This window comes from Ornithorhynchus anatinus, chromosome 11, assembly GCF_004115215.2.
Source record: "Ornithorhynchus anatinus isolate Pmale09 chromosome 11, mOrnAna1.pri.v4, whole genome shotgun sequence".
Taxonomy (NCBI): domain Eukaryota; kingdom Metazoa; phylum Chordata; class Mammalia; order Monotremata; family Ornithorhynchidae; genus Ornithorhynchus; species Ornithorhynchus anatinus.
The window spans coordinates 57367036-57434429 of record NC_041738.1 but is presented as its reverse complement, the minus strand read 5'-3'; the positions used below and the strand labels follow the sequence as shown (position 1 = coordinate 57434429).

The 67394-nt window shown below is 56.2% G+C and overlaps 6 protein-coding genes across 10 annotated transcripts; 4 read left to right on the top strand and 2 right to left on the bottom strand.

Annotated features, from left to right (window-relative positions):
* Window positions 1-3580: 3580 nt before the first annotated feature.
* On the top strand, window positions 3581-4729 carry SP6 (Sp6 transcription factor). The gene has a single exon (XM_029076110.1). It carries the CDS (start codon window positions 3581-3583, stop codon window positions 4727-4729), a length of 1149 nt encoding a protein of 382 aa, XP_028931943.1.
* A 9533-nt stretch (window positions 4730-14262) lies between these two features.
* Window positions 14263-22771, top strand: SCRN2 (secernin 2). 4 transcript variants are annotated; one of them, XM_029076293.1, is made up of 8 exons: window positions 14263-14321; window positions 15332-15505; window positions 16899-17080; window positions 19282-19481; window positions 20899-21114; window positions 21264-21429; window positions 22130-22310; window positions 22463-22771. In XM_029076293.1, exons 2-8 carry the CDS (start codon window positions 15332-15334, stop codon window positions 22640-22642), a joined length of 1299 nt encoding a protein of 432 aa, XP_028932126.1. In that variant the 5' UTR covers window positions 14263-14321; the 3' UTR covers window positions 22643-22771. The 4 variants fall into 4 exon arrangements, with proteins under 4 accessions (XP_028932126.1, XP_028932128.1, XP_028932127.1 ...); XM_029076295.2 differs by lacking the exon at window positions 14263-14321 and adding an exon at window positions 14354-14562 and having other exon boundaries at window positions 22239-22310; window positions 22463-22637; XM_029076292.2 differs by lacking the exon at window positions 14263-14321 and adding an exon at window positions 14355-14562.
* A 127-nt stretch (window positions 22772-22898) lies between these two features.
* Window positions 22899-30115, bottom strand: LRRC46 (leucine rich repeat containing 46). The gene is made up of 8 exons (XM_029074618.1): window positions 30046-30115; window positions 27989-28079; window positions 26238-26346; window positions 25529-25575; window positions 24254-24363; window positions 24069-24138; window positions 23818-23966; window positions 22899-23367 (listed from the first exon to the last, which is right to left on the bottom strand). Exons 1-8 carry the CDS (start codon window positions 30053-30055, stop codon window positions 23063-23065), a joined length of 891 nt encoding a protein of 296 aa, XP_028930451.1. The 5' UTR covers window positions 30056-30115; the 3' UTR covers window positions 22899-23062.
* Window positions 30116-30234: 119 nt separating this feature from the next.
* MRPL10 (mitochondrial ribosomal protein L10) lies at window positions 30235-38844 on the top strand. The gene is made up of 5 exons (XM_029076195.2): window positions 30235-30321; window positions 34348-34514; window positions 36091-36255; window positions 36596-36740; window positions 37970-38844. The coding sequence occupies exons 1-5, from the start codon at window positions 30261-30263 to the stop codon at window positions 38245-38247; spliced, it is 816 nt and encodes a 271-aa protein (XP_028932028.1). The 5' UTR covers window positions 30235-30260; the 3' UTR covers window positions 38248-38844.
* A 1069-nt stretch (window positions 38845-39913) lies between these two features.
* OSBPL7 (oxysterol binding protein like 7) lies at window positions 39914-58797 on the top strand. Of its 2 annotated transcripts, none has more exons than XM_029076028.2 (23): window positions 39914-39953; window positions 40821-40976; window positions 41170-41295; window positions 41488-41541; window positions 42105-42218; window positions 42746-42859; window positions 42964-43072; window positions 43729-43832; window positions 44052-44147; window positions 44257-44386; window positions 44482-44573; window positions 53638-53733; window positions 53842-53976; window positions 54589-54685; window positions 55244-55551; window positions 55802-55939; window positions 56050-56113; window positions 56215-56293; window positions 56594-56738; window positions 57220-57364; window positions 57674-57756; window positions 57846-57968; window positions 58176-58797. In XM_029076028.2, the coding sequence occupies exons 2-23, from the start codon at window positions 40878-40880 to the stop codon at window positions 58242-58244; spliced, it is 2520 nt and encodes an 839-aa protein (XP_028931861.1). In that variant the 5' UTR covers window positions 39914-39953; window positions 40821-40877; the 3' UTR covers window positions 58245-58797. The 2 variants fall into 2 exon arrangements, with proteins under 2 accessions (XP_028931861.1, XP_028931858.1); XM_029076025.2 differs by having other exon boundaries at window positions 57630-57756.
* A 468-nt stretch (window positions 58798-59265) lies between these two features.
* Window positions 59266-66130, bottom strand: TBX21 (T-box transcription factor 21). Its single transcript, XM_029076030.2, has 6 exons — window positions 65983-66130; window positions 61395-61549; window positions 61146-61267; window positions 60662-60820; window positions 60513-60574; window positions 59266-60425 (listed from the first exon to the last, which is right to left on the bottom strand). Exons 1-6 carry the CDS (start codon window positions 66003-66005, stop codon window positions 59762-59764), a joined length of 1185 nt encoding a protein of 394 aa, XP_028931863.1. The 5' UTR covers window positions 66006-66130; the 3' UTR covers window positions 59266-59761.
* Between the last annotated feature and the right edge of the window lie 1264 nt (window positions 66131-67394).

Below are 67394 nucleotides of genomic sequence, written 5' to 3'. Positions count from 1 at the left end.
AACGTTTGGGAGAGTACAGCAGAGTTGGCAGACACGTTTCCTGCCCACAACCAGCTTAACGACTAGAGGAGGAGAAAGATATTAATATAAATAAATAATTTATGATCTATAAAAATAGGTCCATAAGTGCTGTGGGAGATGGAAAGGTTTCTATTGTGCAGGAGCCAGGTGATCGGGGGTCTCTGGGGTGGGAATCTCAGCATTCCTCTGGCCTCACAAGTGCTAGGATTCTCGAGTGAGGACCCTGAAGTTGGAGGGGTCGTTCTGGGATTCTGGGTCCCCGCAGAGGGAAAAGGATTAATCTGTAGGGCAGCTCAGACCCCTGGGCGGGGTCGAGATCCTAGCCCAGGAGCTTCCGAATGGGATCCAGTTCTCCTGTCTCCAGTCCCACTGGCCCCATCTTCTTCAGGGGAAGCAACAGATTTTGCCGGGGGGGCGGGAATGCAAGGGGCTTTGAAGTGGAAGTTGGGGAAGGGGGCAGTGGACTGAGAATCGGGGGTATTAGAGAAGTGGCAGGGCTGTGGTGCAGAAATGGGTGGTGGAGGGGAATGGGGGGCAGTTGGAACGAGATGAGAGTGGGAGGGGAGTTAGGGGCGTTGGAGCAGAAGCGACTTTAACGTGGGGCGGCCTCAGCGGCTCGGACCAACCGCTCAGCCCCGGGCCGAGCCCGAAAAGTGGGGCAGGGAATGTGGAGGGCAAAGTGGCAACTTCTCCCTCGTAACGGGGCCGTCCAGAGGCGAGATGGAGAGCCGTCATCGCAGGGGTCGGACCCCACCTTATCCCGACAGGGCTATCGCGCTGTCGTGATATTCTTCTCCTTACGTTGATGTGGAAACGCACGTGTCCACGGGCCGCGGGGGGGACAGCGCCGGCCGAAGAGGGCTGGGGGTGGGCGGGGGGAGCCGGGGTGGGCAACAAAGCGACCACAGAGGAGGAGCTAGCGGGTCAAGCCGCGGACAGGGGTCTGGACAAACAACGACAAGGGCGGAGGCAGAGAGACTGTCGGGGGGGAAGAGACACGCGGAGGAGAAAATTTTCAGAAATACAGCAGAGATTCTAGTCGGGCTAGCGATCTACTGGGGAGTCTATGCGGTCTAGCGATTTATTCGCCTGGGGAGTCTATGCGGACTAGCGATTTATTCGCCTAGGGAGTCTATGCATCTAGCGATTTAGTCGCCTAAGGAGTCTATGCAGTCGAGAGGTTTTTTTCTAGTATAGACTGTGAGCCCGTTGCTGGGTAGGGATTGTCTCTATCTGTTGCCGAAGTGTACTTTCCAAGCGCTTGGTACAGTTCTCTGCGCACAGTAAGCGCTCAGTAAATACGATTGAATGAATGAATGTGAATGAAAATCACCTAGGGAGTCTATGCCGTCTAGAGAGCTATTCGCCAAGGGAGTCTATGCAGTCTAGAGATCTATTCACCTAGGGAGTCTATGCGGTCTAGAAATTTATTCACCTAGGGAGTCTATGCGGTCTAAAGACCTATTCGCCTAGGGATCGGTCTGGCGATCTATTCTCCCCGCGAATCTATCCGGTTCGGTTGTCTATGCGTGCAGAGATGTTGGGACTGAAGATGGAGGTGTGAGATAGACGAGACGTGGAGGCCGGAGACAGCAGCATCCTTAGCGGCGTCCAGGGCCGACCCAACCCAGGTGCGCAGAGGCTCCGGGTGGACACTCCTTAGAGCAAACATCTGCCTGCCTGAAAGGACCGACCCGGCCTTAGTCGCATGGAAGGACCATACCGTCGGCCAAGGGTGACCGGCTCACTTCGGGGGTCCGGCCAGGCAGGGCCCGCGGGATCGTGGAGGTGGGACTGTGTGTGTGGGGGGGGGGTCCTCATCGCCGGGAGAAGGGGAAGCGACTGGGAAGAGCTGGGACGAAGAGGGGGGAGCGGTGGGAAGCCGGTGAGCGGGATGGGGGGGGGGGTGAGCGTCCTTCGGGGGGTCCAACCACCTGGGGCGGGGAGGAAGAGGAAGAGGAAGGGGGAGGGGCGGCTTCATTAACCCCCACCCCCGCCCGTCGGGGCCGGGCCTGAGAGGGTTAAAGCGGCCCCAGGTGAGATGGGCGGGGCCGGGCGCGGGGGAAAAAGGAGCGAAAGGGGAAGAGGCTGAAACAGAGCGTGTGTGAGTCACTGGAGGAGCCGGCCCCACTGCTTGCCTGCCTGCCTGCCTGCCCGCCCGTCTCCCTCCCTGTCTGTCTGTCCGTCTCCCTCCCTCCGCCCCCGCGGATTAGCTCCCGGGGAGCCGGCCCGAGCCCATGGGGACCCGATAGAGCGCCCGCCCGCAGCTGCTCGAAGCCACAGGTAAACTGAGGCAGGGGTCGGGGGGGGCCCGCAGTGGGGCCGCGGAGACCCCGGAGGTCGGAGCCTCCGGGGAGGCCCTCCAGACCCGGCCGGTCGGGAAGACCGACTCCGCCGAGGCCGGGGTCCGGGGCTGGGTCCTCCGGGGTGGGGTCGGGGGGCGGCAGCTGGCCGGGCAGGGAAGGGGTGACAGGTAACAGATGGGCCCGGACTCCTGGGTCCGCTCCGGCTCGGCTTGCCCTCGACCCAGCCTGCCGGTCGCCGTCGGGGATTCGGAACTGGCCGGGAAGGACCGGACACATCCCAGATCTCATTTCTGGCGGCCGCCGCCCCCAGACCCGACCGGCCCCGGCGGGTGGAGCGGCCTCAGGGCGAAGGGGCAGGGGAGGAGAGGGGCGGGGGTCCGGCCCGGGACGGTGCAGGGGGGCCGGTCCGGTCCGGCCCGGGAGGGGGGAAGGACACGGTCCGGTCCGGTCCGGCCTGGAGACCCGGAATCCGGTGGGGTTTGTTCCGTGGGTTGTCCGGGCGGGGAAGGAGCGTCGTTGACATCCCCCGCAACACCTCCGCCCCTACGGTCGGGCCCAGGCCGCGCTGGGGCGGGGGGGAGGGGGGGCGAAGGAGACCAGGTGGGGAAGACGCCTGGGGTCTCTCCACCAGTGCCGGGCTGGGGGAGAAGAAGGGGGCGGCAGTGAAAAGCTCCCTCCCCCCCACCCCAGCTCTCCCGGAGGACCAGCAGGAGGGGGCTGAGCTAGGCCGGGCGCCCCCCACCCCCGAGCTTTCCCACCTGGAGCCGGGGGGCGCGGGCGGAGAGAAAGCCCCCCCCCCCAAAGGGGGCTAAAGGCCGAGTCGGGGGGGACCGAAACCACGTCGGTGCGGCGGGGGACAACTCTCTGTCTCCGTCTCCCCGCCTGGGGCTGCGCCCCGGCCTCCAGCCTGTAATTAGGCCGGCTCCGGGGACGCGCCGCGTCCTGCCGGGGGAGCGGGGGAGCCGGGACCCAGGAGGGGGTGGAGGGGGACCGCGGGAAGACGTTGCCCCGTCGGGCTGGGCCCCGGTGTCCGTTTCCCCCGTGGCCCGTCCCGCCCCGGCGCCGGCGGTTCCCTCCCGGGCCGGGGGCGGGCTCGGGCAGGACCGGACGGCCTTGGTGGTCTCTCGGCCTCGGTCCGTCCGTCCGTCCGTCCGTCCGTCTGACCGCCTCTCCTCCCCTGGACCCCCGCAGGTCCCGCCGGAGCCGCCCCCCGCCCCGTCCCGTCCCGTCCCGTCCCGTCCCGCCGTCCGGCAATGCTGACCGCCGTGTGCGGCTCCCTGGCCAGCCAGCACACGGACGCGCCCCGGGCCTCGCCGCCGCGCCTGGACCTGCAGCCCCTGCAGACCTACCAGGGCCACACCAGCCCGGAGGCGGGGGACTTCCCGTCGCCGCTGCAGGCCGGCGAGCTGCAGGGGCTCCCGCTGGGGCCCGAGGCGGACTTCTCCCAGGGCTATGAGCTGGCCGGCGGCGGCGCCCCGCGGGTGACCTGCGAGGACCTGGAGGGCGACGGCCCCCTGGCCCCGGGCCCCTTCTCCAAGCTCCTGCAGCCCGACATGGCCCACCACTACGAGCCCTGGTTCCGGCCCTCCCACCCGGGCGAGGACGGCTCCTGGTGGGACCTCCACGCCGGCTCCGGCTGGATGGACCTGTCCCACGCCCCGGGGGCCCTGCCGGCCGCCGCCCACCCGGGGGCCCTGCAGCCGGGCCTGGGCGGCTACGTGGCCGACCACCAGCTCTGCGCGCCCTCGCCCGCACGCCACCACCTGCTGCCGGGCCCGGGGTCGCACCTGCAGCTGGGGCCGCCCCCGGACGGGCCGGCCAAGCCCCCGGAGGCGGCCGGCCCGGACCCCCACGGGCCGGACGGGGCGGGGGCGGGGGCGGGGGCCCCGGACGGGGCGGCCCGGCCCAAGGGCTCCCGGCGCTCGGTGCCCCGCGGCTCGGGTCAGGCCGTGTGCCGCTGCCCCAACTGCCTGGAGGCCGAGCGGCTGGGGCCGGCGTGCGGGCCCGAGGCGGCCAAGAAGAAGCACCTGCACAACTGTCACATCCCGGGCTGCGGCAAGGCCTACGCCAAGACGTCGCACCTGAAGGCCCACCTGCGCTGGCACAGCGGCGACCGGCCCTTCGTCTGCAACTGGCTGTTCTGCGGCAAGCGCTTCACCCGCTCCGACGAGCTGCAACGCCACCTGCAGACCCACACGGGCACCAAGAAGTTCCCCTGCGCCGTCTGCAGCCGCGTCTTCATGCGCAGCGACCACCTGGCCAAGCACATGAAGACCCACGACGGCGCCCGGGAGGACCAGGCCCCCAACGACGGCAAGCCCGCCCCCGCCCCCGCCGAGCCCCCCGCCGGCCAGGGCAAGCGGGAGGCCGACGGCGGAGGGGGCAGCCCCCGGCCCAACTGAGACCCCGCCCCGCGCCCCCCTCCCCGGAGGCCCGGGCCGCCCGAGGAGGAGGGGGTGCGGGTGGGGGTGGGGGGTATTTATTGAGGCGGGGGGGCGGGGGGGCGGGGGACCGGGGGACCGGGGGACCGGGACGGGAGGACAGGACGGGAGGAAGGCGACCGAGCACGGAGGGACTGGAGGGGCCCGCTCCTCCCGGAGGCCCGCCAGAATGGGTGCCGACCGGACATCCACGGCCGCGGCCCTCTCCTTTCCCCGCCGAGCCCCTTCCCCGGGCGGGGGTGGGTCGGGACGGGGAGCGGTGAAGGGGCCGAAGGAGGTAGCCACCCCCTCCCCATCCTTTATCGACCCTTCCGGGCCCAGACCCTAGGAGGTGGGAGCGGCCACCTGCCTGGTATGGAGCGGGGAGCTGGGAAAGGGCTGGATTCTGCACCCAGGATCGAGCGGGCCAACTCCCCCCCGCCAGCCAGGGACCACCCTGGCAGCCGGCCCCCCCCCCCCGCCCCCCCCCGGGGCCCACAGTGGCCCCGAACCCAAGTTTCCTCTTGGCTGCCCTTCCGGTCTCCTTTCCGAAAGACTTGGCTGGCCCAGGGGAGGGGTGTTGGGCACGGCATCTCAACTGACCGGTCCAGGTGGGAGCCCTCCGGCTCCCCTCCCCACCGAGCTTCCTCTGCTGTCCGGCCGAGAGCCCTCAGAGCGGAGCCCGGGGCTGGGGGCCTGGGCCCCGGTCCCCCACTGTATGAAGTAGATATTGTTTCTTTCACCGTTTGCCGTCGGGAAGCTCCCGGACCCCGCCCCACCTGTTCTGGCTTTAGACATTCAAAGATTAATATCGACTCGTAGCACGGGGGAGGGGTTAGCCGGTCCCCGGCCTGGGGTGGCCACTGTTGCCTGGAGGGGCTCAGCTTCTCACTAGGGCATTAGTGGGAGGAGGTGGCATGCCAGTGCCCCGGAAGGGGTGCCCAGATGGGCAGGATCTGATGGCGAGAGCCTGCCCCGGGCCTTGGGTGTTAGGTTTGTTTTGACTTTTTAAGTTATAACTAAAGGGAATTATTTAATGGGAGGGAGGGGTGCGTCTTTGCGTGTGTGTGTATGTGTTGTGTGTGTGTGTGTGTGTGTGCCTTCACCCAACCTGGGCAGCCTCTCCCACTAGAGCCACTTTCCAATCCCCCCCAACCCCATTCTCCAGTGCCTGAGCTGAGGGCTGGGGTCGGGGTGGGGATCTTTAGGAGTGTCTGCCCCGCCAGTGTGGGAAGTAGGAACTGCTAGGCTGGGGGTGATAGAATGATGAATGGATGTTTTTGTGCATGTGTGTTTGTGTGTGTGCGCTTGTGTACGTGAGAGAGAGAGAGAGCAGGGCTCCTTTTCCGGGGGGTGGGGGGAATGGGGCTCTGAGAGCAGGACAAAGTGGTCCCTTCCATGAGGAGGAATTGGGACAGGGGCTTGTTTGAGGTTTCATGCTCCTTTGTTCTCCACCCTGCCCTTTCCCCTTCCTTTTATCCCCTCACCCCAGGCCCCTGTCCCGGGTGTCTTACCAAGGCGCCAGGGGGCAGGGAACAATCAATCAATGGTATTTATTGAGCGCTTACTGTGTGCAGAGCACTGCACTAGGTGCTCGGGGGAGGACAGTATAATACAGTTGGTAGACACAATCCCTAGGCCGAGGCTGGGAGAATGGAGGAGGCCTGGAGGGGTTGGCATGGCCCCACTCTGCTGTTTGAGGGAGGGAGGGAGGGGATGGGGATGGTTGTGCCCTGCCCACCTCCGCTCCAGGGTTCCCTATCTCGCAAGGTTGTAGATGGGGATCCCTTCCCCTCCCCTCGCCTCCCGGGTAGATGCACAATAGTCCTAGGCAGCTTTGCTCCCATCCCAGGCCGACCTGGACCTGGACCTGCGGGGAAAGTCACGGAGGATTATCGCCTTTCTTTAAGTGCTGTGAACCGCCGCCTGGGTACAGGAAAGAAGTAGAGGGCTAATTTGTGTTGTTTTTTTATGCCACAATAAAGTTGTCAACCATGCCCTGGTCTTGCCTTTCAGCTTGGGGCGCTGCCATCTGTAACTGCGCCATGTCCTGGTGCCCCTCCGTCACCGACTGGGGTGGGGCGGGGAGGCACAGGTCGGAGGGTCCCGTCCCCTGCCCTCCTTTCCCCCTCCCTCAGTGGGGTTTCTGACTCTCTCCTTCCTGGCAGGACCCAGTCCGCCGCAGGGGCTGGGAGCGTGCTTCTGGGCCCCGGGCCAGATCGGGTCATCTTGGCACCGGGAGCCAGGGAAGAGGGATGGAAATGGGGAAGGGGATGGGACGTTGGTCCCGTGAGGAAAAGGACCGGGGTGTTAAGCCTGGAGGAGAGATGGCCAAGGGGGCCGAGTCCCTGGCTTCACGCCCAGGGAAGGTTTCATCACTGACTGGCTCTTCTCCACAGCCGCTGGGCCTGGACCGGAGGAAATGGGCCTTCATGATAGCGGAAGAGCTGGTGGTTAGGCGCCAGGAAGAACTTACTGACTGTCAGGGAGTAGAGCCACAGGGCCAGTCTTAGAGAAAAGTTTAGCAGTCTCCATCCGGGGAACAGACCTCCTCCAAGTCCCCCCCCCCCCCCGTCCGTCCGTCCGTCCATCGTCCGCCCGGACTGGGGTGGCTCTCTATTCCCCTGAGGTACGGGACTGGCCCAGATGACCTTAGCCCTTTCTCAGAAGAGAGGTCCTATGGTTGGGATAAAGGAGGGGGAGCAGATTTAGAGCCAAACTCATCCTTTCCCTCCGCCCCCTGATTTCTGTCCTTTCCCAGCAGCCCCACCCTCCCTTGCTGCTGGCTTCTGGAGGCGGTGGCCGCCTCGGCGATTTCCTCACTGGCTCTCAGTGGCCTGGGCTGCCGATCCCTATCGCAAGGCCGCCTGAGGAGAGGCGGAGCTCCTATCTGATTGCACGTCTGGTCTGCGGGGAACCATCACCAGGCCGCCCTGCCCTGCCCTGCCAGGTCTGTCCTCCTCCAGACTCACAGACACACCAACAGGCACGCATACAAACACACACACACACACACACACACACACACACACACACTGACAGGCTGACATGCACACTGAAATATATACCCTCTATTGCTCCCATTCATTCATTCACTCATTCAGTCAGTCGTTTATTGAGCACTTGCAAAGCACTGTACTACGCACTTGGGAGAGCGCAGTGGAACTACAGAGACATTCCTGCCCACAACGAGCTCACAGTCTAGAGGGGGAGCCAGACATTAACATCAATCAATACATAGATTAATATTTAATTTAAGGGGTTCCCCACCTATAATTGATTTTTGTGTCAGTCTTCCCAGCTAGATAGTAAGCTCCTTGAAGGCAGGGATCATGTCATTACCTCTATTGTACTCTCTCAGATATTTAGCGCACGTGCTTTAGACAGGGTAAGTGCTCGAAACTCTTGACACAAGGAACACACATTTAGACACGGACAAGACAGATACTGACGTGCACACAGAAACACACGTACGAATGCTGAAACACATAAATACTGACATCAGTCAAGTCAGTGGTATTTATTGAGCGCTTACTGGGTGCAAAGCACTTCTCTAAGTGCTTGGCAGAATACACCAGAATTAGCAGATAATTTCCCTGCACAGATGAGTTTACAGTCGAAAGGGGGACATATATACACATCATCATCTGTGTGACTGTGGGCAAGTCACTTCACTTCTCTGTGCCTCAGTTACCTCATCTGTAAAATGGGGATTAAGACTGTGAGCCTCATGAGGGACAACCTGAAGGCCCTGTATCTACCCCAGCACTTGGAACAGTGCTCTGCACATAGTAAGCACTTAGCAAATACCAACATTATTATTATTATACACAGAATGTTTCCGTTTATTGTTAAATCGTACTCTCCCAAGTGGTTAGTAGAGTGCCCTGCACAGAGTAAGCACTCAATAAATAGGATTGAATGAATGAATTCCCAGGTCACACACATGAGTATGTGGGCATTGACACATTCACACACACACACACACACACACACACACACTAAAAATCCCATAAACCCTGCCACATTCTCGCAAAGTGACCCCCAAGCTCTCAGGTAAACACCTCACTCCACTCCTCCTAGAATTTAGGGCAAGGTGAAGTGAAGGCAGGCAGAAGCTCTCGCTCTCCCAATGCTCCCGGTCTGAATTAATCATCTACAACCTCCCTCTTCCTCTCCTAATTAAACTTTCTCAGTCGCTTTAATGATAATAGTAAAAATCGTGGTATTTGTTAAGCATTTACTATGTGCCAAGTATTATACTAAACGCTAACAAAGGCCAATATATAATAATATATTCTGATCATGTCAGATACAGTCCTCGTTCCACATGGGGTTCCCAATCTAAGTAGGACGAAGAGCAGGAATTCAATCTGCATTTTAAAGATGAGGAAACTGAGGCACAGAGAATAAAGTGACTTGCCTAAGGTCGCTCGGCAGGCAAGTGGCAGAGCCGGAATTAGAACCCAGTCCTCTGACTTCCAGTTCTAGGCCATGCTGCTGCTTCTCTTCCCTTCCCCCAGCTCCCTCACCCTTCCCTCCTGGCTCTAGGCATGGGGGGGGGGGGACTGTGCAGGTCCCTGATATCAGCGGTCCTAGGTGCCGAGGGGGTGTGCTGTGTGACGTTCGGAGAGTCACCTAACTTCTCTGGGGCTCAGTTTCCTCATCTTTAAAATGGGAATTAAATTCCTGCTCTTCCTCCTACTGAGATTTCATAACCAGGTGGGAGGAGGATTGTATCCGACTCGATTAGCTTATGGTATTATATATTGGGGTCCTTTGGGAGGGTCGTTACAAGAGGCAGAGGGCTGATTCAGTCTTGCATTCAATCGTATTTATTGAGTGCTTAATGTGTGCAGAGCACTGTACTAAGCCCTTGGAAACAAATAGAGACAATCTGTGCCCAACAAGGAGCTCACCACAGCCCCTCTCCCCTTCTGCCTGCCACCCCAGCCTATGTTTTGGGAGTGAAGCAGATGGGATGGGGGGACCCTAACTCCTTTGCTAGGAGCCCCTGAAGAGGTTTCCCCTTGCCCGAGGGTGGGTCTCCTTGGGGCACAGGGCGGGACGTGGCTCCTCCCGCCGACCTGCAATCCCGGCCCGAGCGGGGGCAGCTCTACGGCTCAGCAATGCAGCTCAACAGCCCAGCAATGCAGCTCAGCAATGCAGCCCAGCAGCCCAGCAACGCAGCTCAGCAATGCAGCCCGGCCGGGTCGGAGCCGGTCCCGATCCCTGAGCCCCCCGCCCCACACGATCCCCGCTCGGACAGAGCACGTGCACGCAATAGGAGAGGAGAAGTCTGGTCCCAGCCCCAGCCTGCCTCAGTTTCTCCCTCAGATCTGGGGTCAGAAACCGCCACTCTTCCCTTCATCAGGCCCGGGGTTGATGGGGGTGAGAAATGCGATTATAGACGGTGGAGAGCTTTCAGACCTGCGAAGAAAGGGCTCGTAGGGAAGCAGGGGGGCCTAGTGGAAAGAGTGTGGGCCTGGGAGTCAGAAGGGCCTGGGTTCTAATCCCAACTCTGCCACTTGTCTTCTGGGTGACCCTGGGAAAGTCACTTCACCTCTTTGGGCCTCAGTTCCCTCACCTGGAAAATGGGAATTGAGACTGTGAGCCCTATGTGGGACAGGGACCACGTCCAGCCCGATTTGCTTATATCCACCCCAGCGCTTAGTACAGCACCTGAGACATAGTAAGCCCTTAACAAATACCACTGATTATTCTTATCACTATTATTACATTCAATCATATTTATTGAGTCCCTACTGGGTGCCCCGTGTGGGGCAGGGACTGTGTCCAACTCGATTATCTTGCAACTCCCCCAGCGTTTAGTACAGTGCTGAGCACATAGTAAGTGCTGAACAAATACTGCAATTGTTATCATCATCATTATTAGGAACTGTGTCAACCCGATTATCTTGTGTCAGTGCTTAGTACAGTGCCTGGCACATACTAAACCCTTCGTAAATACCACAGTTGTTATTACAATTATTACTAGGGACTTTGTCAAACCGATTATCTTGTATCGCCCGCATTGTTTAGTACAGTGCATGACACATACGAAGCGCTTCGTAAATACTACATTATTATTATTATCATTCAGGACAGTGTCTTCTAGACTGTGAGCCCGTTGTTGGTCAGAGATTGTCTCTATCTGTTGCTGAATTGTACTTTCCCACCGCCTAGCACAGAGTTCTGCACACAGTAAGCACTCAAAAAATATGATTGAATGAACCCGATTATCATGTATCTTCCCCCCAGTGCTCAGTACAGTGCCTGGCACTTACAAAGCACTTTACAAATCCATAAAAAAAAAAAAAAGCCCAAACAAAAAGATCAAAAACAAGGGTGGAAAGAGAGCAAAGGTCTTTCCTGAAGCCCACCCCAAGCAGAGAGGGTCGGGCTTCGGAGAACCGCATGGGTGAAGCACTTAGTACAGTGCTCTGAGCGCAGTAAGCGCTCAATCAATACGAATGAATGAATGAATGAATGAATGAATGAATGAATGAATGAATGAATGAATGAATGAAGCGGGCGGGGGTGGGGCGGGGCGCGGGACAGGAACCGGTGACGTCACTGCGGCTCCGGCCGCCCGCGCGGGCCCGCGCGCCCCCCGATGGCCAGTTATAGCAACTGCACCCCCCGGCTCATTCATTCATTCATTCATCCATCCATCCATCCATCCATTCATTCAATAGTATTTATTGAGCGCTTACTATGTGCAGATCACTGTACTAAGCGCTTGGAATGTACAATTCGGCAACAGATAGAGACAATCCCTGCCCAGTGATGAACTTACAGTCTAATCAGGGGAGACAGACAAAAACAGTAGCAATAAATAGAATCGAGGGGATGTACATCTCATTAAAACAATAACAATAAATAGAATCAAGGTGATGTACATCTCATTAACAAAATAAATAGGGTAATAAAAATATATACAAATGAGTGGATGAGCATAGCGCTGGTGGGGGGGGAGAGGAGGAGGAGCAGAGGGAAAGGGGGGGAAAGGGGGCTTAGCTGAGGGGAGGTGAAGGGGGGCAGAGGCAGAGAGGCAGCAGAGGGAGCAGAGGGAAAAGGTGAAGCTCAATCTGGGAAGGCCTCTTGGAGGAGGTGAGCTCTCAGTAGGAATGATGGCATTTGTTAAGGGCTTACTATGTGCAAATCACGGTTCTAAGCACTGGGTGGAGATACAGGGTAATCAGGTTGTCCCACGTGGGGCTCACAGTCTTAATCCCCATTTTACAGATGAAGTAACTGAGGCACAGAGAAGTTAAGTGACTTACCCCCAGTCACACAGCTGACAAGTGGCAGAGCCGGGATTAGAACCCATGACCTTGGTCTCCCAGGCCCGGGCTCTTTCCCCTGAGCCACGCTGCTTCTCTATCTGATTGGGCACCAGAGCAGAAGAAGTGGACTATGAACGTGATCCAGAACTGGAAGAAGGTGAAGAGAGTCGATCATCGAGGGCCCGTATTTTCGCACGAAAGGTGGGGAGTCCATCCATCCATCCATCCATCCATCCATCCATCCATCCATCCATCCATCCATTCATTCGTATATATTGAGCGCTTACTGTGTGCAGAGCACTGTACTAAGCTCTTGGGATACACAATTCGACAACAGATAGAGACAATCCCTGCCCAGCAACGAGCTCCCAGTCTACACGGGGGAGACAGCAAAACAAAACAAGTAGTCAGGCGTCAATACCATCAAGATAAATAGAATCATAGATATATACATCATTAATAAAATAGAGTAATAAATAATATGTACAAATATGCAGAAGTGCTGTGCGGAGGGGAAGGGGGAAGATCAGAGAGAGGGAGGAGGGGGAATGGGGAGGGGAGGAGGGGTGGAGGGTAAAAGCGTGGCTCAGTGGAAAGAGCACGGGCTTTGGAGTCAGGGCTCATGAGTTCGAATCCCAGCTCTGCCACTTGTTGGCTGTGTGACTGTGGGCAAGTCACTTAACTTCTCTGTGCCTCACTTCCCTCATCTGTAAAATGGGGATTAAGACTGTGAGCCCCACGTGGGACAACCTGATTCCCCTATGTCTACCCCAGTGCTTAGAACAGTGCTCGGCACATAGTAAGCTCTTAACAAATACCAACACTATTATTATTATTATTAAAAGAGGGCTGAGTCTGGGAAGGCCTCCTGGAGGAGGGGAGCTCTCGGTAGGGCTTTGAAGAGGGGAAGGGAGTTAGTTTGGAGGAGGTGAGGAGGGAGGGCTCCTCCTTCTGTCCTGGCTCCACACTAGGCCGCGCCCCCGTCCAGCCTAATCATAATAATGATGGCATTTGACAAGCGCTTACTATGTGCCAAGCTCTGTTTAAAGCGCTGGGGTGGATACAAGGTAATCAGGTTGTCCCATGTGGGGCTCACAGGCTTCATCCCCATTTTACAGATGAGGGCACTGAGGCACGAAGTGAAGTGACTTGCCCAAAGTCACAGGATTCAGACGAGGCCACGCCCGAAGTAGTGTGGCTCAATGGAAAGAGCCCGGGCTTGGGAGTCAGAGGTCGTGGGTTCTAATGTAGACTCCGCCACTTGTCAGCTGTGTGACCACGGGCAAGTCACTTCGCTTCTCTGGGCCTCAATTCCCTCATCTGGAAAATGCGGATGAAGCCTGTGAGCCCCACGTGGGATAATCTGATTCCCTTATATCTCCCCCAGCGTTTAGAACAGTGCTCGGTACATAGTAAGCGTTTAACGAATACCATCATTATTATTATTATTATTACTTAAGTATGGGTTCTAATCCCGGCTCCGCCACCTGTCAGCTGGGTGACTTTGGGCAAGTCACTTCCCGTGTCCGGGCCTCAGTTCCCTCATCTGTAAAATGGGGATGAAGACTGTGAGCCCCAAGTGGGACAACCTAATAACTTGTATCTATCCCAGCGCTCAGAACAGTGCTTGGCGCATAGTAAGCGCTTAAGAAATACCAACATTATTATTATTATTCCCTAGGCCCCGCCCACTGCCGCCCCTCCGAGTCTGCCCTCCCCCCTAGACCCACCCCTGCCCCACCCATGGTCCGCACCTCTCCCTAACCCCTCTCCTTCCTGGCCCCGCCCGTACCCTGCCCTCCTCCTGCCCCCCCGCCCAGGCCCCACCCCCTGACCCACCCCCTGCCCTGCCCTCCCCCTAGGTCCTACCCCCTGCACTGTCCCCACCCCTGCCCCACCCCCTGCCCTGCCCTCCCCCTAGACCCCACCCCCTTCCCTGCCCTCCCCTCTGTTCTGATCTCCCCCTAGACCCCACCCCCCGGCCTGCCCTCCCCCTAGGCCCCACCCCCTGCCCTTCCCCCTGCCCTGATCTCCCCCTAGACCCCACCCCCTGCCCTGCCCTCCCCTAGGCCCCACCCCTGCCCTCCCCTCTGCCCTGATCTCCCCCTAGACCCCACCCCCTGCCCTGCCCTCCCCCTAGACCCCACCCCCTGCCCTGCCCTCCCCCTAGACCCCACCCCCTGTCCTGCCCTCCTCCAGGCCCCACCCCCTGCCCCACCCCCTGCCCTGCCCTCCCCCTAGGCCCTGCCCCTCGTCCCGTGGCGTCCCGGGTCCCCGAGCGGCAGGTCGGTAGGCCCGGGCCGGGCCGGGACGGGCCGGGCCGGGCCGGGCCAGGCCAGGGGAAGGGGTCGATTTCGTGCGCTTCGGGGCCGGTCCAGCCGACCGACGGCCCGGCCGGCCTTACCGGACACCGGCAGGAAGGGAGGGGGCTCCTTCCCGGCCGCCCCGGGCCGGGGGGTCCGCATACACAGTGCACGGAGCGGGGCATTCCTGCAGGCAGCCTGAGAGGAGGGGGACCGTTCCATGGTAGCAGTGATAATAATAATTATAATAACGCTATTTAACTACTTACTGTGTGCCAGGCACTGTATTCAGCGCTGGGCGCTGTACTATGTGCTGTAATAATAACTGGGATGTTTGTTATTAATAATAATCATTATAATAATGGCGGTACTTGTTAAGCTCCTGCTGTGTGCCGGGCGCTGTACTAAGTGCTTTAATAATCACGGCGCTATTTGTTAATACTGATAATTGGGGTATCTGTTAAGCTCCTACTGTGTGACGGGCACTGTACTCAGCTCTGGGCGCTGTACTAAGTGCTGTAATATAATAATTGAGCTATTAGTAATAATAATTGGGGTACCTGTTAAGCTCCTACTGTGTGCCGGGCACTGCACTCAGCTCTGGGTGCTGTACTAAGTGCTGTAATAATAATTGGGCTATTTGTTAATAGTAATAATTGGGATATTTGTTAAGCTCCTACTGTGTGCCGGGGACTGCACTGAGCTCTGGGCGCTGTACTAAGTGCTTTAATAATAACCGTGGTATTTGTTATAATAATAATAGGTTAAGCACTTAGTGGGTGTCAGGCACTCTACCAAGTGCTGGGGTGGATACAAGTAGATCGGGTTGTTCAGCGCTTACAATGTGCTAGGCGTTGTACCAAGCGCTGGGGTAGGCACAAGGAGTGGTACGTACACAGTAAGCGACTGGCTTGTTTGGAGGGAGGAGGCAGAGAGTCTCCCGAGGGCAGTGCTTGAGGGGGGTGGCCCTCATCCCAGCTCCTTCTTCCCAGATGGCACTGCCAAGCCTCTCCTCCCCGTGTTCCTGTGACTGCTTCGTCTCCCTGCCCCCGGCCTCCGCCTTGCCGGCGGTCATCTTTGCCAAGAACTCAGACCGGCCCCGGGACGAGGTGCAGGAGGTCGTGTACCAGCCGGCGGCCTGCCATGCCCCCGGGACCCGACTCCGGGTGAGCCTGGCTGGGACCTGGTGACTAAGGGGCCGGGAGGGCGGGCACGGGGATGCCCCTCGCTGGGCCCCAGAGCCCTGCCTTCCTTTCCACAGAGAAGCAGTGAGACACAGGGCAAAGAGCACAGGGCTACAGGATCCGAGTTTCAGTTCCAGTTCCGCCGCTTGCCTCCAGTTTGACCTTGGGCAGGTCACTTCTATTCTCTAAGCCACAGTTTCCTCACCTGTAAAATAGGCAGGGAATGTGTCAGTTATATTGTATTGAGGAAGCAGCGTGGCTCAGTGGAAAAAGCCTGGGCTTCGGAGTCAGAGGTCATGGGTTCGACTCCCGGCTCTGCCGCTTGTCAGCTGTGTGACTGTGGGCAAGTCATTTAACCTCTCTGTGCCTCAGTTACCTCATCTGTAAAATGGGGATTAACTGTGAGCCTCACGTGGGACAACCTGATTACCCTGTATGTCCCCCAGCGCTTAGAACAGTGCTCTGCACATAGTAAGCGCTTAACAAATACCAACATTATAATTATTATTGTGTTCTCCCAAGAGCTTAATTCAGTGCTCCACAAACAGTAAGCGTTTAATAAATAAGATTGACAGACTGACTGACCCTCCCCACCTCCAAAGCCTTCAAGAGGCTTTCCCTGACTAAGCCTTCTTTTCCTTTTCTTCCATTCCCTTCTACGTCACCCTGACCTGCTATCTTTATTCAGCCCCACACAGCCCCACAGCACTTATGGAGCAATCCAAAATGGATTTATTTATATTCATATCTCTCTCCCCCTCTAGACTGTAAGCTCCTTGTGGGTAGGGAATGTGCCCGTCAGATTGCTAGATGGTACTCTCCCAAGCACTTAGTACAATGTTCTGCACACAGTAAGTTCTCAATAAATGACTGATTGATTTTTCTCCCATCTCCTTTGACTGCGAGCTCAATTACAGTCTGTAATGTGTCTGATCCTCTTATACCGTATCAATCTGAACACTTAGTGCAGTTTGGGCACATAATAATAATAATTATGGTATTTCTCAAGTGCTTACTCTGTGCCAAGCACTGTTGATGATGATAATGATGGTGGTGGCATTTGCTAAGCACTTACAATGTACCTAGCACTGTCCTAAGTGCTGGGGTAGACACAAGGTAATCAGGTTGTCCCATGTGGCGCTCAGTCTTAACCCTTATTTTACAGATGAGGGAACTGAGACACAGAGAAGTTACGTGGCTTGCCCAAGGTCAAACAGCAGGCAAGTGGTGGAGCCAGGATTAGAACCCACGTCCTCTGACTCCCAAAGTCCACGCTCTTTCCACTAAGCCATGATGCTTCTCTAAGTGATAATAGGCAAATAGGCATCTTTAAAATACCACAAATTATTATTATTATTGTTGTTTTTATTCATAGTGTACCTACATCCAGATAGAGCAGGTGGAGAGAACCCATGCTGTGATCCTGAGCCGCCCCGCCTGGCTGTGGGGTGCTGAGATGGGTGCCAATGAGTTTGGTGTCTGCATTGGCAATGAGGCTGTGTGGACCCGGGAACCCGTCGGGCAGGAGGAGGCCCTGCTGGGCATGGACCTGGTCAGGTGAGGCCGCACTCCGGGCCCAGGCTACGGACCAGGCCCGGGTTAGCCCACGGGCAAAGTGTGTCATGTCCTCCCTCTCGGTGGCCAGCCAGGTAGCGGTTTGGGCCTGGTACTATTCTCTTGGAAAGTATAATTCGGCAACAAATAGAGAGAGTCCCTACCCAACAATGGGCTCACAGTCTAGAAGGGGGGAGACAGACGACAAAACCAAACAAATAGGCATCAATAGCATCAATATAAATAGATAATAATAATTATGGTATTTGTTAAGTACTTATTATGTGCCAAGCACTGTTCTACGCCCTGCGGTAGATACAAGGTAATCAGTTTGTCCCATGTGGGGCTCACAGTCTTAAACCCCTTTTTACAGATGAGGTAACTGAGGCACAGAGAAGTTAAGTGTCTTTCCCAAAGTCACACAGCTGACAAGTGGCAGAGCCGGGATGAGAACCCACAACCTCTGACTCCCAAGCCCGGGCTCTTTCTACGAAGCCGTGCTGCTTCTCTGATAGAAAAGATAGATAGAATTATAGATACATACGCATTATTAATAAAATAAATAGAATAATAAATACGTACATACATTTGCAAGTGCTGTGGAGCGGAGAGGGGAGTTGAGCAGAGGGAGGGAGTCGGGGCGATGGGGAGGGGAGGAGGAGCAGAGGAAAAGGGGAGCTCAGTCTGGGAAGGCCTTCTGGAAGAGGTGAGCTTTCAGCCCTTGCACTTGGCTTTGCACCCTTGATTCACCCCACCCTCAGCCCCTCAGCCCTTATGAGAAGCAGTGTGCCTTAGTGGAAAGAACACAGTCCTGGGACTCAGAGGGACATGGGTTCTAATCCCGGCTCTGCCACATGCCCGCTGTGAGATTTGGGGCAAATCACATCACTTCTCAGGGCCTCAGTTACCTCCTCTGTAAAATAGGGATTAGGAGTGTGAGCCCCATGTGGGGCAGGGATTGTGTCCAACATGCTTAACTTGCATCTACCCCAGTGTTTAGAACAGTGCTTGGCACATAGTAAGTGCTTAACAAGTACCATAATTACTGATTCTATTATTATATATACATATCTGTAATTTGTATTAATGTCTGCCTCCCCCTCTAGACTGTAAGCTCCTTGTAGTCAGGGAGCGTGCCTACCAACTCTTTTATATTGTACTCTCCCAAGCGCTTCGAACAGTGCTCTGCACTCAGTAAGCACTCAGTAAATAATAATTGTGGTATTCGTTAAGCGCTTACTATGTGCCAGTAACTGTATTAAGCACTGGGGTGGATGCAAGCGAATCACGGTTGGACACGGTCTCGATCCCCTTTTTACAGATGAGGTAACAGAGGTGTGAAGTGAATTAGCCAAAGTAATAATAATAAAAATAATAATAATAATAATGTTGGTATTTTTTAAGCACTTACTATGTGCAGAGCACTGTTCTAAGCGCTGGGGTAGATACAGAGAAGCAGCGTGGCTCAGTGGAAAGAGCCTGGGCTTTGGAGTCAGAGGTCATGAGTTCAAATCCCGGCTCTGCCACTTGCCAGCTGTGTGACTGTGGGCAAGTCGCTTCACTTCTCTGTGCCTCAGTTACCTCATCTGTAAAATGGGGATGAAGACTGTGAGCCCCACGTGGGACAACCTGATTCCCCTGTGTCTATCCCAGCGCTTAGAACAGTGCTCTGCACATAGTAAGCGCTTAACAAATACCATCATTATTATTACAGGGTCATCAGGTTGTCCCATGTGAGGCTCACAGTCTTAATCTCCGTTTTACAGCTGAGGTAATTGAGGCACAGAGAAGTGAAGTGACTTGCCCACGGTCACACAGCTGACAAGTGGCAGATCCGGGATCCGAACCCATGACCTCTGACTCCCAAGCCCGTGCTCTTTCCACAGAGCCACACGGCTTCTCTAAAAACGGTTATCAGGTTGTCCCACCTGGGGCTCACAGTCCTCATCACCTTTTTACAGATGAGGTAACTGAGACCCAGAGAAGTGAAGCGACTTGCCCACAGTCACCCAGCTGACAAGTGGCAGAGCTGGGATTAGAACCCCCAACCTCTGACTCCCAAGCCCGGGCTCTTTTCACTAAGCCACACTGCTTTTCATGCAAAGTCATACAACAGACAAGTGGTGGGGTCGGGATTAGAACCCATGACCTTCTGACTCCCAGGCCCGGGCTCTATCCACTATGCCCGATTGATTGTTTTTCAGGCTGGGCCTAGAGCGGGGCAGCACAGCGCAAGAGGCCCTGAGGGTGATCACTGCCCTGCTGGAGCGCCACGGACAGGGGGGCAGCTGCCGGGAAGACCCCGCGCCCTTCTGCTATCACAACACCTACCTGCTGGCCGACCGCGGGGAGGCCTGGGTGCTGGAGACGGCCGGCCAACTCTGGGCTGCAGAGAAGATCCAGAGTAAGGGGACCGCGGGGGCGGTCGCTGCGGGAGCCACCCCCAACCTGGAGGGAAGTCACCCCGAATCCAGATCCGGGCCACCCCTAGCGTTCCCTTCTCCCTCCGGCCTAGCCAGGGCTGCCTGCCTTTCGGCGGAGGGAGATTGTGGGAGGTGGAGACTGCCCGGCGGAGGGACAGTCGAGGGCTTCCGAGAGGGGGGTGAGAGGTGAGGTGGAAAGAGGAGGACGAGAAGTTATTAGAGAGACAGACAGACCCCTCTCGCCTAGGTGGAGGAGTATCCACAGGCTGATCCTGTCTATAGACTGTAAGCTCGTGGTGGGCCGGGGATGTGTCTGCTGATTGTTGTACTGATAAATAAATGGTGGTATTTAAGCGCTTACTATGTGCAAAGCACTGTTCTAAGCGCTGGGGGATACAGGGTGATCAGGTGGTCCCACGTGGGGCTCACAATTTTAATCCCCATTTTACAGGTGAGGTAACCGAGGCACAGAGAAGTTAAGTGACTTGCCCAAAGTCACACAGCTGGCAGGCGGCAGAGCCGGGATTCGAACCCATGAACCCATATTGATGATGATGATGGTATTTAAGGGCTTACTATGTGCCAGGCACTGTACTAAGCACTGGGGTGAATACAGGCAAATTGAGTTGGACACAGTCCCAGTCCTACGTGGGGCTCACAGTCTCAATCGCCATTTTCCAGACAAGGTCACTGAGGCCTAGAAAATTGATAATAATGTTGGTATTTGTTAAGCGCTTACTATGTGCAGAGCACTGTTCTAAGCGCTGGGGTAGATACAGGATAATCAGGTTGTCCCACGTGAGGCTCACAGTTAATCCCCATTTTACAGATGAGGGAACTGAGGCACAGAGAAGTGAAGTGACTTGCCCACAGTCACACAGTTGACAAGTGGCAGAGCCAGGATTCAAACCCATGAACTCTGACTCCCAAGCCCGGACTCTTTCCACTGAGCCACGCTGATGCCACTTGCCCAAGGTCAGACAGCGGACAGGTAGTGGAGCTGGGATAAGACCCCGTGGCCTTTGGACTTTAGGCCCGTGCTCTATCCGCTACACCACGTGGACAGAGCCCGGGCTTGGGAGTCAGAGGTCGTGGGTTCTAATCCCGGCTCTGCCACTTGTCAGCTGTGTGACTCTGGGCAAGTCACTTCACTTCTCTGTGCCTCTCTTCCCTCATCTGGAAAATGGGGATTAAGACCGTGAGCCCCATGTGGGACAACCGGATTACCCTGTATCTCCCTCAGGGCTTAGAACAGTGCTCGGCATATAGTAAGCGCTGAACAAATGCCATCATTATTACTCTCCCAGGCGCTTCGTACAGTGCTGTGTGCACAGTAAGCGCTAAGTAAATACGAATGAATGAATGAGTGAACCCTGACCCACCCCTCTTCCCGGCCAGGAGGTACCCGTAACATCTCCAACCAGCTGAGCATCGGGGAGGACATCACGGCCGAGCACCCGGAGCTGCGGACCCGTGCCCGGGCCCAGGACTGGTGGAACGGGCAGGCTGCCTTCAACTTCGCCCAGACCTTCTCGCTGGCGCAGCAGCCGGTGCGCATGGAAGCCGCCAAGGCCCGCTTCCGTTGCGGCCGGGAGCTGCTGCAGGGCCTGCAGGGTGAGCAGAAGCGGGGGCCGGGCCGGGGGGCACAGGATCCTTGGGGCCAGGTCCCTGCCGTATTGTTGGAGTCTCCCCTATCCCCCTTCCTGAGAGGGCGGCGACCCTTTCTGCTCAGCCATACGCCCCCCGACCCCTTGAACCGGCAGGCACCCTCACGGCAGAGAGCATGATGGAAATCCTGCGGGACAAGGTCAGCGGCATCTGTATGGACTCGGGTGGCTTCCGCACCACGGCCAGCATGGTTTCCGTCCTGCCCCAAGACCCCGCCCGGCCCTGTGTCCACTTTCTCACCGCCACGCCGGACCCCTCCAGGTACAGGGAATCAGAAGCCGGGGGAGGGGCAGGTGGCGTGTGGGTAGATGGAGCGGGTCACTGCCCTCCTCAGGGTCGTCCCTTGGGCGGGGTCAGTCCGGGTTGTGCCCCATGACCTAGAGGGGCAAGTGGTGGGGTGCTGTCCGCTGTCCTACCATTCTCCTTCATTCATTCAATCGTATTTACTGAGCGCTTACCATGTGAAGAGCACTGTACTAAGCATTTGGGAGAGTTCAGTGCAACAGTAAACCGACACCTTCTGCCAGGAGATTGTCATTTTGGGGGGATGGGTGGGAGAATTCGGGCAGCACATTTAATTCTGGCTCCACCACTTGTCTGCTGTGTGACCTTGAGCAAGTCACTTCACTTCTCTGGGCCTCAGTTACCGCACCTGGAAAATGGGGATTAATATTCATTCATTCATTCAATAGTATTTATTGAGCACTTACTATGCGCAGAGCACTGTACTAAGCGCTTGGAATGTACAAATCGGCAACAGAGTCCCTGCCCATTGATGGGCTTACAGTCTAATCGACGGGCTTACAGTCTAATCGGGCTACAGTCTAATACTGTGAGCCCCATTTAGGATAGGGGCTACGTCCAACCTCGATTTGCTTGTATTCACCCCAGCGCTTAGTACAGTGCCTGGCTCATAGTCAGCGCTTAACGAGTACGATAATTGTCATCATCCTCTCCCCAGGTCAGTGTTCAAACCCTTTGTGTTTGGAGCAGGAGTGTCCCAGGTGCCCCAAGTCCTCTCCCCCAGTTTCGGGGAGGGGGACCCCGCCCGGACCCTCCCTCGCTTCCAGCACCAGGTGGATCGCAGACACCAGCTGTACCGGGACCACCAAGCTGCCCTGGAGAAGGCGGAGAACGACCAGGTAGGTGGCATGGACCGGGGCCTTGGTTGAGATGGCGGGAGGAGGGCCGGGAGAGCTGGGAATCCACCTCTCCCACGTCAGAGGAGGCAGGGTGAAGGGGGGCCCTGGAGGAGGAAGAGGTGCCAGGGTCTCAGTCGCTCCTGGCTTGGCAGGCGTGGGCACAGCGGCTCCAGCAGGTGCAGCGAGGCCTGGAGCAACGGGGCCTGGAGGCCGTGCGGGGGCTCCTGGCCGGGGAGGTGACGCCAGCCTCGTGGGAGTTGGCCAGTCTCTTTGGGAGATGTGTGGAGCAGGAGAGCAAAGCTTATGGCCAAGGCCCGGGGCAGAACCAGTGACCTGTGTCGGAGAGGCTGAGCCTCTGGGAGGAGGCTGGGCCTGCTGACCCCCTCCCCCATCCTGGACCTTGGCCCACACCGTGGACCCTGGTCTTTGTCACAATAAACCTTTTTTTCCTGCTTGCTGAATTTGGTCCTGGGCTCTTGGGGGGGGGGGGGGTGTTGGTGAGAACAGCAGCTTCCACAGGGTGTAGAAGTCTGGGGGTCCCAGGCCTGACAGGCCCCTCCCTTCCCCCTCCGACAAATGAGCCGGGCCGACGGGGGCAGTGTGTTTATTGGGAAGGAAAGGGGTGGGGGAGGAGGGGAGTTGGCATCTGCCACTTGCCGGCACCGCAGACTCTCGTTTCTCTCCAGATGCCCGCGTCCCAGCTGGCAGGGACCCGGGTAGGGGAAGGAGGAAGGGTGGGGAGTTGCCGCTCTTCATTTCCTGCCTCGTTCGGCCGCCGTGCTGGGCCGGGGCTGGGGCTGGGCGGGCCTGCCTGGAGCCTTGGGGCCCGGGAGGTGTGACTTCCTTGGGGCTCCCTGAAGGTTGGGGCTGGCGGGAGATGCCCTCGGGGTCCCTCGTCTCCAGTGGGGGTCCCGGCTCTGGGCCCGGGGCCCTCCGGGCAGTTGCGAGAGATCCAGGGGGGCCGGCAGGGTGGCCATGAGGGCCACGTGCTGACTCGCGGTCTCCCTTGCCCTTTGCTGGCCCCGGTCCGCCAGCTCCTGCCTCAGCTCCTCGAAGCCTGCGGAGGAGAGAGTGGTGGTCGTGGCCCCTCAGGCCTAGATGGGGCCCTGCTGGCTGCCGTGGGCCGCTGTAGTGGGAGCGGAGGGGATCCCACCCAGTTTCTTTGCAGCCCTTTAAGCTCCGGAGCTGCTGGGGAGACTGTGAAATGAAATGCGGGCAATCCTGCTGGCCTGCACCCTCGTCCCAGAGGGGCCGCAACCTCTTCTCCCCTGCTGCTTTAAGTCCCCTCTCCTCTCCCCTGGGTTTGTCAGTCAGTCGTATTTATTGAGCACTTACTCTGTGCAGAGCACTGTACTAAGCACTTGGGAAGGTACAATATAATAGAGGCATTCTCTACCCACGGACGAGTTACAGTCTAGAGAGAAGGGGTTTGCCTGCAGGGTCTGCTCTGGGACAGGGCGGGGTCCCACGCAGTTGCCTGGACGAGGGAGGGGGCCACCGGAAGCACCTATCTCAGCACAGAAGAGGCCGCTCAGCTCAGGAAACTCCTTGTCCACACCGCAGTTGGCTTTGTCCTCTTCCCTCCGGGCTTCCCGCTTGGCCAAGGGCTGCCCGTCGAGGTCCAGGAGCTGGGGCAGAGCCCGGCTCACCCGATCTCTTTCAAGGGGAGAGTCAGTCAGTGGAGCCAGGCTGAGGCACGGGCTGCCGCCAGAAATTCCCAGCCCTTCTCCGCCCCCTTCCCATCCCTCCCCTTCTCACCTATAACCAGGCTGCTTGGTGCAGGCGTTCCCGGAGAGGTTGAGGATGAGGAGGCTCGGGGGTAGCTCATCTGCCCCGCCCCGGGGCGGCAGAAGAAAGGAGAGAGGAGAGGATGTCAAGCAGAAAGTTAGGGTGACCCGTCCCGAGATGGAGGAGCCCCTGACTCCGGGGATTGGGTGGCGTACCGGGCTCTAGCGTGGCAATCTGGTTCTGAGCCAGGTCCAGGAGCTGCAGGTGTGGGAGTCCACGGAGGTTTTCCACTTTCTGGATCTGGTTTCCTGCCAGGGAGAGGAAGCTGCCCAGGGCACGGAGGGAGGGTGTGGGGAAAGGATAGAGGAAAGCAGGGAGGCAGTGGTGGTGACTGAAAGGAAGAGGGAGGAGCCCTTTTGCTCTCACACCCAGCTAACCCCAGAGAGAAGTTATGGTTTGCATGGACAGGAAACAGTGTGGCCTAGTGGAAAGAGCCCAGGCCTGGGAGTCAGAGGACCCGAGTCCTAATCCCCGCTGCGCTGCTTGCCTGCTGAATGACCTCGGGCAAGTCACTTAACCGCTCTGTGCCTCAGTTTCCTCATCTGTAATTTTTTTCATGGTATTAAGTGCTTTCTGTGTGTCAGGCACTGTATTAAGTGCTGGGATAGATACAAGGTAATCAGGTTGGAGACAGTCTGTTTCCCCCACGTGGGGCTCACAGTCTTACTCCCCATTTTATAGATAAGGGAACTGAGGTACAGAGAAGTTAAGTGGCTTGCCCAAGGTCACAAGGCAGATGTGTGGCAGAGCTGGGATTAGAACCCAGGTCCTGTGACTCCCAGGTCCATACTCTTTCCACTAGGCCATGCTGCTTCTCAATGGGATTGAATTCCTGTTCTCCCTCCCACTTAAGACTGTAAGCCCCATGTGGGACAAGGACTATGTCCAACCTGATTTGCTTGTATCCACCCCAACGCTTAGTACAGTGCCTGGCAGACAGTAAGCACTTCACAAATACCACAACTGTGAAGATGATGATGATGATGTATTCCTAAGCTCAGGGGGAGGAAGAACCTGAAAACCTGATTTCTCCAAAGCAAAACCAACGGATATGTACGTAAGTGCTGTGGGGCTGGGAGGGGAGATGAACAAATGGAGGAAGTCAGGATGATGCAAAAGGGAGTGGGAGAAGAGGAAAAGATGGCGTAGTCAGGGAAGGCTTCTTGGAGGAGATGGGCCTTTAATAAGACTTTGAAGGCTTGGGGGCGGTCGTTTACTAGTCCCTTTGAAATAAGGGGCTTCCCAGTTCTGGGGGAGAGAGAGATGTGTGTGTGTGTGTCAGATACTCTCTCCCAACCGTTTGTCCGCCACCACTGTTTGAAGACTGCGTCTCCCCCTTCCTCTGTCCCCCAGTACGGGGCTCTGCCAGCTGCCCCTTGGTCTCCCACCCCAATTCCCCATTCCCCTCCCGGTCAGGGCTGGCCACCTACCGTAAGGACGGGAGGCAGGCCAGATTCTCGATCCTCTGGATCCTGTTCTGTGGGAGGGAATGGTGGAGGGAGGGAGGGGACCCTTCAGAGGGCAGCCTCCTGAAATCGGCCCGCTTTCCCAGGCCTGGACTGAAGGCCTGGGCAATTCCCACACCATTTTAGAGGGCTGGGATCAGCCCCTCTCCCACACCTCACATCTTGCTAAGGCAGGGAGTCCTGCAGGTGAACCAATGACCTGGAGGATAGACCCACACACCTGAGAAGAAAAACTTACAGCTACATATACTCCCAGGGCTGGGAAGGGGAACACTCAGACACAAACATATACACACGTGCAGATTCACATACTCAGGACTGGGAAGGGGAGAAACATAAACACCCCAACCTGCCCCCATCCCATGGAAGGAACCTATAAACAAGCCCCCTTCCCTGAGGCAGACTAAAGTCCTTAGGCCTGGACTGAATTCCAAGAAGGATCTGGGGAACAAGAAGGATCTGGGGAACAAGGAGGTGCCAAGGCTGAGTTACACCACACCTGAAGCAGGACCTGAAGCTGCTGCCTGAAGGATTAAACATCAGGGAGGAGTGCCTCCTGGGAAGGGGATTTGACTCTGGAAGTCTGAGGAATTTCCTTGGGAGGGAAAGGGGGTTCTCTCATTCGGAGGCAGGGGAATGGATAAGATGACCTCTCTGGGGCAGGGCCACTCACCTGCTGGAGGTAGAGGCTGTGGAGACTCCGGAGACCTTCCAAGTTCTTGATGCAGTCGATGCCTTCGCGGTCTAGGCGGATGGTCTGCAGGCTTGCAAGGGTCTGGGGGCTGCAGGGAGAGGTCGTGAGGGGCCAACCTCAAGCTTCCAACTCCCAATCACCATCCCTTCCCCGCAACCCCATGACCAGGGAGCCTCTCTCTTCCCATGACCCTGAAGGAAGTTTTGGAAGGATTTAGCCAAGATACTCCATGGGGCTGATGGACTTGACTAGAATGGCCAAGAGATCCTTGTTTTGGGCAGCCATTCTAGTCAAGACCATATCTCTATTGAATTCTCCTAAGCACCCAGTACAGTGCTCTGCACATAGTAAGCTCTCAATAAATACCACGGATTGGTTGATTGATCAAAACCAGCTAAGAAGGGCTTCCCCTTTCATCTGTAAAATGGGATCCAGCTCTGCCACTTGTCTATGGTGTGACCTTGGGCAAGTCACTTCTCTGGACCTCAGTTACCTCATCTGTAAAATGGGGATTACGACTGTGAGCACCAATAGGGGATAGGGATTGATCCCAACCTGATTAGCCTGTATCTACTCTAGCGCTTAATTCAGTGCCTGACACATAGTAAGCACTTAAATATCAGAAAAAAAAAATTATGCCTGTTCTCCCTCCCCCTTAGATTGTGAGCCCCAAGTGAGACAGGGGCCATCTCCAACCTGATTATCTTGCATCTATCCCAGTGCTTAGTACATACAGTAAGAACTCAATGATATTATTGTAATATTTTTTTCCCTGGCTGTGCACCCCTAACTCACTGTGTCTTCAACTGTAGTGGTGGGGAGAGGCATAATGACACTAGGTCTCATGAAAAAAACAAACTGGCTGGGGGCATGTAGAGGGAGCAGGTCAGTACGGGTGGCTAGGAAGGCTCCTTTAGACCTGGAAGAGTCAGTCAGCCAATACAGCCTAGTGGAATTTTTTAAGTGCTTGCTGTGTGCCAAGATCTATAATAATAATAATAGTGGTATTTGTTAAGCGCTTACTCTGTGCCAGGCACTGTACTAAGCACTGGGATGGACACAAGCAAATCAGGTTGAACGCAGTCCCTGTCCCACGTGGGACTCACAGTCTCGATCCCCACTTTACAGAGGAGGGAACTGAGGCCCAGAGAAGTGAAGCGACTTGCCCAGGGTCACACAGCATACAAGTGGCAGAGCTAGGATTAGAACCCGTGACCTTCTTACTTCCAGTCCCGTGCCCTATCATCCACACTACTGCATCTGTACTAAGCACTGGAGTAGATAAAAGCTAATCACGTCCCTCATGGAGCTCGCAGCCTAAGTAGGAGGGAGAACAGGTATTGAATTCACATTCTGCAAATGAGGAAACGGAGGCACAGAGAAATTAAGTGACTGCCTAAGGTCACACAGCAGACAAGTTATATTGCACACTCCCAAGTCCTCAGTACAGTGCTCTGCATACAGTATTGCACACAGTAAATACGACTGACTAACAAGTGGCAGAGCCGGGATTAGAACCCAGGCTCTCTGACTCTCAGGCCCCCGCTCTTTCCACTAGGTCACTCTGCTGAGATAACCTCGACTTATCTGATGAACATTCACACTCCTCCCTCCTTTTAAGGCACAAAGGCAATGGGTGGGTGGGGGGGTGGTCATTGATTTCTCCTGGGCTGGGTCCAGCCTGGCTCCCGGCCAGTGCCAGGCCTGCCGCTGCTCCCGCGGGCACTCACGTGACCACCGGTGGTTCCTTCCCGGCCGTAAAAGCCAAGTTGCGTCTGGCGATGAGGGCGGCGGTGATGACCACTTGGCCCGCAGGCTCCGCTGGAGAGACACGGATTCCCAGCTTGGACTGGGAATGTGTCCATTTATTGTTCTATTGTCTTCTCTCAAGCCCTTGGTCCCCCCCACCCTGTGCTCCTCTCCTTTCCTCTCAGCACTGTGCTCATTTGTATATATTATTTATTACCCTATTTATTTTGTTAATGAGGTGCACATCCCCTTGATTCTATTTATCTTGACGATGCGGTCTTGTTTTTGTTTTGTTCTCTTTTGCTTTGCTGTCTGTCTCCCCTGTTTAGACTATGAGCCCGTCATTGGGCAAGGATTGTCTCTATCTGTTGCCGAATTGTACACTCCAAGCGCTTAGTACAGTGCTCTGCACATAGTAAGTGCTCAATAAATATTATTGAATGAATGGTACAGTGCTCTGCACACAGTGGGCGCTCAATAAGCATGCCTTGGTGGAAAGAGCCCAGGCTTGGGAGTCAGAGATCATGAGTTTGAATCCCGGCTCTGCCACTTGTCAGCTGTGTGACTTTGGGCAAGTCACTTAACTTCTCTGTGCCTCAGTTATCTCATGTGTAAAATGGGGACTAAGACTGGGAGCCCTAGGTGGGACAACCTGACTACTCTGTATCTACCCCAGCGCTTAGAACAGTGCTCTGCACAAAGTAAGCACTTAACAAATACCATTATTATTATAGAAGCAGCGTGGCTTAGTGGCAAGAGGTCGGATTTGGGAGTCCGAAGGTCATGGGGTCTAATCCCAGTTCCGCCACTTGTCTACTGTGACCTTGGGCAAGCCACTTAACTTCTCTGTGCCTCAGTTCCCTCATCTGTCAAATGGGGATTAAGACTGTGACCCCCACGTGGGACAATGGTATTTGTTAAGCGATTGCTATGTGCAAAGCACTGTTCTAAGCGCTGAGGGGGTTACAAGGTATCAGGTTGTTCCACGTGGGGCTCACAGTCTTCATCCCCATTTGACAGATGAGGGAACTGAGGCACAAAGAAGTGACTTGCCCAAAGTCACACAGCTGATGTGTGAGGGAGCCAGAATTAGAACCCATGATCTATAATAATAATAATGACGGTATTTGTTAAGCGCTTACTATGTGCAAAGCACTGTTCTAAGCGCTGGGAAGGATACAAGGTGATGGGATTGTCCCACGCGGGTCTCACACTCTGCATCCCCATTTTACAACCAAGGCCCAGAGAATTGACGTCACTTGCCCAAAGTCACCCAGCTGACAGGTGGCCGAGCCGGGATTCAAACCCACGACCTCTGCCTCCCCAGCCCGGGTTCTTTCCACTGAGCCACGCTGCTTCTCATTTAGACTGTGAGCCCATCGTTGAGCAGGGACGATCTCTAAAGTAATAATAATGTTGGTATTTGTTAAGCGCTTCCTACGTGCAGAGCACTGTTCTAAGCGCTGGGGGAGATACAGGGTCATCAGATTGTCCCACGTGAGGCTCACAATCTTTATCTCCATTTTACAGATGAGGGAACGGAGGCACAGAGCAGTGAAGTGACTTGCCCACAGTCACCCAGCTGACAAGGGGCAGAGTCGGGATACGAACCCATGACCTCTGACTCCCAAGCCCGGGCTCTTTCCACTGAGCCACGCTGCTTCTCTACCTGTTGCCCAGCGCTCTGCCCCTAGTCAGTGCTCAGTAAATACGACTGAATGAAGCAGTGTGGCTCAGTGGCAAGAGCCCGGGCTTGGGAGTCAGAGGTCATGGGTTCGACTCCCGGCTCTGCCCCTTGTCAGCTGGGTGACCTTGGGCAAGTCACTTCACTTCTCTGGGCCTCAGTTCCCTCATCTGTCAAATGGGGATGAAGCCTGTGAGCCTCACGTGGGACCACCTGATGACCCTGGATCTCCCCCGGCGCTTAGAACAGTGCTCTGCACATAGTGAGCGCTTAACAAATACCAACATTATTATTATTAGGCCATGCTGCTTGTGGGACGAGGGTGAGGGCGGGGATTCGAAGGCCCGTCCTTACCTCCCGCCATGGCCTGACGCGCGCGGAGGCCTCTGGGAGCGGCCCGCGAGCCCCAGCACGTGGCGGGGGGGGGGGGCGTTGCTAGGAGACGGGACGCTTCAATCGGCGCCGACTGAGGGAAGGCGCCGCGGGCGCGCGGAGATGACGTCACCCGCCCCCACAATCCCTCGCTTCCTCCTCCTCCCGCTGCCGCGGCCTTCCCCGCCCCGTCAGACATGGCGGCGGCGGTGGCGGCGGTGGCGACGGCGTCTCGTCGGCGGCTCCCGCCCCGAGCGGGTAAGGGGCGGCCGGGGGCCCCTCGTGAGACCCGCACGGACCCAGGGGGAGGGGCCCGATCCTCAGCCCGTCCGCATCCCGTCCCTTCCTTTCATCCCCTGCCCCTTTACCACCCCTGACCTTTGACCCCGCGCCTCAGGCCCAGCCCGGGACCGAGGACATCATCACCATCAGCATAATGATGGCATTTGATAAGCGCTTACGATGTGCCAAGCGCTGTTCTAAGCGCTGGGGGAAATACAAGATCATCAGGTGGTCCCCCGTGGGGCCCCCAGTCTTCATCCCCATTTGACAGATGAGATCACTGAGGCCCAGAGAATAATCATACTTGGGGACGCAGCGTGGCTCAGTGGAAAGAGCCCGGGCTTGGGAGTCAGAGGTCATGGGTTCGTATCCCAGCTCTGCCACTTGTCAGCTGGGTGACTGTGGGCAAGTCACTTTTCTGTGCCTCAGTTCCCTCATCTCTAAAATGGGAATTAACTGGGAGCCTCACGTGGGACAACCTAATGACCCGGTATTCATTCAGTATTCATTCAGTAATATTTGTTGAGCGCTTACTATGTACAGAGCACTGGACTAAGCGCTTGGAATGAACAAGTCGGCAACAGATAGAGACAGTCCCTGCCGTTTGACGGGCTTACGGTCTAATCGGGGGAGACGGACAGACGAGAACGATGGCAATAAATAGAGTCGAGGGGAAGAACATCTCGTAAAAACCGATGGCAACTAAATAGAATCAAGGCGATGTACATTTCATTAACAAAATAGGGTGATGAAAATATATACAGTTGAGCGGACGAGTACAGTGCTGAGAGGATGGGAAGGGAGAGGTGGAGGAGCAGAGGGAAAAGGGGAAAAAGAGGGTTTAGCTGCGGAGAGGTGAAGGGGGGGCGGTAGAGGGAGAAGGGGAGCTCAGTCTGGGAAGGCCTCTTGGAGGAGGTGAGTTTTAAGTAGGGTTTTGAAGAGGGCAAGAGAATCAGTTTGGCGGAGTTGAGGAGGGAGCGCGTTTCGGGACCGCGGGAGGACGTGGCCCGGGGGTCGACGGCGGGATAGGCGAGACTGAGGGACGGCGAGGAGGTGGGCGGCGGAGGAGCGGAGCGTGCGGGCTGGGCGGTGGAAAGAGAGAAGGGAGGAGAGGTAGGAAGGGGCGAGGTGACGGAGAGCCTCGAAGCCTAGAGTGAGGAGTTTTTGTTTGGAGTGGAGGTCGATAGGCAACCACTGGAGTTGTTTAAGAAGGGGAGTGACAGGCCCAGATCGTTTCTGCAGGAAGATGAGCCGGGCAGCAGAATGAAGAATAGACCAGAGCGGGGCGAGAGAGGAGGAAGGGAGGTCAGAGAGAAGGGTGACACATTAGTCTAGCTGGGATATAAGGAGAGCCCATAGCAGTAAGGTAGCCGTTTGGGTGGAGAGGAAAGGGCGGATCTTGGCGATATTGTACAGGTGAAACCGGCAGGTCTTGGTAACGGATAGGATGTGTGGGGTGAACAAGAGAGACGAGTCAAGGAGGACATGCATCTACCCTAGCGCTTAGAACAGTGCTCTGCACATAGTAAGCGCTTAATAAATACCAACATTATTATTATTATAAAGATGGCATTTGTTAAGCACTTACCATGTGCCAAGCACTGTTCTAAGCACTGGGGGGATACAAGGTCATCAGGTGGTCGCACATGGGTCTCCCAGTCTTCATCCCCATTTGACAGATGAGGTCACTGAGGCCTGGAGAAATGAAGTGACTTGCCCAAAGTCACCCAGCTGACAGGTGGCAAGGCTGGGATTAGAACCCATGACCTCTGACTCCCCAGCCCGGGCTCTTTGCACTGAGCCACCCTGCCCTAAAGGCTGCCCCGTGCTTTCTGGGTTCTTCAGGGCTGTGTGACCTTGGGCCGGTCATTCATCCACTCCGAGCCTCAAATTTACCCCGTAATCATTCAGTTGTATTTATTGAGTGCTTACTATGTGCAGAGCACTGGACTAAACGCTTGGAATAATAATGATGGTATTTGTTAAGCACTTACTGTGTGCAAAACACTGTTATAAGCACTGTAACGTACAATCAACAACATTCATTCATTCAATAGTATTCTATTCTGAGAAGCAGCGTGGCTCAGTGGAAAGAGCCTGGGCTTTGGAGTCAGAGCTCATGAGTTCGAATCCCAGCTCTGCCTCCTGTCAGCTGTGTGACTATGGGCAAGTCACTTAACTTCTCTGTGCCTCAGTTACCTCATCTGTAAAATGAGCATGAAGACTGTGAGCCCCACGTGGGACAACCTGATTTCCCTGTGTCTACCCCAGCACTTAGAACAGTGCTCTGCACATAGTAAGCGCTTAACAAATACCAACATTATTATTATTATTATTTATGAGCACTTACAAATAATAATAATGATGTTGGTATTTGTGAAGTGCTTACTATGTGCAGAGCACTGTTCTAAGCGCTGGGGTAGATACAGGGTAATCAGGTTGTCCCACGTGGGGCTCACAATCTTAATCCCCATTTTATAGATGAGGTAACTGAGGCACAGAGAAGTGAAGTGACTTGCCCGCAGTCACACAGCTGACAAGTGGCAGAGCTGGGATTCGAACCCATGACCTCTGACTCCCAAGCCCGGGGCTCTTTCCACTGAGCCACGCTGCTTCTACTATTTGCAGAGCACTGGCCTAAACACTTGGAATAATGATGGTATTTGTTAAGCACTTACTATGTGCAAAGCACTGTTATCAGCGCTGTAATGTACAATTTGGCAACATTCATTCATTCAAGAGTATTTATTGAGTGCCTATTATGTGAAGAGCACTGGACTAAGCGCTTGGAATGAACATTTCGGCAACAGATACAGTCCCTGCCCAACGACGGGCTCACAGTCTGAACGGGGGAGACAGATAAAACAAGTAATGAGGCAATCAAGAAAGGCAGTGTGGTCTAGTGGATAGAGCAGGGCCCTGGGAGTCTGAAGTACCTGGGTTCTAATCCTGGCTCTGCTACTTGTCTGCAGTGGGACCTTGGGCGACTCACTTCTCTATGCCTCAGTTGCTTCATCTGTAAAATGGGGATTAAGACTCTGAGCTCCATGTAGGACAGGACTGGTCTACGTCAATTAGCTTGTATCTACACCAGGGCTTAGAACAGTGCCTGGCACATAGAAAACGCATAACAAATATTATTTTTTTAAAAATCCCTACTCTTACCAACCTCAAAGGGAATTCCCTGTGTGCGGATAAAAAATTAAAATTAGTTTGTCTAGGGTTGGGGGAAAAGCAACACGCATTTTATTCGAGAGTGTTCCTTGAAGTTTTCTTGAAGACCTCTCTTGTGTTTCCACTTTAGGAAAAAAAGCTTAGAAAACAGTTATCTCTTGGCTAACAAAACCAAGATTCAGGGTGGTTAAGTAAGTTGCCCAAAGGTCAGAAATGTAGTGGTCTTTTTCCATGTTTTAGCCAACGGATAGGCCGTTAGGCATTGTTTCTGAACCAGTAAAATGGGGAGTAATACCATGAGCTTCATATGGGACATGGACTGTGTCCAACCTGATTAGCTTGTGTCTGCTCTAGTGCTTAGTACGGTGCTTGACACATAGTAAGTGCTTAACAAATACCATTAAAAAGAGAATCTGTGAGCTCATTGTGGGTAGGGAATGTCACTGTTTATTGTTGTATTGTACTGTCCCAAGCACTTAGTACAGTGTTCTGCATAATAAATATGATTGAATGAATGAATGATTCCTAATTATATTGTGCTCAGGGCAGAACCTATACAATCCCTATCTATGTGAACAGTTCGACAGAGTCATGCCTGGAGTGAGTTGAATGGAAGACAGATTGTGTGAGGAGAAGAGGTTAATCCAGGAAAGCTTCCTGGAGGAGGAGGCAGTAATCTGGGGTTGGGGTGTAAAAAGGGAGGGTGAATGGATATGGGGAATATGCCTGTGAGGTGTAGGGATAGGTTAGGTGGGAGGACCCATCACCCGAAGTGAGCCAGGTACCCTCAGGTGCCACTTGTCATCACCTTGCCCTCTGACCCGACAGGATGGCTGCCCACCCTCCAGAGCGTCCGCCACGCCAAGGCAGTGACCCGTCACCGCCGGGTGATGCACTTTGAGAGGCAGAAGTTGATGGCTGTGACCGAGTACATCGCCCCGAAACCTGCCATCCCCCCCAGGTGCCTGCCCCCACCACTTCAGCCCCCCAAAGAGGTAAGGACGTGAACAAAGTCTCAACTCTCTAGCTCCAGCCAAGTGAGTGGAGCCAGTAGCCAGATAATTCAGCCAAAGCATGCCGCTCTCTGAATAACCCAGACCTGTGTCATTGTTGAACTGTAAAGACAGGGCTCGAGAGGGGTCAGAGGAAGGCCCTTGTGACTTCACTGAGTCCAGAAATCTTTCAGGGAAAATATCTGGGCTCAGAGACTCCTGGATCTTTAGGGTGCCTGGAACAAAGAGGCTTCCTGAGTCATGGTGCCCTTCTGGGCAGACCTGCACGGAAAGCCTGCGAGGCAGAAGCACAGTTGCTAATAGCATATATTGAGCACCTACTGTGTACAGTGCACTCTACTAAGCGCTTAGGAGGTACAAAACAAGGAAGTGACACATTCCCTACTCACAAGGATTTACCCTCTAGCAGGGTTAAAGGTAAACCTTAAGGATGGGGGATACCACCCTGTCATGAAGTTGAGGTTCTCTGTTCTGAAGAAGAGAAGGTTGAGGGGGCTGCATAACTGGATGGGTTGTTATGATCTGGAGGATGGCAGCCTCTACTATGATTGATGCCACTTGGCTGCTGAGTGACCCTGGGCAAGTCACTTAACTTCTCTGTGCTTTAATTCCCTCCTCTGTAAAATCGGGATTATTTATCTAATTTATCTTATAACTACCCCAGTGCTTAGTTGATTGCTTGGCACATAACACTTAACACATGCCATTTAAAGAAAAAACAACAATAAAGAAAGTTTTTGGACTTCCCCCATAACAAGAAGGGCTTCTGCGAATGACCTTGGAATACACTCCCCGGGTCCCACGATGTGTTTGGGTCCAGCCTGCCTGGAGGAAGAAGACTGACTGAAACCATCTCGGCCAGACTCTGACCCCCCAGTAGCCTGAGAGGAGCCGTGCTTTGAGATCCTCCAGTGAGGGAGAAAGAGGAGCTGGTCCAGTGGCACCCCCCCAGCAAGGGAAACACAGGCGCTGACTTTTTTAGGGTCTCTGCCAGCCTCTCTGTAACAGCCTGCCAGCGACAGTAAGTGTGGAGTCCTGTGCTGTATAGCGAGGGGAGAAAGCACTCTCCTTGTTCTCCAGAAGCTGGTGATCTATTGTGGGACTGACAGACCCAGACATTGAGACAAGTGACCATGAAATTTATGTCAGAAAACAGGTAGGTGGGGTCCCCCAGGGATACCCTCGCGCATGATTTCAGACGTGAATGGAATTCACACACCTCTGTTTTCTTGTGTTCTCCCAGGCGCTTAGTTCAGTGCTCTGCAAACAGTAAGTCCTCAGTAGATCCCTTTGATTGACTGATTAGCTGAGGTCTTTGGGAAGGGCCGGGGCCGGCGACGGGGGTTTTTGGAGCAGGATTCCTGGAAGTTTTTTGTCATTGGAAGTTTGAAGGCAGGGGAATGGTGTTGCTTTGGCAGAGGAAGGGAGGGGGCATTCTGGGGGGGTCGGGCGGATGGGAATTCTCCATCAAATGGAAACTCAGAGTCTCTCTTTTTCTCTCTCTCTCTCTCTCTCTCTTTCTTCCCCTCCCTTTTCCCCCTCCCCCCGCCCTCCCCAGGAGTCAGGCCTGGCCCGGCTGCTGCGGCAGGAAGTGCAGGAGGTGTTCCAGACCAACCGCATGATTGCCATCTGCCAAAATGTGAATCTGAGTGCCGAAGACAAACTTCTCATGAGGCATCAGCTCCGGAAACACACCATCTGGGTGAAGGTCTTCCCTAACGAGGTACAAAGCTGGGGAGGCTGGGTGGACATTGGTGTTCTCTCTTTCTCTCTCCCCACCCCTCCTACCATCACCACCTCTGTCTCTCTCACTGTGGGGAGAGTCATCCTTCCACTTTGTGGTAAGCTTTCACACCCTCCTGTTGGTCCTTAGCAGAACCCCAAGATCTTCTGAGATGGCCATCTTCCAGGCAGGTGACGTCTCTCCAGAACATGGGGCATCTGGGGAAACTTCGCATGGGCACTCCTCCAAAGTCTCCCTCCTCTTCCAGGCTGCCAAGCCACCTTGGGGACAAGCTCTCACCCCATGCAGGCTGCCCACCGTCCTTGCCCCTCTCCCCCAGGTCCTCAAGCCCTTCCTGGCAGAATCCAAGTTCCGCATGCTGCTTCCCCTCTTGGTGGGGCACAACATGCTGCTGGTGAGCCCAGAGCCCAAAGCCAAAGAGATGCTGCGGATCCTGAAGACTGTGCCCTTCCTGCCCCTGCTCGGTAAGTGGCCAGGCCGGGCGGCAGGGGCAGGCAGGGGCTCTGCCCGGAGTGAACCCGGAGGGACCCTGGCCTCCCCTCTGAGAACGTGATCTGAGCCGGGGTCAGCCGAGACGTCACCGGTGGTAGGCTCGTGGGGAGGGCCGCCCGGCTACCCCAGAAATGACACCCGGCCCATTTCCAGTTTGCCCTGGAGTGTCTGATGGTCTTGGGGGCTGCCCAGTGGGGCTCCACGGGTTGTGCCCCTACTTGGTTTCTGGTCCCTGCAAGGCTCACCGCTGAGAGTCCAAAAGTCTGGGCCAGTCTCAGGTAAGGCGCCAGAGAGGAGAACTCAAGGTTGGACAAAGTCACCAGTCGGTATTGAGCCCCACTGAGTCCCCAGCCTTCCTCTGGGACCTGCGGGGAGTCAGGGAAGGAGCAGAACAGACCCCTGACCTGAAGGGGTTTTGCAGTTTTCTCTGGATACAGAACATCCCCAGACACGTGTTCGCCAACAGCCACAGCCCCGGCCTCAGGGAGCTCCCAAGCTGACGAACGAGGGAAGGCACAAGCAGAAACACCTCCCTCCCTGCCTCTATAGTGAGAGGACACTGGGTGGAGGAGTAGGGGGAAGAAGAGGGATGCTGATTGTCAATCATTTGCATTTATCAAGGGCTTACTGTGTGCAGAGCCCTTGGGGGAGAGTACAGTATGACAACATAACAGACACATTCCCTGCCCACAACGAGATTACAGTTTAGAGGGAGTGATTGGGTGGAATCAAGAAAGGCGTTGTGGAGGAGGAACAATAGGGTGGAAGAGTGACCAGGAGTGGGTGGGTGGTTCCGGGTCTGTAGCGGGCCAGCGTGGGCTCAGAAAGCCTAATCCAGCATGGCTCAGTGGAAAGAGCCTGGGCTTCGGAGTCAGAGGTCATGGGTTCGACTCCCCGCTCTGCCACTTGTCAGCTTTGTGACTGTGGACAAGTGACTTCTCTGTGCCCTCAGTGACCTCATCTGTAAAATGGGGATTAACTGTGAGCCTCATGTGGGAGAACCTGATTACCCTGTATCTACCCCAGCGCTTAGAACAGTGCTCTGCACATAGTAAGCGCTTAACAAATGCCAACATTATTATTATTAATCCATCCCCCAGGGGTCTGGCTAGAAGCTGAATCCAAAATGGGGTTGTCTGGTTGGAACCCTAGGCCTGGTGACTGCCGACCTAACACAGGATCCTCTCTGCCTTCCCCACAGGAGGCTGCATCGACAACACCATCCTCAGCTATCAGGGCTTTGTTAAATACTCCAAGCTGCGTCCCCTCTCTGGGTTTCAGGGCGAGCTGGTCGGTGGCCTAGGCTTCCCCGCCTCCCAGACGCACGCCCTCTTGCAGCACCAGCCCCGGTGGCTCGCCACCCTGCTGGATCAGTACCTCAGGCAGCAGCGAGAAGGGGAAGCAGCCGCCCCGACCCCCAGGGCATCGCCCCAAGAGGAGTCCGGCACGGTGGACCCCGAGCCACCCAAAGGCTCGTAGCTGGGAGTCTCGGGCCAAAACGTGCTGACGTGGGTCCTCTGCGGGGCTCTCGGTCGCGGTGGCCTGGAAGAGGGAAAGGGGGACCCTCCCATCCTGCAACTCGACCCGGCCTCACCGGGGAGTGGAGAGGACAGACCTCAACGGGCTTCGGAAGAGAACCGGATCCCTGGAAAATCACGGCCCGGGCCGGGGGAGTTGGGAGAGGAGGAGGGGCCCCTTGGCTTTCCGCGGCTTTCTAAATTTGAGGGTGGCAGTTTGACTGGTAGAAGCTGCGAGAACAACTTAAAATTTAGGAAATAATCACCGCAAAATCCCTTCTCCAAGTCTGCCGCCTCCCGAAGGTGAGGAAGTGCCACCCCTCGGATGGTATGATCTGACGGAAAGTGCCCAGAGACCCGGTTCTGACCCCTCTCTGTTACTGGACTGCTAGATGACCTTGGACAAGTCCCTTGCCCCTGCTGAGCCTCAACTTCCTCGTTTATAAAATGGGGAGAGCGATCCCTGCCCCTCCCTACCTCACAGGGCTGTTGTGAGGATAAAAATGAGAGCTCGAATGTGGAAGCACCCCAGAGAATAAAACAGCGATGCACACGTTAAGTGATTAGTGGTGTTAATAGGCCATGGCTCCCAGGTGGGTTGTCGTAGGCATTCCCACCACCCACTCTTCCCTTGATCCTCGGGCAGAGCGCAGCTCGGGCCCTCCTGGGAGCTGACCTGCAGGAAGATCTCTCCGGCGGCTCACTCCAAGAAATTCACCCCAGGAGAATTCAAGGAATAATCGACGGGACCCCTCTCCCCGCCCCGTGACTCTCCCCACCGCCCCCTTTAAACAATGCAGATACGTCCTGGGGGTGCCAGGATGGGAAGACTCGTACTGTGGGGCTCGCTTCCTAGCGTCAACCCCAGGTGCCAGTCTGGGCCCTGAGCCACGCCCAAGGTTCACCTGGCACCGGCGGCCCTGGCCTCCCTGCCTTAATGGCTGAGTCACAACCCAGCCCAGGGCCAATTTTTCCAGGTTTCCCAGCCTGGTGCCCGGGGCCTCGGTTAGTCATGAATGGAGCCGAGCGGCCTCCCTGGGCCCGGAGCCCTGGGACTCGGTGCCAGGGCTGCACCCAGCTGGTCTGGGGCTCTCTCTCAATGCAAATGCACTCCTCCGGTCCACCCCTCTGGGCCAGGCTCAATGGATGGGCCCGGGGCGTCCAGCTCCCGGGCTCCGGTGGATCCCACCACGAGGTGCTGTGCCACCCCCGCCGGGCCCAGGGGCACCCCTCAGACGACCCTCCGTGGAGCCCCATCGAAGCCTTGGAGGTGGCATTGCGCTGGGCGGGGGTGGGTTGGCGCTACCCCCCGGAGCAGCCTTAGGCCGAGCCGTGAGCATCGTGGGGTTGGCACCGCTGCCCAGAGACCCCCCTCAGCGGCCCCACTATCCGAAGACCCCTTCCTTTCTTTCCTCCCCTAACCGGGCCGGGCAGAGGCCTAAGCGACACCGCAGCGTCCTGGAGGACGGGGCCCCGGAGGCCTGAGTCCTCCCGGGAGGGCGAGGGCAGAGCTGAGCGGGCACCGGGACCCAGCGGGGACCAGGACCCTCCCTCCCTCCCTCCCTCCCTCCCTCCTCCGCCCTCCATCCTCCTCCCTCTTCCCTCCTTCCTGGTTCCTGTCGCCGCCACCGGAGCCGGGACCGGAGCCGGGCCCGGGAAGGCAGCAGGGTAAGGCGGATGCCCCTCGGAAGATGACCCTCGGAGGCAGAGCACAGGGGAGCGGTCCTGGGGGGCTCGGGCAGAAGGGACGGACCCCAGCTCACTGCCAGGGGGGCGCCGGCCGGGCTGCCCCCCGCCTGACCACCCCCGGCTCCCCCGACCCCTCGCCAACCGGGCTCGGTTCCCCCCCTGCCCCCGTAAGCACCCCCTCCCCCTCCTCCACCTGTCCGCCGTGTGAATTATTGATCCAGCCTCGGCGCCAGGAAAGCCGGTCCCCGTGCCAAGGACGTGAATGGGCACTGCCGCGGCGCCCCCTCCCCCCCACCACCCCGGGCCCGGCTCGGGTGGATCGGCTTTGCTCCCTCCCTCCCTCTTTCCCCCCATCCCCGGGAGGTGAAGCTGAGAGTTGAGACGATGTGTCTGTGTTTCTGCTGGGGGGCTGGTAGTGAAGGGTTTGGGGAGTTGTTGCTGGGGGCAGTGGGAGAGGGCACGGGGCAAGGACCTAGGGATTGAGAGAGGGAGAGCAGTCGACCTCCGACTCAGGCCCTAGTCCCCTCCCCTTCCCCTCTGAGAGTTGGAGCGTGGGCTTGCAGGCTCAGCCAAAGGAGGGCTGCGTGTCCGGGATGGCTTTCTCGGGCCAGAAATCTTGGCACAAGGCACTAGGTCCACAGAGAGGAGAAGGAGGGAATATGTACACAAAGTAGCTCCCTCCTGGCCTAGCCCCCGGGGGCCCAGAAGCTGACAACCTCCCCTAGGCTCCAAAGCTGGGGCCAGGGGCAGCTGGGGCTGGACCCAAGTCCTCAGGGTCAGGCGGTAGAACCTAGGTGGGGGCTGGAAGGGACCAGAGCTGTGCTGACCGGGCTTCCCTTCCCTTAGGGGCACCCAGGACCACTGAGCCAAGAGAAAAGGTGATCCCGGCTCCCATCCCTGTCAATGGACAGCCACGACCAGGACGTTGCCTGCCCCCGGAGGGCAGTGAGCCATGCCCTCCAGGCCAGCGTCCTGTCTTCTGGGCACAGCACTACCCAGCAGGTTAGGGTGCTCGGGGGGAAGGGGTGGGAGAGGATCACATGGAACTCCAGCTTAGGCCTGGGTCTCCCCCACCCCCCTAAGCCCCAGACCCACAATGGGAAGAGTTCCTAGAGGGTCATGCCTGGAAGAGCCTGGGGGGGGGGGGGGGGGGTGAGTCCACCGGCTCACTGCTCTTCGTTGCCCCATGTGCCAGAGTTCGGAGATGTGGGAAGTGGTGGAGGAGCCACGGACCAGGCTGGGCGCCGAGGGCATGGAGCCTGAGAGGCAGGAAGGGAACCTTCTCAAGAAGAGGAAGTGGCCACTGAAAGGCTGGCACAAGGTGAGAGGGAAGGGGAGGGGAAGGAGAAGGAGGGGGAGGGGGAGGAGAAGGAGGAGGAAGAGGAGAAGGAGGTGGGGAAACCCCCAGCCTCCCACTAAGGGCCTGGGTATGACCATACGGAGAGGAATTTACACTTCTTTCTCTTCCCCTCCATAACACCATGTCCCTCCGCCCTCGCCTGCTGCTCCCCAGAGATACTTCGTGCTCGAGGGGGGCATTCTACGCTACGCCACCACCAGACAGGATGTAAGTTGGGCTCTAGGGGGCTCGGGAAAGGGCCGGGGGGACATGGAGGGTTAAGCAAAGCAAGTTTGTTTTTTTTCTGGTCTTTGTTAAACACTTTCTATGTGGTGCATGTGGTTCTTAGGGCTGGGGTAGGTACAAGTTAATTAGGTCAGACACAGCCCCTCTCCTGCATGGGGTTTACAGTCTGAGTAGGAGGAGGAATAGGTATTTAATCCCCATTTTACAGCCGAGGAAACTGAGGCACAGAGAAGTGAAGTGACTTGGCTGAGGTCACATGGCAGACAGGTGGCAGAGCTGGGGTTAGTAACCAGATCTTTCCGATTCCCAGGCCTGTGTTTTCTCCACTAGGGCCACGCTGCCTCCCTCCCCACCCTAGGACTGTGGCCCTCCAGGCCAGCGCCTGTCTCACCGCGGGGCTCGGACGGAGCTGGGGCCGTGGATCTGAGCCTGGAGACGGGCTGAGTCAAGGACCAGTCCCAGGCACTTTGTCCACAGAGAGGGGGAAGAGGGGCAAGACTGGAGGAAGGGTTCTGACCCAGCCTCTCTGTCCCCTCCCCACCCAGATCGCCAAGGGGAAACTTCACGGCTCCATCGATGTCCGCCTCTCCGTCATGTCGATTAACAAGAAAGCCCAGCGCATTGACCTGGACACAGAGGACAACATCTATCACCTCAAGGTGACCATGGAGCGGCAGGGGAATGGTTCGCTAGGGGGAAAGGAGTGGGGAGCAAGGTTGATGGAGAGGGAGAGAGAAAGGGGGCAGAGGCTGAAGGGAAAGCGGACAGAAGGGGTATTGATTGATTCATTCAGGTGTTTTTATTGAGCACTTACTGTGTGCAGAACTCTGGGTGGAGAGAGAGAGAGAAAGGGGGGCAGAGGCTGAAGGGAAAGGGGACATAAAAGGTATTCATTTATTCATGCAATCAGTCACATTTATTGAGCACTTACCGTGTGTAGAGCACTGTACTAAGCACTTGGGAGAGTACACTATTACAATAAGCAGACACATTTCCTGCCCACAAGGAGTTTACAGTGTAGAGGGGAAGACAGAGAGGGAAGGAGCCAGGAGATTTATTGACTTTTGCCCTGAAATGAATACCTTCAGAAAGAGGAGGAGGGGGCATACAAGCATTCTTGGGGCAGTCCCTTACCCCCAGCCCCCAACACCTGGCTCCCCCCTCATGCCTGTTCTCTGTCCTCCAGATCAAATCCCAGGACCTGTTCCATAGCTGGGTATCCCGGCTCTGCGCTCACCGACTGGCTCAGCCTCCCAACCTGGTATCAGGCAGTACCAGCCACAGGGGCCCGTTCAGCCAGGTGAGCCCAGAGGGAAGGGAAGGGGAGTTGAGTTACCCTGAGTGCCTTGGTGCCAGTTTAAGCATCTCTCACCCCGCTTTGTCCTGACTCACTCCCTCTCACAGGGCCCGGGTACCCGTCTTCTGGCCCCTGCCCTGCCTAGCCCCCAAGGCTGCCAGGAGAAGGTGGCGTCATGGTTGAAGGACAGCGAGGGGTTGGACCGCTGTTCCCACGGTGAGCAAGCGAGGGCTGCGACTCCCCTTTCTGCCTGTTTGTTTCATTTGTTTTATGGCAGTTCTTAAGCCCTTGCTATGGGACAAGCACTGTTCTAAACGCTGGGGTAGGTACAAGTTCCTTGGATTAGACGCAGTCCCTAGGAGGGAGAATGGGTTTTGAATCCTCATTTCACAGTTGAGAAAACTGAGGCTCAGAGAATTGAAGTGACTTTCCCAAGGTCATTCAGCAGACAGATGGGAGAACTGGGATTAGAACCCAAGTCCTCTGACTCCCAGACCCGGCTCTTTCCACTAGGCCACGCTCCTTCCTTGTTCCTTCTGCCCACTCTCAGAGCCCAGGCCAGTGTGGCACCTACTCCCCATGGGTCCCAGCAACGTGGGGGTGGGCAGACCCTTCCCTGGACACCACCCTCACCCACTCATCCCACCCCCAGAGGGGTCGTCTTCATGGAGCTGAACAGGGCAGGGATGATGGTGCTGATGATGTGGTCCGTGGCCTGCAGGACCCCTGGGAGGGGTATGGGGATGGAGGAGCCGTTTGAGGAACGGAGAGAATGGGGGGATGTGGGACTGGAGAGGCTGAGAGAATGAGGGGGGCACAAGGAAGAGGGTGACCAAGATGGGGCTCCTCAGTTCCCTTTCTACCCCATCCAGAACTCTCTGAGTGCCAGGACAAACTCCAGGAGCTGTACAAGCTGCTCCAGAGCCTGGAGTCCCTGCACCGCACCCCCTCCGCCCCAGTCATCTCCAGCCACCAGGTAAACCAGGGATGAGAATTGGGGGATGGACAATTGGCCAGGCTGGGCCCCGGGGGTTTTAGGGAGAGGTCTTGGATCCATTTTCCCTTCCCTGGGGCAAGGGGGTCTGGATGGAGCCCCCCACCCCAGCCCTCGGAGTGCTGCTCCCCCAGAGTAGCTCAGTGGCCCCAGATGTGTGCAACACGGCCTGTCTCCCGTCTCTCCCCTCGCCACCCCCAGCAGGCCACAGGGACCACCGAGCGCCCCAAGAAGGGGAAGAGGACAAGTCGGATGTGGTGCACCCAGAGCTACACCAAGGACGACACCATTGGACGGGTGAGGGGCACAGGGGATGAGGGTACGGCGGTTGGGGAGGGTCCTGGTCAGGGCGTGCAGTGGGAGCAGCTGTCTCCCTGACTCTCCCCGCCGTCCCCCTCCCCACCAGGTGGGACGCCTCCACAGCTCTGTGCCCAACCTCTCCCGCTACCTGGAGCCTAACCAGCCCCCGGGAACCCGCCCTCTGCCCCCTGAGTATGTCCACCTGCAGCGCAGCTTCTGGGTCCTGGCCCAGAAGGGTAAGTGTGGGCTGGAGAGCAGGGAGACGGTTGCGGGGGGTGGGGGTTCGGGGTCGACACCCCGGTTCCAACCTGCTCCCCTCTTCTCCCCACAGTGCATGGCTCTCTGAACAGCGTGCTGACCGCCCTCAGTGCCGAGCGGGACCGACTCCGCGAGAGCCATGGCCGGGAGCTCCACAGGCCTGGGGTAAGGAGGGCAGGGTTGGGGGTGCTCACATGTTGGGGAGAAGCCACTGGTCCCAGCGGGGGGTGTGGGGCTGGGGACTGGGGTCTTTGCTGGACCCCCAGCAAAAGCCACAGGAAGTCAGTGAGGTAACACAGCCCACTGGTCCTGCACCGGGGGAAAGGCGGGGGGGAGGAGAAGGAGGCATGGTCCTTACCCTCGGGGGACTGCCAGTCTATTTATTATTTGTTATTATTTATTTTATTTATATTAATGTTTGCTTCGCCCTGTAGACTGTCATTGTGGGCAGTGAATATGTCTGTTAAACTGTTAAGTTGTACTCTCCAAAATGCTTAGTACAGTGCTCTACACACAGTAAGAGCTCAATAAATTTGATCGACTGACTAATGAAGGGGACAGGTTACACACACACACACACACACCCCACCCCCCACCCCCACCCCCTCCTCCCCACTCCTGGTGGAAAGTCTCTAAGAGTTTGCTCATCCAATATTCAGATGCTGCTAAAACGAGCCAGGGGCCTGTCAGAGAGGAAACAGGAATTAAGTTCATTGGCCTGGGCTGAGGGAAGACGGGTTGTCCTCAAACGTGAAATTCAGTACTCATTCATTTATTCATTCATTCGTATTTATTGAGTGCTTACTATGTGCAGAACACTGTACTAAGTGCTTGGGAGAGTACAATACAACAACAAGCAGACACTTTCCTGCCCACAATGAACTCACAGTCTAGAGGGGGAGACAGACATAAATAGATAAAGAAATAGATAAATTACAGATTATACTGATATATACATATGTGCTGTGGGGATGGGAGGGAGGATGAATGAAGGAACAAGTAAGAACGGCACAGAAGGGAGTGGGAGAAGAGGAGAAGAGGGCTTAGTCAGGGAAGGCTTCTTGGAGGAGATGTTTCTTCAATTAGCTTTTGAAGTGGGGGAGAGCAATTATCTGTCTGATATGAGGAGGGAGGGCTTTCCAGGCCAGAGGTAGGATGTGGGTGAGAGGTCGGCGGCGAGATAAACGAGATCGAGGTTCAGTGAGAAGGTTAGCATTAGAGGAACGAAGCGTGTGGGCTGGATTGTAGTAGGAGAGTAGCAAGGTGAGTTAGGAGGGGACAAGGTGATCAAGTGCTTTATTGCCAATGATGAGAAGTTGGGGGTTTTTTTATGTGGAGGGGTTTTTTTTATCTGGAGTTTCTTGAGGAGTGGGGAAACATGGGCTGAATATTTTTGAAGAAAATGATCTGAGCAGCAGAATGGAGTATGGACTGGAGTGAAGAGAGACAGGAGACAGGGAGGTCAGCAAGGAGGCTGATGCGATAATCAAGGTGGAGAAGTGTTTACATTAATGTGGTAGCAGTTTGGACGGAGAGGAAGAGGCAGATTTTGGTGATGTTGTGAACTGACAGGATTTAGTGATGGCTTGAATATGTGGGTGGAACGAGAGAGAGAAGTCAAGGATAATGCCAAGGTAACAGGCTTGTCAGGCAGGAAGCAGCATGGGAAGTGAGAAGCAGCGTGGCTTAGTGCAAAGAGCCCGAGCTTGGGAGTCAGAGGATGTGGGTTCTAATCCCGGCTCTGCCACTTGTCAGCCGTGTCACTTTGGGCAAGTCACTTAACTTCTCTGAGCCTCAGTGACCTCATCTGTAAAATGGGGATTAAGACTGTGGACCTCATGTGGGACAACCTGATAACCTTGTACCTATCCCAGCACTTAGAACAGTGCTTGGCACATATTGTTTAACAAATGCTATCATCATCATCATCATCAGGAAAGTGGTAGTATCGTCAACAGTGATGGGGACGTGAGCAGGAGGACAAGGTTTGGGTGGGAAGGTAAGAAGTTAAGAAGTAGGGACAGGTGCCAGGAGATGTGCTAGGGCTGGCAGAGAAAGACCTGGGGGGTCACGGGCAACCAGAAGCTGTATTTCTACCACCAAGTTCCTGGGCATTCAGGAACAGAAGTCTGAGTGACAGGTTAGGCAGTGATTCCCTCCTCCTTTGCTCCCTCCAACATACCTGAGATTCCCACCTTTGAAAGGATAAAGGAGAAGATGCACATAAACTGGGCCGCATCCAGAGCTGAGCCACAAAAATGATGAAAAAGATGGGAACCAGATGCCTGGAGGAAAGGGGAAAGGAATTGAATGTGTTGAGCCTGAAGAAGAAAAGGATAAAGGGGGATTGAATTGATGTCTTCAAGTTTCTGAATGATTTGTAATGAGGATCAATTGATCCATGGTATTTATTGAGCTCTCTTTGTGTGCAAAGGACTATACTAAGTGCTTGGGGAAGTTCAGCAGAAGCCAAAGACAAGATCCCTGCCCTCAGGGAGTTTGCAATCTAATGGGAGAAATGGGCAGAGAAAGTATTCATGAAAGGTGGGAGGAGGCTATAACTGGTAGTAACAAGAATGTCGGGAAAAAATAGCTGATTAAGTAATCAAACAGACAAGTGCTGCTGGGGTGATGTGATTTGGGGTGGTGAAGATGGATTGAGGAAGGCTCCCTAGAGGAGGCCAGATTTTTTTTTGTTTTAATGGTATTTATTAAATGCTTATTCTGTGCTGGTCACTGTACTAAGTGCTGGGGTAATTACAAGATTGGGTTGGATATAGTCCCTGCTCCTCGTAAGGCTCACAGTTTTGATCCCCAATTTACAGATGAGGTAACTGAGGCACTGAAGAGTGAAATGAATTGCCCGAGGTCACACAGCTGACTCATGGCAAAGCTGGGATTAGTGTCCAGGTACTCCTTCCACTAGGCCAAGCTACTTCTCATTTTTAGGAGGGCTTTGAAAATGGGAAGAATCCATCACTCAATTGATCGTATTTATGGAGTGTTTACTGTGTATAACATAACAATATAAGAGACACTCGTGTGTGTCTCTCCCACTAGACTGTCAGCTCCTTGAGGGCAAGGATTGTGATTTCTAACTCCTTTGTACAATGCTCCATACAAAGCAGGTGCTCAGTAAATACTATCAATTGATCAATTGATCTACTGATTGATCGATGCAGTAGAATAGTAGGAAAATGCCCAAAGTGGGAACTAGGATGAGAATTGCAAAGGTGGAGGGGAAGGGATGGAGATCTGAGAAAGAATGTGGAGGAAAAATTGGCAGGATGTAAGAGTCACAAACAAGAGCCAAAGATGGTATCAAAGTTGGCGGTGGTGGTGATGTTGGTGATGGTGATGAAAAAGTGGAAAATTTAATAATAATAATAATATTGGTATTAAGTGCTTACTATGTGCCAAGCACTGTTCTAAGCGCTGGGGTAGACACAGGGGAATCAGGTTGTCCCACTTGGGGCTCACAATCTTAATCCCCATTTTACAGATGAGGTAACTGAGGCACCGAGAAGTTAAGTGACTTGCCCAAAGTCACACAGCTGACAAGTGGCCGAGCGGGAATTCGAACCCATGACCTCTGACTCCAAAGCCCGTGCTCTTTCCACTGAGCCACAGTGCTTTAGATGGGGAGATGAGTTCAGTTCTAGTCATTTTGAATTTCAAACCTTGGAGGATATCTAGATCCATTTGTCTGCTGTGTGACCTTGGGCAAATTACCTTGTGTAATTGGGAGACAAGGCTGTGAATTCTAATCCGGGTTCCACCACTTGTCAGCTGTGTGACATTGGGCAAGTCACATAACTTCTCTGTGCCTCAGTTACCTCATCTGTAAAAAGAGGATTAAGACCATGAACCCCACGTGGGATGTGGACTGTGTCCAACTTGATTAACTTGTATCCCTCTAGACTGTAAACTTGTTATGGGCAGGGAATGTATCTGCTAATGCTGTAGTACTGTGTTCTCCTAAGCCCGTGTTCAGAAGCGCTCAATAAATAAATACCATTGATTGATCTACCCCAGCACTTTGTACAGTGCCTGGCACATAGTAAGCGCTTCACAAATACCATTTTTGTTAAAAAGGAATTGCAAAACTGTAGTGCAGGAGAGGAGTTGAGGCTGATGAGATAGATTGGGGAGTTCCCAAGAAGAGAGAGGGAGTGTAGAGTGAGAAGAATAGGGCACTCAGAACAGCGCTTCGAGGGCTAAAGCCGAACGACAGAACGAGGGAAGACACTGAGGATAAGCCAGAGAGGGAAGAGCAGCGCGTCAGTGAAACCAAAACCAGCCCATCACGAGCTTAGATCATTTTGTATCTAACCTAGCATTTAGCACAGTGCATGGCACATAGTAAGCACATTACTATTAGTACGGTTTTTATTATGACAGAGTAAAGTCATCAGAGTTGGCCGGGGGGGAATCACAGGAGACCTTAGAGAGTATGGTCTCGGTCGAGTAAAGGGACGAAAACCAATTTGCAAAGAGTGGAAAAGAGAATTAGTGGAGAGGAAGTGAAGGTTTCCAGGAATAGGGAGATGAGGCCATTGCTGGAGATACAGTGGGATCAAGAGAAGAGCCCGTTATTGGGTAGGGATTGTCTATTTGTTGCCAAACTGTACTTTCCAAGTGCTTAGTACAGTACTCTGCACACAGTAAGCACTCAATAAATATGATTGAATGAATAAATTTGACAAGGGGACAGATGTAAGTGGTTAGAGCAGTACTTGACACACAGTAAGTGCCTTACAAATTCCGTAAAAGAGTAGCATTTTAAGAAGAATGGTTGATATGATTGAATGAATGATCTTCTGGAGGTAGAGACCAGAAGGTCATTCATTCAATCATATCAATCATTGAGGAAGCTGAGTTAGTAGTTATAATGTGGATGATGAGCTCCCTGATAGCAAGTAAGCTCATCATCTAGATTTCAGCTAGACTGTAAACTTGGTGTGGGTAGGGAATGTGTCTGTTCATTGTTGTATTGTCCTCTCCCAAGCACTTAGTACAGTGCTCTGCACAGAGTAAGTGTGCAATAAATACGATTGAATGAATGAAAGTGTCAAATGAGAAGAGTAGGAATCCCAAAGTAGGGCCTTGTGTTAGCTTGTTATGGGCAGGGAACATGTCTGCTAATTCTCTTGTATTGTACTCTCACAAGTGCTTAGTACAGTGCTCTGCACATAGTGAGCACTCAAAAAATGCCATCGATTTGATTGACTGATAGATGTGAGAAGCAGCGTGGCCTTAGTGGAGAAAACACAGGCCTGGGAGTCAGAAGGATCTGGTTTCTAACCCCAGCTTTCCCACCTGTCTGCTGTGTGACCTCAGCCAAGTCACTTCACTTCTTTGTGCCTCAGTTCCCTCACCTGCAAAATGGGGATTCAATACCTGTTCTCCTTCCTTGGACTGTGAGTCCCACGGCGGACCTAATTATCTTGTCTCTACCCCAGAGCTTAGTATAGTGCCTGACACATAGTAAGCATTAACAAGTACCACAATTATTGTTATTAAAATGATTATTATTTGGGGCACCCAGTACAAGACTGATTGGTGAAAGAGGAGCCAGTGGATGAGCTGGAGACAAAAACCAGTAGAGAGATAGGAAACCCCGGTGAGCATCATGTCAATAAAAATAAGGTCTGAAAAAGTGTCAATGCAGGTGGGAGTGATCTACGGTGTCAAAACTGGCCAAGAGGTTAAGCAAGATTAGGAGAGGATAGAACCTCTTTGTGGACAGGGAATGTATCTATTTATTGTTATATTGTTCTCTGCCAAGCGCTTAGTACAGTTTTTTGCATACAGTAAGAGCTCAATAAATACAACCGAGTGAATGAATGACTTGGTTAGGAGGCAGTCGTTGGTGACCTTGGAGTGCAGGTGGTGAGAGCCAGGCTGAGGAGTTTCAAGAAGAGAGTTAGAGAGGATGTGAAGGCAGCAAACGGATGCATGTAGCCATTCAAGGAGTTTGGATGGGAATGGACAGATGGAGATAGGTGAGATCTGTAACAGCTATGGTATCCACAGAAGGCATTTTTAGTTTAGGGGAGAAAGGGACATGTTTGAAAGCAGGGGGCAAGGATCCTGAAGAGGGTGAGAGGTTGAAGAGTGTGGGTTTTGGAAGGGAGAGCTCTGAGAGCAAGTGTCTTGTATGAGGTGAGAGGGGAGGAGGTCAGAGACACAGGTAGAGAAGATGGATGTTAACAGTGAGATAGATAGCTTGAAGACAGGAAGGAGGGGAAATAGGAAGAGAATGTAAGTGGTGCTCATGTGCGGTGTTCGCGGTGTGGTAAGGAGGTGATGGGGGGTCACTGGGAAGATCACGGCTAATGATTTCTATTTTTCCATCCAAGTTAAGGGAGAGGTCATCAGGAATTAGGGAGAGAGGAGACGGTGGGGGCCTCAGAAGGGAGGCTGTGGATGGGGGAGTCAATGTGGATGGAATAGAACTTGAGGACCAGAAAGAGCTGAATTATAGCCGATCAGTTTTAAACAGCGGGCAGAAGTCAGCCTTCTGCCTTCATGGCAACACGAAGGCGGGGCAGAAGACATGGATGATGGCGTGATCTGGGTTGGCGGTGTGAGACATAGTAATGGGCCAAGTTGAGCAAGGGGAGTTGAGTTTGGTGGAGAGGGCATTATTGAAGGCTTGGGCTTTAGCAGCAAAGTACACAGAGAGTCCGTTCTCCGTGTCCACAAAGCAATATCAGATACCCCCATCCAAACTGTTTTCTCTATGAGATAGACCAGAAAGGAGGAATCAGATCGTTTTAGACTCAGTTGATCTAGATGTGAACAAATCTGTGGGATTGAATGGTATCCGCTCTAAAGTGCCAAAGGAAGTCTGAGAAGTTGGGAAACTCTTGGCCAAAGTGTGTAACCTATCATTACGAACAGCCACCAGTCTGAAGATGTGATACACTACATTTGGAAGTGATTGAGGGAATTCTGTGCAGGACATTTGGTGAGAGAAGGAAGAAATTAGTACAGTTAGAAGAATTGATCATGAAGTTTAACACTTAGTGGAGCTCAACTGGCTAGAGAAAAGACAACATGGTTTCTGATAGGGAAAATCTGCTGGAGTTCTTTAAAGGGATTAACAAACATGTAGATAGAGAAAAGCCAAGGTTCCTTATTAAAGGCTTTTCTAAACCTGAATAATCATGGGAGTGGAGGGAATTCATTCATTCATTCATTCATTCATTCATTCATATTTATTCAGTACTTATTGTATGCAGAGCACTGTACTAAGCGCTTGGGAAAGTACAATTCAGTGATAAAGACAAGACAATAACTGGTCACAACAAGCTCGCAGTCTATGTAGAGCTTTCTCTAGACTGTAATCTCACTGTGGGCAGGGAATGTGTCTGCTGACTGTTGGATTGTACCCTCCCAAGCGCTTAGTACAGTGCTCTCCATATTGTAAAGTGGGGTTAGAACCCATGACCCTATGACTCCAGGCCCAGGTTCTATCCACTATGCCCTGCTGCTTCTCTATAACATTGGTTGTTTGATTGATTGATGATGGGCTCAGAGCTATCGGCCGTGACGTGGGGAAAAAGTTCTAAGGTTTGCTGCTGATTGTTCTTAGGTGCCATAGGTCCTACATGTGGCAGTAGCTGAAAGGGCCAGCAGAATCCTGGCCATCCTCAGGAAAGGAAAAGAAAGGAAGATTCTGTCATTCAGTCAGTAAATCATATTTATTGAGCATTTACTGTGTGCAGAGCACTGTACTAAATAAGCGCTTGGGAAAGTACACTATAACAACATAAGAGGCATAGTTTCTGCCCACAATGAAATAATAATAATGTTAGTATTTGTTAAGCGCTTACTCTGTGCAGAGCACTGTTCTAAGCACTGGGGGAGATACAGGGTAATCAGGTTGTCCCACGTGAGGCTCACAGTTAATTCCCATTTTACAGATGAGTTAACTGAGGCACAGAGAGGTTAAGTGACTTGCCCAGTCACACAGCTGACAAATGGAAGAGCCGGGATTTGAACCCATGACCTCTGACTCCCAAGCCCAGGCTCTTTCCACTGAGCCACGCTGCTCACCAGGAATAACAGGGGCTGTTGTGGCTGCCGGATTTTAGAAGTGACAGAATACAGCTGTGGAAGGTTCAGTAAAGAGCTCTCCAGATAACTGAGGTGAAATAGAGGACAGGCCCTAAAGGATGAGGACTCTGTGGTCTGGACAGGTGTGGCTGAGAGCAGCAGGATTGGAGTTAACAGAATCATGAAGGGTCTGGGTAAAGTGAACATGGGATTATTAATCCCCAATTATTGACTCCCAATGGGGTGAGGGGCACCCATTGGGTCTGGAAGGGGGAGAGTTTAGGCGTGTTAGATGGTCCATGCTGGATGACTGGGGAGAGAATCTGGGATGGAGAGGGAAGAGTCAGGAGTTTTGGATGGTCTGGGCTGGGTCGCTGGAGGGAGAGTTCAAGATGGAATGGGGAGAGTCCGGGTTGGAGTGGGAAGAGACAAGGATGGAGAGGGGAGAGTCAAGAGGGTTGAATGGTCTGTGCTGGGTCACTGGAGGGAGAGTCAGGGATGGAGAGAGGAGAGTCAAGGGAGGAGAGTGTGGGTTTCCATCCCTAACCATGAGGGTGGGTGTCCAGGAGAGAAACCAGCACCCATTGTTTTGGATGGATTTGGCATCACCTGTCTGGAGGCAGAGGACTGGTCCAGGTGACCTCTTGGGTAACCCAGCCAGTTCGGGGAATCTAGAATTCTCTACAGATAACCACACTTCAAAAGCTTGTTCCCAGAGCAGCCTGAAATACAGGAATGCAGTGAAATATCCACTGTGGGCTGTGGGGCAGCACACCAAGAAGCAGGAGCTGGGAGTCAGAGGGATTCATCAGGAAAGTTTTCTGGGAGTTCAGGGGGTTAGTAGCAATTCAGAAGGACGTGAGATTGATTGATGAGACTTAGGGTGGGTCTTCTACGGGGAGGAATAGCATGGGTGAGATCAGGGAGATGGGAGAAAGAGTTGGCTTGATGTTAGTGGGGAAACCAGGTTGAGATGCAGAGAAGCAATGAGGAACAGGGAGATGAGGGCTCTCAGGATCTAGACTGTGAGCAAATTGTGGGCGGGAATGCTTTGCACACAGTAAACACTCAATAACTATGCCCGACAATGAATGAATGAATAAAAAGGGGGGCCCTGTCTACCCAGTACCCTGCTGACGTCTGCTTCCCCGACTTCCGTCTGCAGGCCTCTGATGTCCAACCCGGCCCAAGGCGCCTGCACTCCCTTTCCGCCTCCTCGGACACCACCGCCGACTCCTTCAGCTCCCTCAACCCAGAAGAGGTGAGGCGGAGAGGGCGAGTGGGAGATGGGGCGGCGGGGGGCCGTGTGTCCCTCTGGGCCCCTCCCGGGCCCGCTTTACGCCAAACCGCTCTGTGGCCCCCTCGGCAGGAGGCGTTCTCCATCCAGGGCCGCGAAACGGTCCCCCCGCTCCCTCACCACAGTGTCCTCTCACTCGCCGATTCTCACACCGAGTTTTTCGACGCCTGTGAGGTGTTTCTGTCCACCAGCTCCTCGGCGGATGAGGTAACGCAAGGAGGGAAGGAGAGAGGGGCCGCGATGGTGACGTGGTGTCCCCGGCCAGGCCCGCTGCCAGGGCTGGAGAGGAATATACCTGGACCCGGGGCTGGGCGGGGCGGGGCTTCATTCATTCAATAGTATTTATTGAGCGTTTACTATGTGCAGAGCACTGTACTAAGTGCTTGGAACGTACAATTTGGCAACAGATAGAGACAGTCCCCGCCCAATGACGGGCTCACAGTCTAAACTGGGGAGACAGACAACAAAGCAAAACAGAACAAAACAAAAACAAGATATCATCAGGATAAATAGAATCAAGGAGATATACACCTCATTAACAAATAAATAGGGTAATAAATATATACAAATGAGGAGAGTGCTGAGGGGAGGGGAAGGGGGAAGAGCAGAGGGTGGGAGAAAGGGGAGGGAGAGCAGAGGGAAAGGGGGTGCTCAGTCTGGGAAGGCCTCCTGGAGGAGGTGAGCTCTCATCTTGTAGTCCCACCCCTAACTGCTGCTCCACCAAGCTCCCTCCAGCCCCTCAGCCTCCCCCATTCAGCCCAGGGCCCAACCCACCACCCCACATCTGACTCTCTGGGCACTCCCGTGGTCCCTCTCCAGGGCTCCGACGAAGATGAGGCATCCTATACCAGCGAGGTCACCACCAGCCTTTCCGAGGGAGTACCAAGCAGCGGGGCATCCGAGCACTGCCATACAGGTACCAGCTGGGGAGACAGGGGTCGGGGTCTCTTTCTCTGTCCCAGCTACCGACATCCCAGAGGCAGCAAGGGATGGCCTCTGGGGCTTAAACAGGCCGGGGTCTTCTCTAAGAGTCAGTCACTTGTATTTATTGAGCACTTACTGTGCGCAGAGCACTATACTAAGCACTCAGAGAGTACAATACAACAGTATAACAGACGCATTTCCTGCCCTCAATGAGTTTACAATCTAGAGGGGCTGGGCTGACTGCATTTGATTTTCCTGTCTGCCGCTGGTTGGGAGAGGGGCAGAAGGAGAAGCAGTGTGGTCTAGTGGTTAGAGCACAGGCTTGGGAGTTGGAAGGACCTGGGTTCTAATCCCGGATCCACCCCTTGTCTCTGGATCATGTCACTTCCTCTGTAAAATGGGGATTAAGACTGTGAGGCCTATATAGGACAGGGACTGTGTCCCACCCGATTTTCTAATATCTATCCCAGCACTTAATACAGTGCCCGACATATAGTAAGCGCTTAACAAATACCACAATTATTATTATTAAGTGGGTTTGACTCCACAGATTCGCAGAGTCACCGGGCTCCCCTCCCACCGGTCCATCCCACAGGAGAGAGAGGGGCAGGGGTCGTCGTCGCCGGCGGGGCGGGGCTCGTTCCTCGCCGACGGTGTCTGCCGGGGGCCGGCGGACCCGGAGTGGACGTAAGCCTGTGGCACATCCTGCGCAACAACATCGGCAAGGACCTGTCGAAGGTGTCGATGCCCGTGCAGCTCAACGAACCCCTGAACACGCTACAGCGTCTCTGCGAGGAGCTGGAGTACAGCGCCCTGCTGGACCAGGCCAGCCGCTCACCCGACCCCTGCGAGCGCATGGTACAGCCAGACCACCGGACGGATGGCAGGTCACCCTCCCTCCCCTCAAAATCCCAAGATGCCCCTCTCCCGGCAGACCCACCCCCAGGCAGGGCTTCGCCACTAAGATGTGAATGCCAACACACGCCTGTGCACACATCTTTCAGGTCCCCGGCCTCCTGAGAGATGACGACAAGAGAATGTGGAGGGCGAAGGGGATGTGGGGCCTCCTGACCCCCAGCCCGCCTGACCCCCTCTCCCCACTGCCCAGGTGTGCATCGCAGCCTTTGCCGTCTCCGCCTATGCCTCCACCTACCACCGTGCCGGATGCAAACCCTTCAACCCGGTCCTGGGGGAGACCTACGAGTGCGAGCGCCCCGATCGCGGCTTCCGCTTCATCAGCGAGCAGGTACTGCGGGAAGACCCAGGCCGGTGGGGTCGGGGGTCACCCCTCTGGGTGGGAGGCTCCCCCGAACAACCTCTTCTCCTCCTCCCCCGCCCCGTGACCCCACACCCCAGGTCTCCCATCACCCGCCAGTCTCCGCCTGCCACGCCGAATCCGACAACTTCATCTTCTGGCAGGGTGAGGGGGAGAGCTGCGTGGAGCAGGGGGTGGGGGCGGAGGGCGGGGGTTCTCTCAGCTCCCTAAAGCTACTTCCTCTTCGCCCCTTCCCACCCCATCAGATATGAAGTGGAAGAACAAATTTTGGGGTAAATCGCTGGAGGTCGTGCCCGTCGGCACCGTCCATGTCCGGCTGCCACGGTGAATATCCCCAGCCCCGTTCCCGGGGTCACATATCACCAACCTTCATCTCTCTTAGCTGATGGGTAGGGGGCCAGAGGCGGGAAAAGGGGTGGCGTCAGGCTTTTCGAGAGCAGGGATCGTGTCCGTTATTTCTGCTGCCATCCTCGTTCCTGGTGGTTGAGAGGCCCCAGCTCAGGTTGGCCTGGGCACCAAGGGTTGGCGGTTGCAGGCTGGGTGGCGCTGGGAGTCCCCGGCTCAGACCGGTCTGGGCACCAAGGATCGGTGGATCTGAGGGGCTGGGTGTCCCCGAGTCCCCAGGTTTGGTGACCATTTTGAATGGAACAAGGTGACATCTTGTATCCACAACATCCTGAGCGGGCAGCGCTGGGTGGAGCACTACGGGGAGGTGTTGATCCGGAACACCCAGGACAGCTCCTGCCACTGCAAAATCACCTTCTGCAAGGTGGGTACCTCCAGCTCCTGCCCCTGCCCCACCTCAGCTCTTAGGCTCCACCCCCAGTGTGGGAACACCGAGAGGACTGAGCTCCCCAACCCCGCTTTCCGGCTGTCCCCCCCCTTTCTGCTCTGGATTACCCTTCCCTCCGCCACCCAGAGAGACCGGGTTGGGGGAGAGATTGTGGAGGGAGAATCCTGGGTTTTCCATCCCACCGGTCCATCTGATTCCTAGAAGAGTTCCTTTGGAGTCAGAAAGAAGCCATATGCAAATGGAATGCAAGTCTCCATCGCCCCCTAATGAGTTTCCTATTCTGACCTCTTGAGGGCTGCTCTGCCCTCTCTAGGCCGCCCTCCCCGCAGACTTCCACCCGCTCCGCTCCAGCTCTCATCTCCCCTACCTTTGCCAGCCCTCTCTGCCCTTCCCCTCCCCCGCAATCCTCACAATCCCCCCGCCACCCACCCTCCCACCGTCCCATCCCCCCGCCCAGGCCAAGTACTGGAGTTCAAGCGTGAACGAGGTGCAAGGCGCCGTGTACAGCTGCAGCGGGCGAGTTCTACACCGGCTCTTTGGCAAGTGGCACGAGGGGCTGTACCGGGGCTCGCCCCCTCACGGCCAATGCATCTGGAAACCCAGTAAGAACTGGCTCGGCCACAGGGCTGGGGGGGGCGGCGGGGCTTGGAGACGCCAGAGTGAGGGTTTCCCAATTTTCTTCCCCCGACCGAGAGCTGCCCCAGGGTAGACTGGGTTGGGAGCCTGCACTTGGGAGGGGGCCGGAACCCTGGGGAAAGGTGGGGGGGGTGCCAGGGGAGGGGGGTGACCTGGTGTGGTCACCAACACCCGGTAGCCGCAGCCCCGAGCCCCCTCGAGCCGCCCCCTCAGCCCGCGTCGTCCTCGCAGACACCATGCCCCCAAACCACGAACGCAACTACGGCTTCACCCAGTTTGCCCTGGAGCTGAACGAGCTGACCACGGAGCTGAAGCGGGCGCTGCCCTCCACGGACACCCGGCTACGGCCCGACCAGCGGTCAGCGCCAGCTCGGGCTGGGAGCGGTTGGGTGTGGGGGAGGGGTGGAGCCTGTGGGCCCATGGGGGTCTGAGCCAGGGGACCCACAGGTACCTGGAGGAGGGGAACGTGCAAGCAGCCGAATCTCAGAAGCGACGCATCGAGCAGCTGCAGCGAGACCGGCGCAGGGTGATGGAAGAGAACAATCTTTCTCACCAGGCCCGCTTCTTCAGGTGCCCGACCTGTGCCCCTGGGCCCTTCTCCTCAGAAGCTTGCTGCCCTCACCAACTGTCCCAGCTCCATCCCATCTGCGCCCACCCTCACCCTCCAGGTTCTTGGGCCCAGTTTGGTCAATGCTGGTGGGAGATAACACCCAGAACTGGGGTTCAGGGGCTTCCTGGCCTGGCCACTGACCGGTCCCCGGGGGTCTCCCCCTGCAGACGGCAGACGGACAGCAGCGGCAAGGAATGGTGGGTCAGCAACAACACCTACTGGCGGCTGCGGGCTGAGCCGGGCTACGGGAACATGGATGGGGCTGTGCTGTGGTAGCCATCCTGTGCGCTGAGCAGCTGGAGACGCTGGGGGACCCAGGCCCCCGGCTACTCTTGAGGCAGTTGGGCGGACCCCTCCAAGGGTAGGTCCTGGGGATGACTGCCCACAGCCCATCTGTTGCCCCTCTCACCTACCGTGACACACACACACCCCACTGTTCCTGGGGGGAAAGAAGGGAACAAACCTGGGGCAGTCCCTGCCTCCACCCCAGCAGTTCAGGCTGCAAAGGGATTCCAGGTTCCTCAAAAGTCAACTGAACCCTCTTCTCTTCTGTGCCCAAGAATAGACATAGGGTCAGGCCTCCTGCTACTTTTCCTGGAGAGAGTAGCAGAGCCCACTGCCCTCACGTGTGTGTATGTGTGTGTACGCACACATATGTAGCTAGGGGAGTTGCTTGCAGGCAGGCACAGACCTCTCAACTGTTTCCCCCTTACACTGAAAATTTGTTTTCTCTCTGGAATGTCAACCCAGACCAATCCTGATGCCAATAAAGACTCTTTCAGGCTCCACTGTCTTGCTGTCACTCACCTAGGCACCAGGAACCTTGGCAGAGAACCACCTTGCGAAAGCTGCTTCAAGATGGGGAGTGGATCGGAATGTAGAGTTCTAAAAGGTGTGTGTCTGGTGTCGGGTTGTGCGGGGAGAAAAAGGAATAGACCCTGTTATTCTCCTACTGTCCCAGACTTGCTCCCAACAGAGGACTCAAGGTGGTGGCCTTAAGGCTTAATGAGTGGAGGACCTCTTTCCCCACCTTCACAGGGCTTAGTTCAGGGCACAGACCCCAGCCCTCCACCCCTAGACAGTGCTAAAGTGGAAAGATCTGGGGTCCCAGGCTTCAGGGAACCTGGCGTCTAATCCCTTCTCTGCCATGGCCCTGCTGCATAATTTTGGCCAACTCAACTTCTCTAGATCTCAGTTTCCGCCTCTGTAAAATGGGGATTAAATATTTGTCTCCCCTCTTCCGTAGACTGCGTGGCCCGGGTGGGACAGGGCTTGTCTCTGTCTCCCTGGCAAATACTTAAATGCTGGTCTTAGTAGGACCATGACTGAGCAGGAAATGATTGGGTAGAGGGAGGGGCTGGGATAGCAGCAGGGGACTGCTTCCCCCTCCCCACCCCTGACAGCAGAGGGATGGAGATTTTATCCTTTATTTAAAGAAAGTGGAGGAATCGGAGGACACCGGGCCCCAATCTAATAAATATCTTTTCCTCTTAATTAAGAACAGAGACCCAGCCCCCTGCTAGCGTCCCAGCCCCAAGGCCCAGTGCTGGGGCCTGCTAGCTCCTGGGGCAGGGAGCTCGGGTGGGAGGGGGTCATAAACTACAGCCCTCCCCCCTTAAAAACCCTTCAAAGAAGGAGGAGGGAATTGAGAGTCACTCCAGGACGAGGCCGGGCCAGGGCAGAGCCAGGCCTCAGGCCCTCGTCCGCCTGCTGTCCAGGACCAGCGCCTTCCTTCCCCACTCCACCCGGTCAGTCAGTTGCCGTAGTAACCAAAGTAGCCGGGGTCCGCCTCTTTGTCGAAGGCATCGGCGGGGCGGCCGGAGGGCGGGGAACCGTCAGTGCTGGAGTCGTAGGGGGAGAGACGCCGCCGCTTGCCATCCTGCTCGTACAGGCCCGAGTCAGCCGAGTCGGAGGCCACGGAGGCGATTTCAGTCCAGACAGGGGGCGAGCCCTCCCCCTCCACCCCCTTCTCCTCCGCCCCCGGGGCCGGCGGGCCCGCCCGCATGGGCCGAAACCAGGGCGTGGGCGGCGTGGGCGTCGGGGGGTACTGGAGGCTGGCCCAACCTCCCCCGGCGCCCAGCGGGTCCTGGTAGAAAGGCAGGGAGGGCGGCGTCGAGGTGGGCAGGAACGGCTTCATGCTGTAGGGCAGCAGCTTCGGGCTGGGGAAGTCGGCTTCGTAGGTGGAGAAGTCCATGGGGCCGGCGGGCGCCGGCGGGGGGAAGAACCAGCGGTGGGGGGGCCCTTCCTTGGGCTGCCCGCTCACCGGCCGCAGGGGGGGATCGGTGAAGTAGCGGCTGGAGGGGGGCACCGAGAACTGTTCGGGAAAGAAGGGCTGGAAGCGGCTCCCGGGCATCAGCTGGCAGCCAGAGACGTCAGGCGGGGAGGGGGCGTCGGCCTCGGCGGGAGCACTGAACATCCTGTCCGGAGTGACAGCACGTGAGGACCACCGCCCCCGCCCCTCACGGCCCCCCAACCCCCGACCCAGGGCCAGGAAAGAGACTCACACATCATAGTTCTCCCGGAAACCTTTGGCGAAGGGATTGTTGTCGATTTTGAGCTGCGTGATCTAAAGAAACGGAGAAGGCGGTTGGTGAGGGTATACCCCTACCCTCGTCCCCACCTCCTCCCACCAGGCCCTCACCAGCCCAGGCACCTCAGCATTCTGGTAGGCGGTCACGGCGATGAACTGGGTCTCGATGAAGGAAAAGGTGTGTGAGGTGGGCGAGGGGCAGGGGGTCTCCGCCTCTCCGTCCTTCATTTCCGTCACGTGCAGCCGAGGCTGGTACTTGTGCAGCGACTGAAGCACGATCATCTGTGTCCGAGGGTGGCGGGGACAAGAGGGTGAGAATTAGAGATAGGCCAGAAACCCCGGCTCATCACATCCAGGTCTCAGCTTGCAGATAGGGGACCGACAGGGTGACCTCAAAGCTCCGAAGTTCATCATCATTTCCCTCCCCGAGAAAACGTCCCGAGAGTCTAATCTCATCCCCTCCTGCTGCGGGATAAGGTTTCCCCCCTACCGCCGTGGAGGGAGCGGGACTCCAACTCTCACACTGATGGCCACCAGCCCTCCAACCTCTTATGGGCCTCCCCCTCTCTGTGCTTGGAGATCTAGGCCCCCGGGCCCAGGGCCGAACCTGGGACATGTTGCTCGAGGCCCCTTTGTTGTTCGTCAGCTTCAGCTTCCCGAAGGACAGCTCTTGGCGCATCCAGTGGGCCCCCGTGTTGGGGGAGTCGGGGTGGACATAGAGGCGATTCCCTGGGTGGACAAGAGAGGGGTTGGGGTCGGATGCCAACCGGGGCCCGGGCTGCCACCAGGTGGCGTGTGCTTTCCGCGGCCCCGCCTGCCCGCCGTGCCCACCGCCCTCGCCCCGCTCCCTCTGTACCTGGCGTGTTGCCCTCCACCTTGCCACACTGCACCCACTTCCCGTTCTGGTAGCGCCAGTGGTGCTGGTCCACGAGGACGATGTCCACGCAGACGCTGTAGATGGCCGCGGGGTCCAGGCCGGTCATATTGAAGCTCAGGAAGGGGAACATCCGGCTGGACGTGGAGGGACAAAAGGACAGGTTCACCTTCCACCCCGTCCTCTCCGTGTGACCCCTCGCTCCCCATGACCCCAGAATGCAAACTCAGGTGGCTCCTGGCCTACCCGTCTCACACACCACCTCACTGGTCTAAGTAGGGGCTACCAGTTTGCCTTTCCCCTCACCCTCCCTCGGCTGCTGTCCATCCCCAAGTGGAACCAGTGGGGGGAGGGTCTGGCTACGATTTACCCCTTCCCCCCCACCACCTCTTCTCCCTCCCTCCGGGACCTAGGTGCTCTTTAAGCGGCCCCTGCAAAACAGAAACTGAAGCATATCAGCAAAGCAGGAAGTTTTCTTCCGGCCACCATCTGTGGGCGGCGCCAGGCACGGACGCCCCCACCCCACCCCGGCCCCCAGGGTTGTCAGCCCCCATCTGGGACCCCCCTCCCCAACCGGGAAAGCAATGCGGGAAGGGGTGGGGGGGAGATTCACCAGGAAACAAGGGGAAAGGATGATTCTACCTGGGCCCGGGCGGGTGTGAGCCTGAGGCCCTCACCCCTTTCTTGCTCAGAGGATGTGCTGGCTCCGGTAGGGTTTGCCACCTCTCCCGGAGCAGAGTCCACCAGCGGCCCGGCCTGTACATGTGCCCAAACTGGAGCTTGGAGACTGTCTCTTTTAGCCCGTAAGCTCAGTGTGGCCAGGGAACACGACCACCAACTGTTATATCGTATTCTCTCAAGTGCTTATACTAGTGCTCTGCACCCAATAAGAGCTTGATAGAATTAATTGATTGATTGATCGATTGATCGATCTGTGGGACTGAAGACCTGCCCCACGCCTGAAGTCATCAACAGGGAGAGGAGCAATTCCTCAGGCTCCCTTCAAGGGAGTTTAGATGGAGCCCACCTCCCCTATCCAGGCACTCGGGGAAGTGCCCTGTCCCATGCCATCTCCTGTCCCCAGAGAGGAGGCACGGTCACCACACCCTGTCCTGAGTTTTGCCACAACCTCGCACTGTCCCACCCAACTCCCTCTCAGCTCCGTTCCCTAGAGACCCATCTCCCCTTCATGGCTCACAGACCATAAACCCCTCTTCTACCCTAGAAACGAACATCCAGCTTCTCCCGCCCACCAAGTGTCCGCAGGTGCTTCGGAATGCTGGAGTCCCACTCTGGCCAGCTTTATCAACTGTATTTGTATCAGTTGTAACAGTGGTATTCATTAAGTGCTTACTATGCGCCAGGCACTCTGCTAAGCACTGGGATAGAGACAAACAAAGAGGATTGGACCCAATCCCTGTTCCACATGGGGCTCACGGTCTTAATCCCCATTTTACAGATGAGGGAACTGAGGCACCAAAGTGAAGTCCAAGGTCAAGTGAGCATAGACAGGTGAAGACTTACTTTGTGTGCAGAGCACTATACTAGGTGCTTGAGAGAATACAGTATCACCGAATTGGTAGAGAAATTCTCTGCTCACAGCGAGTTTAATCTAGGCTCATTCCACCTCCCTAGGACACCAATGGTCTCGTCCATCACAGAATCCGTGTGTGTGCGCACGCACGCGTGTGTAAACCCATGAGAGATTCTATCTTTTCAATGCTGGATGACCTTAGAAATGGCTTTGACCTCTCTGGGCCCCATTTCCCCTTCTGTTTCCCCCCTTCCCCACCCCCATCTTCACAGCTACATCAGAAGGATGCGAGGAAGAATGAGTGCCAGCACCTTATGGGGTGAGAGGGAGGAACAAAATTGAAGGGGCTTTTTGGGGATGAGGAAGAACTTTGGTGCCAGTGAGGGGAAACGGGGCAAGAGAAACGTCAGAAAGTCACAAGCCACAGAGCTGTTGCCATCTGGCCCCTCTCACTCGCCTCTTGGGCCCGGGCTCTGGGACGCCCGGTTTGGCTTCTCCGCTCCCAGCCCCACCCAAGGCCTGGGTCAGCAGGCGGGGACGATCCCCAGAGACGGCGGGCTGAGGTGTGGGGACGCCCACAGCTTCAACCCATCTCCTGCTTCTTCCCTCGGGCCTGGGCTCAGATGGGTCCCCTTCCCACCTCCCCAACCCCCACCAAGCAGCGCCCCACAGCCTGGCTGAGCCAAAAAGTCAGGCCGGGCCTAACAGAAAGCAGGCTGCGAGCAGCAAACCCTTACCCCCCACATCTCCCCCCCCCCCGACTCCTCAGGCGGTGTGGAGGAGTGGGTGGGCACTGGGCTAGGCTGTAAGCTCGTTGTGGGCAGGGAATGCGTCTGTTATATTCTTCTAGTGTACTCTCCCAACCGCTTAGTACATAAGTACTCTGCACACGGTAAGCGCTCAATAAATACGATCGACTGACTGGTCCCCAGACCTGCAGATCTAGCCCAGGAGGATCGGAAAGGGGCGGCCTCATCTCCCCCTCCTCCGTAGGAGGCCAACTGTTGCCACGATGGTTGTGTTTCACAAACACACACATACACACACAAACACACCAACCACACAGGCTCCCGTGCACACCTGCACACACGTACACACGACCCACTCGTACGCCAGATACCCACGTCAGCCTGGCTCTGGTTTTCCCTAGCCCCTCGCCCTGCCACAACCCCGGCCAAGCACCCCTCCCCCCACCCCAGGGACACCCCGGGCTGTCCTGGGGAGGGGGGAAGCATGCGTGGGCTAGGAGCATGCGTGGGCTGGAGAGGTGGGCGGAGTGCAAGGGCCCAGGCTCTGTGAGTCACCGCAAGGTGGAAGGATATGGGCTTGGTGGGGGCGTGAGGTGGCGGGACAAAGGAGCTCGGGGGGCCGGGGAGGGGGGGAGAAACGTGGGTGCTGGCCACTGCAAGGTTAAAGGTCACACAGAAAGGCCTGGCAGATGGACAGAGATGCTCAGTCTGCTGAGGCAGGAGGATAATGGGAGGAGAGGTGGTAAGAGGGTGTGGTGGGGAGGATTAGGGGTCCCCTTGCATCAGGCACCCGGTGGGGCCGTACTCGGGACCACCCTGGTCTTCTGTAGGGGAGCAGGAAGTGGGGCGCGGGCCTTGACCTGGCACCAGGAGGGCAGTTAGTCCCTAGACCCGCTGTGCCCTCCGACTCAGAGCGGTGCCCAGAGCCCCCGGGGACCTTCCCTCACCCCCGCCCCACATCGTACAGCTGTGTGACTTTGAGCAAGTCACTTCACTTCCCAGTGCCTCGGTCCCCTCATCTGTAAAATGGGGATGATGACTGTGAGCCCCACGCAGGACGCCCTATTACCTCGTATCCACCTCAAAACAGTGCTTGGCACATAGTAAGCGCTTAACAACCACCACCATTATCATTATTATTATCGTACGGCTTTTGGGACTCCAGGCCTCCTCCCCGCGCTCGTGTGGTGCTCTCCCCAGCTCTCGGTAGAGTGCTCCGCACCCGCTAAGCGCTCAACAGATATCACCGATTGATTGGCGACGCTGAGGAGTTGGGAAGGTGGGGAGGAGCTGGTCAGACCCTCTCCGACCCCACCCCCTCCCCCCGGCGTCGCGGCCGGCGAGGTGCTAACGGCTGCTGCTGCGCTACACTCGCTCCCCGCCCCGGGAAGGCCTCGACCGGGCGGAAAGCGCCGCAGGGCCGGGCCCAGCCCCCTCTCGGCCCCACCGGGGGGCAGGGGGCACCTCGGTCGCCCCGTCAAAAGGGAAAAAGGGGAGACGGAGGAACGCGCGACTCCGACTTTCTCGCCCGCCCTTCGAGGGACGGCGGGCGGGGAGGCTCGGACGCCTGGGCTTCTGCCGCCCTTCCCCCTCCGGCACTCAGCTGCCTCTTGGCATCCCCGGGCATCCCCCCCTTCACACCCCCACCCCACACCTGCGGACACACGATCTCCAAAGCGCCGGAAAAGCCCCTCCCCCCGTGCCCCCCGAGCTGGCCCGGCCTCAGCCCGCTTGGCATGAGCTCCCACCTCACTTGGTGCCAGGAGGCGGGGAACGCCGTCCCCCTTCCCCCCCTGCAGCCCCCGGCCCAAGGCACGTGCAGGGAAGCTATTCCTCCCGCGTCCCCCCGGAGACCCTTCTCTGGGCTCGGGGTGGGGGTCGCCCACCTCTCCCGTGTCCCGTCCTCGGCCGGGGTCTTCTCCCCTTCCTCCCGGGAATACCACACCGGAAAAAAGAACTCTAAGCGCGCTCTCCGTCTCCCCAGGGGGGAACTGGTCCAAGTTCGAGGGGGGCGTCTAACCCCATCATCCGGCCGGGAGGGAGGGGGCCCCCCCGGAGTCGTCCCCCTACACACACACACACGCCCGTTGGCGTGCCTGAAGAAGAGATCTCTAAGCGCGCTGTCTGCCTCTCCGGGGGGGGAATTGGTCCAGTTCAAGGAGGTCTCACCCCGCGAACCGGCCGGGAGGGGTTGGGAGGGGTCCTCCAAGAGTCGTCCCCCTACACACACCACCCACTAACGGAGACCCCCGTGGGCAACCGGCCGCCCCTTCCCCGCCCCACTTACCGGCCCTGCTTGGTGATGATCATCTCGGTCTGGTGTTTGGAGAACTTGGCCCAGAGCGGGTAGTTGGTGAGGGTGGCCTGCAGCCGCCCCGACACCTCCAGGCCGGGGCCGGGCCCCGACCCCGACCCCGACCCCGGCCCCGGGCCCGCCCCCAGCCCGGGCAGCCCGTAGAGCGGCGGGGCCCGCGGGTAGAAGGAGCCGGGGAAGCCCTCTCCGCCCGAGGTCTGCGGGCCGGGGAAGGCGTCGACGGGGAAGCCGGGCCCGCCGGGCGGGGGAGGGGGCTGGGGATGGGGATGGGGCTGGGGATGGGGATGGGGAGGAGGGGGCTGGGGGCGGCCCGACAACGGGTAGAGGTTCGGGGGTCTGCCCGTCGAGCCGGGGCCCGGGCTGCCCGCCGACGCCCCCGGGAAGGGCAGCGCAAGGACCGGCCCGCCGCCCCCTCCTCCTGGGCCCGGGCCCGGGCCTCCTCCTCCTCCTCCTCCTCCTCCTCCTGCCGCCCCGCCGCCCGGGGTCGGGGGCTCCGGGTAGAAGAAGCGCCTGTGCGGCTGGGCCGGGTCCTGGGCCATGACCTCGGGGTGGGCGGCGGGGGGCACCGCTCCGGCCTCGGGCTCCAGCGCTCCCATCCGCCGAGCCGGGCGCTCCGGGCCGGGGGTCGCGCCCTCCTGCGACCCCCGAGCCGCTCCCCGGGGCCGGGGGCGGCCGGTCCTGCGAGGCCGAGAGATGCCCCCCGGGCTCCGGGGTCCCGTGGGCGGCGGGCTCCGGGGGGTGGAGGGAGGGGAAGGGGAAGGGGCGGGAGAAGGGGTGAGGGGTGGGTGGGCCAGCCGGGGGGCAGGGGGCTGGGAGCCGGCTCGCCGTCCAACCTGCCCCTCGTCGGCGCGGTGAGGCCTCGGCGTGCGCTCTGCCGAATCTTATCAGCCCTCCGCCCCTCCCCTTATCAGCTCTTCGCCCCTCCCCTAGTCGGGCCCCTCCCCCAGCCTCTCCCCCGGCCCCTCCCCTGCCTCCCGGCTGGGCACCGGGGCAAACACACACTCTTAGGGCCAAGCCCATTAGGGCAGCGACCCGGGGCAGGGTGGAGAAGAAGAAGAAGAAGAAGAAGAAACAGACCTAATAATAATAATAATGTTGGTATTTCTTAAGCGCTTACTATGTGCCGAGCACTGTTCTAAGCGCTGGGGGACATACAGGGTCATCAGGTTGTCCCACGTGAGGCTCACAGTCTTCATCCCCATTTTACAGATGAGGCAACTGAGGCACCGAGAAGTGAAGTGACTTGCCCAAAGTCACACAGCTGACAAGCGGCGGAGCCGGGATTAGAACCCATGATCTTTCCACTGAGCCACGCTGCTTCTCTAATGTACCCCTTAATAATGATGATGAAGGTATGCTTTAAGCGCTTACTAGGCGCCAAGCAC

Coding starts and splice junctions, on each gene's coding strand:
- LRRC46 (XM_029074618.1), bottom strand. Junction 24,364..25,528: donor GCCTGCCTCCCGTCCTTACG/GTAGGTGGCCAG, acceptor TGCCCTGGGCAG/CTTCCTCTCCCTGGCAGGAA. Junction 24,139..24,253: donor GATTGCCACGCTAGAGCCCG/GTACGCCACCCA, acceptor GGGGCGGGGCAG/ATGAGCTACCCCCGAGCCTC.
- OSBPL7 (XM_029076025.2), top strand. CDS start 40,878: ATGGACAGCCACGACCAGGACGTTGCCTGCCCCCGGAGGGCAGTGAGC. Junction 41,542..42,104: donor ACGCCACCACCAGACAGGAT/GTAAGTTGGGCT, acceptor CTCCCCACCCAG/ATCGCCAAGGGGAAACTTCA. Junction 44,148..44,256: donor AGGACGACACCATTGGACGG/GTGAGGGGCACA, acceptor CCTCCCCACCAG/GTGGGACGCCTCCACAGCTC.
- MRPL10 (XM_029076195.2), top strand. CDS start 30,261: ATGGCGGCGGCGGTGGCGGCGGTGGCGACGGCGTCTCGTCGGCGGCTC. Junction 34,515..36,090: donor CACTTCAGCCCCCCAAAGAG/GTAAGGACGTGA, acceptor CGCCCTCCCCAG/GAGTCAGGCCTGGCCCGGCT. Junction 36,741..37,969: donor GCCCTTCCTGCCCCTGCTCG/GTAAGTGGCCAG, acceptor CCTTCCCCACAG/GAGGCTGCATCGACAACACC.
- TBX21 (XM_029076030.2), bottom strand. CDS start 66,005: ATGATCATCACCAAGCAGGGCCG. Junction 61,550..65,982: donor ATCATCACCAAGCAGGGCCG/GTAAGTGGGGCG, acceptor CTCCACGTCCAG/CCGGATGTTCCCCTTCCTGA. Junction 60,821..61,145: donor CCTCGAGCAACATGTCCCAG/GTTCGGCCCTGG, acceptor CCTCGGACACAG/ATGATCGTGCTTCAGTCGCT.
- SP6 (XM_029076110.1), top strand. CDS start 3,581: ATGCTGACCGCCGTGTGCGGCTCCCTGGCCAGCCAGCACACGGACGCG.
- SCRN2 (XM_029076292.2), top strand. Junction 17,081..19,281: donor CTGGGCATGGACCTGGTCAG/GTGAGGCCGCAC, acceptor ATTGTTTTTCAG/GCTGGGCCTAGAGCGGGGCA. Junction 21,115..21,263: donor GCTGCTGCAGGGCCTGCAGG/GTGAGCAGAAGC, acceptor TTGAACCGGCAG/GCACCCTCACGGCAGAGAGC.